At 37.3% G+C, this 72089-nt stretch overlaps 3 protein-coding genes across 6 annotated transcripts in view; 2 read left to right on the plus strand and 1 right to left on the minus strand.

The window, feature by feature from the left end:
* The first annotated feature begins 203 nt into the window (after positions 1 to 203).
* LOC117291164 (band 3 anion transport protein-like) lies at positions 204 to 33098 on the plus strand. Of its 3 annotated transcripts, none has more exons than XM_033772723.1 (23): positions 204 to 289; positions 6895 to 7020; positions 8306 to 8468; positions 9300 to 9571; positions 10273 to 10472; positions 11025 to 11206; positions 11743 to 11894; positions 12274 to 12454; positions 13846 to 13981; positions 15197 to 15313; positions 17306 to 17426; positions 18166 to 18561; positions 18934 to 19162; positions 19711 to 19923; positions 20469 to 20617; positions 21952 to 22146; positions 23787 to 24071; positions 24710 to 24802; positions 25386 to 25552; positions 26306 to 26559; positions 28078 to 28247; positions 28797 to 28967; positions 31357 to 33098. In XM_033772723.1, exons 2-23 carry the CDS (start codon positions 6988 to 6990, stop codon positions 31429 to 31431), a joined length of 3954 nt encoding a protein of 1317 aa, XP_033628614.1. In that variant the 5' UTR covers positions 204 to 289; positions 6895 to 6987; the 3' UTR covers positions 31432 to 33098. The 3 variants fall into 3 exon arrangements, with proteins under 3 accessions (XP_033628614.1, XP_033628613.1, XP_033628615.1); XM_033772722.1 differs by having other exon boundaries at positions 204 to 283; XM_033772724.1 differs by lacking the exon at positions 15197 to 15313 and having other exon boundaries at positions 204 to 283.
* An 8484-nt stretch (positions 33099 to 41582) lies between these two features.
* Positions 41583 to 51229, minus strand: LOC117291835. Of its 2 annotated transcripts, none has more exons than XM_033773767.1 (6): positions 51043 to 51229; positions 49478 to 49610; positions 47745 to 47909; positions 45147 to 45399; positions 43723 to 43931; positions 41583 to 42735 (listed from the first exon to the last, which is right to left on the minus strand). In XM_033773767.1, the coding sequence occupies exons 2-6, from the start codon at positions 49583 to 49585 to the stop codon at positions 42457 to 42459; spliced, it is 1014 nt and encodes a 337-aa protein (XP_033629658.1). In that variant the 5' UTR covers positions 49586 to 49610; positions 51043 to 51229; the 3' UTR covers positions 41583 to 42456. The 2 variants fall into 2 exon arrangements, with proteins under 2 accessions (XP_033629658.1, XP_033629659.1); XM_033773768.1 differs by lacking the exon at positions 51043 to 51229 and adding an exon at positions 50328 to 50448.
* Positions 51230 to 55853: 4624 nt separating this feature from the next.
* Positions 55854 to 72089, plus strand: part of LOC117291808 (N-acetylneuraminate 9-O-acetyltransferase-like) — a 30456-nt gene continuing 14220 nt past the window's right edge. The window contains exons 1-8 of the mRNA XM_033773722.1: positions 55854 to 56029; positions 56278 to 56480; positions 64503 to 64599; positions 66636 to 66756; positions 68205 to 68249; positions 69143 to 69205; positions 70408 to 70504; positions 71723 to 71794. Coding sequence (XP_033629613.1) covers positions 56333 to 56480; positions 64503 to 64599; positions 66636 to 66756; positions 68205 to 68249; positions 69143 to 69205; positions 70408 to 70504; positions 71723 to 71794 — 643 coding nt within the window. The 5' untranslated portion in view covers positions 55854 to 56029; positions 56278 to 56332. The remainder of the gene's footprint in view (positions 56030 to 56277; positions 56481 to 64502; positions 64600 to 66635; positions 66757 to 68204; positions 68250 to 69142; positions 69206 to 70407; positions 70505 to 71722; positions 71795 to 72089) is intronic.

A 72089-nucleotide genomic window follows, 5' to 3' on the forward strand; every position in this document is an offset into this window, starting at 1 on the left:
CAATAGCGCGCCTCCGCCGATCTCTTTTTGGGAGTAATCAGAATGTCAACACCCAGGCACACATGTAAACACAACCCATGTGCTTTTTTGTTTTCATGACCTTATTGTTCAAAGGTCAAAATGCATAATTCATTTATATCTGTCAGGTGACCCATTTCACGCATGATCATTGGCTGGAAGTCATTTCCAAAATGGCGCTTGAAGTTTATAGGTAGGCGTACCTTTTTATGGCAGGCTTTTCCAGAAAATTCAGCACTGCCGATGAGATTTAAGCCGCATTCTGGTAAGTGTGAGTAAATCCGATTAACCAAACTTTGTTGTTCAGAAGGAATGAGTAGTTTAAGTATGCATTGCAGGCTAGGTAGGGTAGGATCGGACAAACCAGTGCCACGACTTGAAATGAAAACCAGTCGAGCCATTCGATCACGTACACATTACGTTACATTACACGACACGGTCACGGTGCATTGCCCAATATCCGGTCATTCACAATTTCTGAGATTTCCTTACCCAAATGTACTCCTTTGGTTGGCCCTATGAAATTGTCGTGGTTGATAGTTTAGTGTGTACGGCTAGTGTTGATTCAGTAATCACTTCATGTCAATTTTAGTTGTCAGACAACGGAGGGGAGTGGGTGTTTATTTTGAATTTTGAATTTGATTTGTTGATTGAATGTTTTTGTTGTTGTTTAGTTAATTTGTTATTATTTCTTTTTGTGGGTGGGGGGGGGGGGGGGGGGTGGATGTCGGTAATAAACCGGGAGTTTTCATTCCAAAGACCATCACACACAGTTCCTGACCAAGATAAATCATGTCTGTATAAAGGTTCACCCGCCGACGCAAGATTAATAAAGTACAACTTCCCAAATACCAACTGGGACATGTGCAGTGTTCTCCAACCTATAGAAAAGATGTGGCGCCCCGCCACGCTTTCTGCAGCGAGCACCGCGCTTTATAATTGTCACCAAGCTTTAAAATGTGGTCGCCGCGTTTACATTTTTTAACTCTGCATTGTAAATTTACAATGGGAATAAGTGTAGAAATAAGGAAGACATCATTCGTTTCAGAGAATACAGATTACGATCATCACTAAAAACGATGCACATAAATAACCACATGGTGCTGGTGCATCCAGCCCACACACACACACACATCATGCATGGGCCTATACACACAACGTCTATTATTATAGTCCAAAGCTTACCAACATTCGCATTGTACTTAACCCACGAATTAGCCCCACCCCCAGCACCAACCTTTAATTTTAATTGTTGGAAAACACTGATGTGGGAGGGTACTGTCCATCTCCTGTCACAGAATACCCTTTATCTCGTCCTAACACTAAAAGGAACACTCTAGAACAACATGTCTTGCTCTTGGCAGAAACACAAAGCCAATAAAATTCTAGGTCTGATTTTTTTAAATTTTCGTCGCAACTAGAGGAGCTGCTCACAAAAGATCAAAGAAAGAGCATACACTAGCCTTGTCGGACCTCATTTAGAGTACTGCAGCACTGTATGGCGCCCTCACACTAAGAAAGACATTACCAAAAATCCAGCCAGGTTTGTCCTGCAGGAGTACCACTGAACGGAAAGTGTATCAAAAATGTTACAAGATCTACAATGGAAAACCCTAAAATGGAGACGACAAAGTGCAAGCCTATAGCTGTGTTCGCACTGGACTTAATTTGGGCAAACTAACCGAGCCAATGGGTAACTTACCCATTTCAAGTACAGGTAACTTACCCACGCTTAACCGAGCCAAAGGTGCCCAGGAAGATTGACCGAGTGCCCAAGAAGATTGATCGAGTCAGTTTAACCAAGCCAGAAAGCCAGTGCGGACGCGACGACTCGGTTAAATCTCCCACTATGTGTCTGTGACCCAAAGAAGCTGACATGTTTTGTCATGGAAGAATAAGATTTTTGTGATTATCGAACTATTCAATGTAGCAAAAATCAGGAATGCAACTCTTAAGCGCTTACACGACATCGGGTAAAGAATTGAGCAACATCTGAGTGATACTGCTGTTGCAGAAAGTTCACCACCAAAACAAGGATTTACCCAAAAAGTTGTTTGTTACGTGTACATCTCATTGTTGTGATTTTAGCACTAAGTTAAGGTTCGAACAAAGACAAATTTACTGGAGCGGGACTTGAACCAAGGACCTCAAGATTGACGTATACAGTTGTATCAGCCTCTACCAACTGAACTAGATTAAGCCCTATGTTGGCAGTCTCCCTATTAGTCAATATCTCTGTTTGGAGTTGCCAGTCTGAAGCCATGTTATCATTTAGTGGCCATATATTACCTAAGGATCACTTATTATACAACCTCGGAAGTGGCAGCCAGAGTTTATTAGCTGGTCTTTATCAATCAAAGCTTGTTAATGTGTGGAGGCAGCGTTGTGCCGTCTTTGAGGCAGCGAGAGGCAGAGGGTGAGTTAGGAGGGCGCCACCATGCGGCGGAGTTTGGTTATGCCATTCTAATGCCTCCGTCGCTGGTCGGTTGCTTTTCCGACTTCCAATTACAGGTAAACTTTCTTCTTTTTGCAAGTGTGATTTAAATATATAAACTTTAGGGCAATAAACCGGGTATAACAAACATCATTTAGATTTATCCATCAGCCCATTCAAGCTCTGGATTGTATTTTATTTTTCAGTAATTAAAGTTCAGTCAAAGTTGTAAAGTAGATAAAACTGTCATGGCGCCGTCCATAGCAACAGTGCTCTGCTGGTACATGTGCGTTTATTTAACACGAGCCTGAGGTTTATTGTATGTGGTGAATTAATTCCTGTAGTTAATGCATCTGTGAAATGGGTAATTTACAGTACAGTTATACGTATTAAGTCTAAGCAATGTGGGCATATTTTGACGAATTAATGGTGATCCATAGTCTAGTTATGCTACAACAGCGCCCTCTACGTCATTGGTAGATTGTCAAATTGGTACATGTATTGACATAGTGTGTTAATTAGTTTGCCATGGTGTATTATTTGGAGAAGGTTGTCTATTATTAAGCTGATGACTTTAAGACTTTAGAATAAATCTATATATTGTTCTGATAATTCTTAAGGGTTTTAGGCTAAGATGATCTGGATAATCCCATGTATATTGTTTTGACTGGTAGAAACCAACTGTACTGCTGGATATAATTGTTTAATACAGGTCTTACAGATACAGGTGTTTATTTCAAAACAGAAGGGTTGCAAATTAATTAATTGAGAGTTGCATTATTTCACACTCAGTATTTTACCTAATTGGATAGATTTTGGTGCACACACACTGCATGTATTTATCATACTAATGATTTCTTTTATTTTCTCTTTTCTCTTTTACTTGTTAATTGTTTACTGTTAACTTTGCATGCCATTCTAATGCCTCCGTCGCTGGTCGGTTGCTTTTCTGACTTCCAATTACAGTTACCAAATTAAAGAGTCAATCCGAACCCACTGATGTTTCGAGGTTTCAAATTATTTCAGGCCTCGTTCGTCACCCCCCTCCACAAATGTATAGCTAAACTACCATCAAAATAACTTTGAAACAACTGCAATTTCCTATGTTTTAATTAAATATGTCATTGACATGTATCCCTCTGGCATTTGCATTTCCTGTAATATAGTTGTGAGTGTGTGAGCAATTTATCTTTGGATTGAGATGACACCTCTGACCTTTGTATTTCCTTTGATGTCTTCCTGTTTCATTATTTATGGTCACACCGCCTACTCTAGAAACAAGTCATGTTAAATAATATCTCAGGGTCATTATTGCACTCTGTGTTAATTGCACCAGGGACCATAACAATTAGCGGCCTACAGAGTTGTGCAGTCTTAGTTAATCTCAAAGCGGTGTCGCTGGCAACAAATTGTGTCTATATAAGATTCTGATTTTCAATTTTAACTCAGATGTACAGGCCTCAAAATATTAAGCGGTGCCCTTTGCAAAGTTCCAATATACAAATTAAAATTGTCCCCATAGCAGTGCCCTTTACCGTAAGGAAAACTACTGTGCCCTTTGAAGAATGAAATGAAAGGTCTGGACGTGCAATGTGCAGTAGTGGTACAAAATCCAAGATGGTCTTTTTATTAATCCCTCTCTCTCCGTCCAAACGTTCTATTATATAGGGTAGTGGGGTACGGGGTGAGGTGGTTACAGCTTATTGAAGGGAAAGTATGATGACCTTTTTTGTACCGTTACCAGGCAACTTCCTTTTACTTCTGGTATTTTAATGTGCTTGTTGGGGTCTCAATAGCTGGATACAACACATTGCCCGTGTTCAAGTACAGCACCATGTCTACATGTCTATGTAGTTCACAAATGTATTTCTTTATCTTCTGTTAAACAAGAATTGGCATTGTGACCTTGTCGCTCTATATTTGTTGAGCTAAAAGGTTGATGTTCTGTATTGGGTGCAAAAGAGATGTTTGGCTGTATACCATGTCCATGTTCTGTAATACTACAACGTTGGACGATGAGTGCTTTCTTTCAGAATATAATCCGGAGAGTGAAATCTGTTATGGACTCTTGACTCTTGAAACTTAAAAGCCAGATTTCGCAGTGAGTGTTTATCTCCTGCGATAATACACAAATGAAATGCATTCAATATTTGATATAGGCCCTACATAACTCACACATAGATCGTTCGTCATTTGAACAATTTTTCACAATCAACACAAAAGAGAATGGAAACTTGTCCACCGCGGCCTATACTCTTTAAACTCAAAAGAAAAAAAACTAAACAATGTGGACAACTCCATGCATATGTTGTGTAAATACATGACTAACCTTGTCCCCAGGACATGACCTTGCCCCATTTGAAAAAAGAGCGGGGGAACGAGTGGAATCAAAATGGCGAAGACCGTTATGAAGTTCCGCAAGCTTCCTATGACTTATACATGTTTGGGAAAGTCACACGTCATGGCAGTAAATATATGGCTAAATAATGTATGCTCAGACACATGTTCCACCAATTAAATGTCAAGGATCTATGTGCAGTAAATAATAAAAGTGATTAGTATGATTTGGATTAATGATCACCTACATATTTTGTAATGTATTGGAGTATAAATTGCTACATGATGTTTCGTGCTTAAACCACTATAGATGCTGAATCACACAAAATGCTGTATACATGTACATGGTTTGTATTTTATGGTAGCCAGCATGCAGCGTTGGTCATGTGACTTAAGTCACATGATCATGACTATGACTGGAGTGAGTTATTGCTTCAGTAGACATGGTAGTATACCAGTGAGTCATCTGGGCTAATAGTTCCGATGACTCATATCACACTAAGTGGTCTGAAGCCACAGACCCGCCATGTGCTGTGTAGCTTTAGAGAGTAGTTTGAATCAAGGCTTCCTATTGGTTGAATTCTTAGAGGTCTCATTCAGTTCAAGGTTTTGATTGGTGGCTGTAGAGGTTCAACAAATAAAAACCAGAACGTTAAGCATTTTAGATGTCACAACTATCGGATGGTAACACCGCAACCCATCGACTGGGTACAGATTATCTGTTTGTGTTCTTCAATTGAAGCTTTTAGCTGTGAAAGGTAAGGTGCCAGACTTGATACAGTTTGAATGGTGATCTTTCACTCAGTTCAAAGCTATTCTGGAATGGAAACAATATTGATTCTTGAAAGTGACATGCATGTTCAATGAGGGGTCTGACTATTGACTACTTACACTGAATACAGACTTTAATAAGGTTTCCATTTTCCTGTTGATGGTAATACTGAACACAAAAACATTGCAGATGTAGATTTGCTTCTAGCTTGTGTTTTTATTTGTCCTTATTATCTTTAACCGTGACTAGCCGGCTGGACCAGTTAAAAATATAGCTTGTTGTCTCAGTAGTCCGCCAGCATTTTCACTGGTCCATTTTAGGAATGCTTTTTTTCACTTAACTAGCCAGCCGGACCACTTGGAGATAATTTTGACTGGTTCTTGGTGGGTTTTTTTTAAATTAATAATTGGCCAGTTGGTACTACTGTTGAGGGAGAACGCTGCTGTGCATAAATGTGGATTTTCTATTGTATGCGATGTTTTCATGTATGTTGACTTGGAGTACATTGACCTGTATCCTATTTATACATCCATCAATCATGTTTCTAATGAAGTAGCAACTGTACAGTAGAGAAACAGAGAGAATGTAAAGAAATGAATTCAAATGAATTTAGTGAATGTGCATTTAAGGTCAAACATGGTTACTTGCTTTCAATTGGTATCAATTGTATCATGATGGATTGCCAGATGTCACCGATATCATTATATCATTGCCAATTGGTGTGTTTGCATGCGTTCAGACATTATTAACTACGGTAAATAAATCTTGCAGGTGTCGTATTGTTTATTTTCAGTTGGATTCTAAAATGCTAAGCGAACTACAATACACATGTACATGTAAATGAATTATTGTAAGTTCAGACAACTTCAAATTCATCAAACTCAATCAAATTGGCTCTAGATTCGGTGAATGCAGTGCCTCAGCATTGTGTTGATGTGCAGCAAAGCAAATCTTTCTCTGCGTTACACTGGGCATTCCAGTTTCATCAGAGTCCACATGTTTGCTGGAGTCTGTTGGAGTCTAGTCTGTTGGAGTCTGTTGGATTATGATGAGTGCTCGCTAAATTATTTATTCATTAGACAGTCATGATGTACGTAATGGTATGATGTTACGTTTAACACTTGAGAAAATGTGATTCGAGACTCGAGATGAAATACACAAATGTCAAGTTCTATTTTTTGCACGCTGAGTGCACTTGATGATGCGTGTTCTACGTCCTTTGCAAGCTGTAACTAACAAAGTTTGAACTACGTATCAGATTGGCCTTGTTTTTTAATTCATTGGCATAGAACTATGTTTTGATTATTTATATAACTATCTTGTTTGTTTACAGACCCCATTTCAAGGGGAGCAAACTAATTGGAGTGATAACGACAACAACAACAACAGATTATAGCAGGTGGACTCAACCACTAATAGTGGCAACATGGAGGAGAGTGATGCCATTAAAATGACAGAGGTAAGATTCTACTTTAACATCATGTTTGCGACTTTGGTATCATCACATTTATCAGTTAGTACTTGTTGATAAAGAAGGGGTTGACAAATGACCATAACATGTCTCACAATGTAAGGGACTTTGTAACAATCATGGAAAATACTTGCACAGAAATTATAAGAATTCCAATTCAAATACTGCTTTGTAACGGGCACTACAAAGCCTGTAGGCCCCTACATACGTGTTGGTTTTGATTTGATTTCATTGTCGAAAATCAAAATTGTTTTCAGTTTGAGAAAGCTGAAACCTCAACGAAAAGGTGTGTTTTTAGGCAGTTACATGTTGTATTAGGTGGACTGGTACCACGCACAAAGATTTTGACAAATATGGAAAACCGCCAACATAAGGCTACATGTAGATAGCTCAGTTGCTTTATTCAGCCCAAAATTTACCAATCAATTTCTTGATAATAAGAAATAAATAGATCAAAATAATTTTCTTTTTAAATTCATTTGGGTGCACCTTTTGTAAATTACATTTTGAAATATTAGTGCATGTACCAATCAGATTACATTTCCATCATTATCTTGTCAACAACTTAACATGTGTTGATCAAGCTGAACTAATTATAAATATACAGGTACCAGGTTCTTAGTGCCAGGTACCAGGTTCTTAGTGTAGTACAAGTACCATACACTCATTATTGTACATAGGCTTATGCTATTTGGAAATTGTAGTGAAGTTAAAGTAATTATAGTTGTGATCCTGCCTTTTTTTCTACTGTATAGTTTATTTGACTGATAACTAAGCTTTAATGGAATTTTTAATGGTTGAGCACTAGTTCAGTACATTTAATTACAACCAGACCTGATACTTGACGAGAGCAACTGATGTGATTTCCTTCATGCCCCTGGGCATTGCCTTGATGCTGCTTGAAATATTCCAGTAAAAATGTACATTTACACACAAAAAACGCCTTGCCACATAAAAAGAAAAAACCAATAAGGCCTGGACTTGATAACATAAATAGCTAAGATCAATCTCAACTATGTGTCAATCTTGGTTGTTAAGCAAAGTCTGATGACACAATACAAATCACCATAGTAAAAATGACAATTTCATGCTTAGTAGAATTGAGCAGGATACCAGTCACAGATTTTAAATGTGACATTATTTGGCTGGTAACCCTTTGCTTATAACAGATGTACAAACTGTCTATTGTTGTTGGTCTCAAACATCTAGTATTCAGGCGACTGGTGCATTTGATTAATAGTCACTAACCCCCTAATATTATTTGGTTTTGCAGCTGCCTCATTCAGCCTCCACTGAATCAGCACGGGATCGTAACCCAGAGCTGGATGCAGAGATGGAGAAGGTGTTCCAGGCACCTGTCAAGTTTGAGATCATTGATACATCTGTGGAGGTACAGCCAGGATATAGTGGTCATTACGATGAGCAGGACTATGAAAGTAAGTGATTGAATGGGTTGGTGAGGGAGGGGACATTTATATTTGAAGTAGTATAGAAAGTTGTGTAATAATAACAACAGTGGGTTCTTATATAGTGCTCATATCCCTCACTCAGTGATGCTCAAGGCACTTCTGTATTCAGTTTTTTCCTGTTAGGTATTGTGGAGCTGAGTATGAGACCTATTCCTTTACAAAGCACCATGCAATAACAAGTTGCTTTGGTGCAATATGCAGCCAATCAAACCAGGAGCACCAAAGAACAAGCCGCACAAATATGCACAGGAAGACTATTCCAAAGAAATGGAGCAGTGTAAGAAGTGATTTTCGACCATAAACAATGGTAGAAGCTCTTGTAGTTGAAAAGCAGTGATTGATGATTGTAAAGTTTGAGTAGAGGAATTATGGTGAACAAGTTCAGGTAAATAAGCAGGAGATTGACATGTTTGAGCTTTGAAAGTTAACAAAAGAATAAAATAAAGTGTATGGACAAAACTTGGAGCCAATGCAATTCCAAAATTCAACGAGAAATGAGGCGAGCAACAGTGTTTTGTACTCGTTGAATTTTGCGAATCTGATGCATTACTACATCACGCTGAACCACCCATCTTCCAAGATGCTACCCACACTGGGTGATAGAGCATTCACTACTGCCGCTCTCAAACTGTGGAATAAACTCCCAATATCTCTTCGTAATCAACAATCTGTCAATATGTTCAAAACACTGCTCAAAACTCACCTGTTCTGTTAAACATTTATCTCTGTCAAGCGCATTGGATATGGAAAATGGGCTGTATAAATACATTATTATTATTAAACTCTTTTTTTTTTCAGGGCATCGTCACTCTGACCACCACCACCATCACCACCCCCTTAGCCCCCTCCGTAAGAACAAGAGTTTCCCAAGGATGGGACATCATCATCATCATGCTTCACCAAGCCATGGCAGGACAAGCAAAACTAGCTTCACTGATCATACTGACATCGGTCCTATAGCAGAGGGTGACACAGAGCTGGATGTAGAGGAGATTGATGGCAGGCCTGATGATGTACATGTTGAGGATGTCAAGGTCGTGGAGGAAGAACCAAGAAGAAATGTACCAAAGGTAGGAATTCATCACTTTAATCTGATGGCAACAGTTTATTGGAATGATTTATGAGCAGGGTTGTCAATAGCCTAAATTTAGGGCTGGCTTAATTTTGGATCCGAACATGGGGAAAATGCAGAACACACAACCCAGGTTGCGTCCAACACAGACACACAAACAGCCACACTGTTCTCCAATTTACAGGCTTGTAGTCTTTGGTAAATTGTTACTGGTGTGCTACAATGAAAACAAGAAACATTGAATGAGGGCTTTCAGAACAATGTCAAAGCACAGAGTAATCACCCCCTTTTGGTGGAATATACCTGTGCATTATGCGATAGCATACAAATGAGTTACAAACGCCTTGACCAAAGACTTTACTTAATTGCACATCACTGGTGTGCATGCTGAAGCCGTAGCTATAGCATTTTTGTTCGCTAGTCCGCCTCAAAAACCTGATTACGTTACGTCGCACAAAAATAATATTTTATCAGTGAGATATTTGTCAGAAATGGCTAAGTCCCGGTTGGTAGCTCTGAGTGCCAGCAGTACTGACCACCACTGACCCCCGTAGTGACAACCCTGTTTATGAAAGAGTTCAAAACCTAGTTAGGACGTTTTGCCTTATTGTTTGATTTTACATACTGATTGACCATTTGAAACATTCCACAGTTCATTACATTGTTCTTGAAACAACCCATTTTGATTAAATCCCGCAGTTCATCATCGGCGATCCTGACCAGGATCCAGACCAGGAAGACCTTGAGGATGAGGTTTCTAGTAGCTTGGTGATTACTCCAGAGTTAGAATCTGAGAATAGAGAAGACCTTGATCAAGTAGCAGATAGTGAACCTAAGAAACATCATAAACATCACCATCACCATCACCACCATCACCACAGAGACAAAGATGGCTCTACGTTAGTAATTTCCTCTTGATATGGGATTATTTATTTATTTATTTATTTATTTATTTATTTGCTTGTTTTGTTTCGTTACATCAGTGCAACAAGGGGTGCATTTTGGCGGTCGTAACCAATAACTCTTTCGATTGAGTTTGCCATTGGTAAATCATTGCCGATTGACCGAAACAGTTTTTGGTTATGACTGCCAAAACACAATCCTGAACATATTTCACATTTTCCATGAAACTGAATTTGAATATAAGGTTCTTTTTTTGTTTGTTTAAATAAAGCGTAACATTTTAAAAATTGTCCTTATGTATATGAAAGAGACGAGTCATTCACAATAAATGACGTCATAAGTCGTTAGCGTGTTTCGAGCAACAAAGATGCATCTCAGACATACCATCTGTTGCATTGAGAAATATGACATTATTTCCCAGGGATTGCACGCAATGCAGGTTTGCAACTTTGCTATTGTAAATTCTCTACCCTCTTGCACTATACCCTCAAATATTAGTACTCTTGTTTTACATAGTTTATTCTAATATGTTGAAACCCTCCATACAGGCCTGAAGATCCATCCCATAGACATCACCGACATCATCACCACAGAAAGCATAGCACTACTGATGTACCAGAGTTACGATATCGCAAGGGTAGTCATGTTAACCTAGAGGGTCTAACAAGGGTCCCTACAGAGCTGGATGAAGCCATGACACTCAAGGAAGCAGATCTGGATGACATGGCCAGTGAGTAGAAACAACCTCGTTCCTAGTGGTGCACTTTCTCGCTGTGCCACTGGTTTTTTTTCCCAGAAAGCTTTGCACAATGGTAATCCCTGGAATTGTGCACTGTCAAAAGACGCATCAATTCATAGAGCAACTGGCCCCTCTAATTCTTTTGTTGATCTTGTGATACATCTAACTGTATGCAGTTAACAAGCGCTAGATAGACAGGTTTTTAGAAACAAATTTATATGGCTCCTTATAAGTGTTTACAAGTTGTTTTGGCCCATTTAGCAGCCACTGTCTGAAACACTGTAGCCGAGTTCTTTTAAATGTAGTACACAAGACACGGAACCTACAGCTTTATGTCCTATCCGAAGGACAAAGCAATTATGTTAAGTGTCTTGGTAACGCACACAGGTGTCAATACAGGGACTCAAAACTACTCTCAGAAACACCAGAGCTTGAGTCTGGCCCTTTTACCTGCTTGGCAACGATACACCACTTCTTCTGTTTAAATTGAAACCACGTACCTGAGCATTTTTGTTTGATTTTCACAGTACATCGTTTGGCTGATGCTCCTGGTGTCCATAGGCACAGAGTAACCAAGAAAGTTAGCTCCTTAATCCACATTGGCCAAAGAGCATCTGAAGTGTCCCTCGCAAAGTCTACTGTAGCAAAGAAAAAAGAGTTTGATCATCGGCCACACGAGGCAAGTTTTACTTTATATATTTTCATCTGCTCAGGACTATAAGGTCCTTAGTGCAATTTGAATGGATTTCATAAATTTGTTTTTGCATATTTTGGAGCTCCTGTTAAATGGAGTTTATTGATCAAGAGTGGTCAGCAAAACAAAACATTTTTTTTCCAAGTAAAACACTAATTTATTATTAATATTTTTCTTTTCAAAAGTGTACGCATTTTCATTTAAGGACCTTTTGATCATTACATATGAATGATGTGTACTAAACTGTGTAAGTGTAATGAAAATCTATGCGATTGTGTTTTGTGTCGTACAAAAAGTACCTAAACCCTTTAAATTTAAGTACACTTACCTACAATTATGTTGATTATTTTCTTCTGATCGTTAGGTGTTTGTTGAGTTGGATGAGCTTTTTAGGGTTGAAGGTCATGATATGCAATGGAAGGAGAAAGCTCGTTGGATTAAGTTTGAGGAGGATGTTGAGGAAGGATCTAACCGATGGGGAAAGCCTCACGTGGCTTCATTGACGTTCCACAGCTTGATTGAACTACGCAAACATTTATCTCATGGTAAGATTAATGAAATAATCTCTTGGTTTGGCTAGCATTTGTAGGCTTTAAAAGTGGTGAAACTGAACAATGCAGTGGGTGAATTGTTTGGGTTTTGTGACATTTCATCCACTAACCTACATTCATAAATACCTAAGACAGTTTATCCATTCTGATTGGTCGAGAGGGCATCACGAGGTGTTGTTTGAACGGATGATATAACACCAGTAAAAAGTGTTGAAACATGGGTTTGACATGCGCGCTTGCACCTGTGCATATAAGACAGTTTCTTCATATCTATTGGTCGAGAGCAACAGCCGGGACAGTTGTGCCACATCACGCGATATGCGGGACGCCCACATCATTGCCTTATAAGGAGTTGTTTACCCAATCGGGCCGAGGGCCTAACCATTTCATTGCTCGAGGGGTGTTGTGTTGAAAGAAATCATTGAACAACTACAATTTTTGCATTTATTTTACCTTTTGACCCAGAAGGTATTTATGAATGGGAATCAAAGTGTGTTGAATCGGTTTTCAACTAGTGGTTTAAACCCGCCGAGGCCTGGTTCTTGAAAATTTACCTCGACTTCGTCTCGGTAAAATTATCAAGTCCAGGTCTCGGCGCGGGTTTAAACCACTAGTTGAAAACCTCTCCACCACACATTGATACCCTTAATATATACCAGCTCTGCCAACATTTGCAGCTTGCAATTTGGGAGATTTTGTACAACAATCGGGGAGATATTTAGAATTACATTCAACATGGTAAAGAATTTTTGTTCCATATTCAGGAGTTTTTCAAATCTGTACATATCAGAACATGGAACAAGAGGGCCATTTCAGTGAATTCTCGTAGAATCAGGGAGAGTTGACAGATCTGGGCCCAATTTCATAGATCTACATGCACCGTTTTTTCTTTAAAAATTAATTTTTAGCAGACATTAGCAGGATACCAGTCAGAAATAGTGCATGTGGCATGATATTTTGGCTGGTAACCTTACTTCTGGTAAGCATGATTTTGTTGAGCTTAGCTAATTTTTGTGCTTTAGCAGCTCTATGAAATTCAGGCATGCAACACTTCCGCGTTTCTGCGGAATTCCGCGTTAAAAAAAATGATCGGTGCTATAAAACAAAACAAAACAAAATACAATGTGCAACTTCAATAATGTAAATAAGCCTAGTACATGCTAACAATGCACCTAAGAGCATACAATAAACCTCAACATTTTCTAGGGTACCATTGTGGGTCTCATGTCCCGTGGCGTTTCGGTTGCCTCGCACTTGCGTTGTGCCGTTGAAAATTTTCCTCTTTTTTTTCAACGGCCAGTTGCATGCCTGTAAATTGGGCCCAGGTATAGGAGTATCTTAGTGATGTAACAAGTAACTATTTTTTATTGTGTATTGTATTGAAGGTGCAACTCTATTGGATCTTGAGGAGAAGCATTTGTCGGATATCTTCCATCGTATTGTAGAGCAGATGATCATCTCAGATCAAATAACGGAAGAGAATCGAGGAGACATTATGAGAGCATTGCTTCTTAAACACAAGTAGGACTTAACTTTAATTCGTTTAGATGTATTCCCTCACCATTCTGTTGGCTGATCTCTCTACTATGTTGACGTTTTTATCTCATTTATAGTTGACTCTTGTTCACATGAGGTCTTCCAGACTAAACTGTTATCATCTAAACTTTGTCTCAACTCTTTTGTCTTAACGAGAGTTGACTTTAATACAGAATTGTTATTAATCATTGGGCTCAAATTAGACATTGATTGAAAGCGTGGATGGTTCCATAGCAATTTTATTGCTTCATTTGGTAATTATCAACAGGTAAACCAAAACATGATCCTGAAGCCCCTCAGTTGCAACGACGTCTCATAATCAAAGCTTGGGGAAAATGTGTCTGCAAGATTCAGAAATGTATTGTGCAACAAGATGTGCAACAGCAGGAATTGATCTTCCTCTTAAAACAGTCCAGATTGTTTTCTTTGATATAATTAACATGTACTATTTACACCAATGCACTTGTTCTATTTTTTCTGAGGAGGTTTTGCACTGACTGTTGCTGCACACTCTTGCATGATGTCTGTTTTGTTTATGCACCCAAAATGTTGATTGCTTGATGTTGAACAAAGTGCATAGTCTCGGATGTTACATGTTTTGTATGTTAAAGTTTTGCTGGACGCTGGACGGTGAGGTTTACTTTGAAGTTGCTAGAAGCTTTCAGCAGTTATTAGTATTAGGTTAGGGGGAAAAGACATTGTTCTTCACATGATAGTCTTTGCTTCACCCTAATCAATCTAAAGCATTAAGTCCAACCTACTTACTGCTGAGTAACTTATCGCTTGCATCTGTAAAATATAAATTACCTAAAAGCTAATTTCCTGTCAGTGAGCGCAATAATTACACTTTTTTGTTGACATTGATTGCATTTTCTTTCTATGTACATGTACATGTATGTACTCATTTGAGTTTATATTTGGCATGAAATAGATTGTTTGATAAAAGTCAATGCACTGTATAGGGAAACGGGCATGATATTCTTCCTACTTGATTTTCTATTTTGTTTGCCCTTGGACAAATTATGCTTAAATAGCCTGAAATATACATGTATGTACTATGTAGGTTGGCCCTTGTACTTGAATATTCCTACTTTTTTTTCCCAAGGACCAAATATCATGCCTGGGGAAAGCAATTTTTATGAACCCATTACTTTAGTGATTAAATTCATGACCCTTGACCTGACCTTCCCCTGACCTTAGGCACGTGCGTGAGCACCATGGCCTGTTGAAGAATCTATCCACAGTCAGCTTAACCTCCATGATGGGTCATCACCATGACAACATGCAACGAAACAGCCAATCAGAAGTCAATTTCAGGTGTGTTTTTTTATTGACGAGTCCCAAATTCCAACTGTATATTGTTTTTTTACCCTAGGTTGAAGCAGTTGTTGGTGGATATACTAGAACATTGCTGTCAATCTGTTCATGTTTGACAACATTTGAAACTTGTTATTTACCAGAAAAAGTAGTGCACTTGAGGGCATACAGACCTGTTTACAGACACTAGACACTATTGGTAAATGTCAAAGACCAGTCTTGTCTCATGCTGTATCTCAACGTATGCATAAAATAACAAACCTGTTAATATTTGAGTTAAATCAGTCATTGAAGTTGTTAGATAATAATGAAAGAAAAAACACCCTTGTCACTCGAAGTTGTGTGCTTTCAGATGCTTGATTTCGGGACCTCAAATTCTAAATCTGAGGTCTCTAAATCAAATTCGTGGAAAATTACTTCTTTCTCAAAAACTATGGCACTTCAGAGGGAGCCGTTTCTCACAATGTTTTATACTACCAACTTCTCCCCATTACTCGTTTACCAAGTAAGCTTTATTCTAATAATTATTTTGAGTAATTACCAATAGTGTCCACTGCCTTTAACCCTGTGACCATGGCAATCAACGAACCTGTGCATATACTTGAATCAGCATTTAAAGAGAAGGTATACATTTGGTTGCTATTCTTAGATGTACAATAGCAGCTTTCGATAGTATAAAGAATTTTGAGAATCATTTCATGTTGAAATAATGTGGTTAAGGAAAAAGATATCAGTTTTTCTGCCCAAAGCTTGAATTTGAGAAATGTTACTGTCAGAAACGTTTCCCAGATTGTGTATTTCAATTAAGAATTATTTTCCACGGGACTAAACCACTCTGGATTTTCAACAATATCTATATAAAAAAAACGCTTCCACCTTTTGAAATGAAATTTTCACAGGTTAGTTTTGGTGTATTTATAGATAAATTAAAGTATTAAAACAGTCGAATGGTTCCAAAAACCAAAGGTATACGTTCCCTTTATAAATAAAAGAAGTCCAAATATTTGCATGTTGGCTTCTTTATTTCCATACAACCCGATGTCAGTAGATTTAAAATGACTGAGGTCATCAGTATTAATTCAGCTTCATTTCAAAGCATAAGCCAATTTACTATTGCAAAGAAGCATGCTTGCAGCTCACAAAGGGTCTATACGTGTTATTCAAGTGCTATATTAGCAAATCACCGCATGCAATGGTACACACACACCAGTTGACAATTTGTCATCTTTTGCAAACTATATTACTTTCTCAACATGCTTTACATCTTTCATGTTTGCTGGGCTTCTTCTTTACTATGAGTTTTCACTTATGCACACCTTCTTGTGTTTATCAGGGATATACTTTGAATGTTTTTCATCACATATTTCAGCAGTGATTTCTAATTTTAAGCAGAGGCTTATTTTATATCAAGACTACCATAATTTGGAATTTTTGGGAATAGAGTTTCTGGCATTAGTATTTCCCTTAAAATATTATTTTCAAAAGCTGTCCCTCCAATTTCAATGTTTTCGGAAAATCTGTGCCTACATGGTCCAGCAAATTCTGTGCATTGGAGCATTTTGTTTACTTGAAAAAAGCTACCATTTGCTTGGTTTTGTGTATATTTAAGAAAACAATATCATAAATGGGAAAATTTTCCATGAGCAAATAGAATCACAAACTCTATCAAAGAAAATATGGAGTTGGTCATGAATGTTGCATTCAAACCGGTTGGTAGAGAATATTCAGAAATGTACACAAAACCGGAAAGTTAATTTGTTTTCAGTTTGTTATGATATGCATTTGGACTACAATTCCGGCCAAAATGCTTGAGCCAATGCACAATAAACATAATTTCCCCTGTTCCTCCTTTCAATGTTGTATACGTAACCCCAGCTTTAGCTCAATATTAAACAAGGGCAGGGGCCCAACAAGGTATGGCCAGGATTGTACCTCCGTTCTAGGGTATATTAATTTGGCAGTATTTTTGTAACCTTATTTTTTACTTTGTAGACACATGAATGATCGGCATGGTAGCATTAAGAATAATGTATCATCAGCAAGCCTCACTGATAAGGAGAGTGTAATGAAGAAACACGCCACAGAACCAGCTGATATAGATTTACACTATGAGGTAATTTGATCATAGTCCTAGGATTTTTAAGCACTCTATTTATTATTTGTGGATTTATTTGCAAACCTAAAAATGATTATTAAGGGGAGAATTTCAGAGAATAACTACAGATTAGCAGGATTTTATTTTTAAATGATGATTGGTTAGTTTTTTTGCATTGCCTGCATCCATCAAGCGTATTAACTGTTTGGTTAACGGTTCTTCCTGTAATCCTTCTTAGGATGCCTTTAAGTTTTCAGTAGCTTCATGTTCTAAGGTGTTCATTCTTGTTTCTGTTTACAGTTGTTTTCAGAAACTACTTACCAACCTGAACCACCCATGGTATAAATACAATAAACAGTTAGCAGCCTGACATTTCAACCCTAGCAGAGTCTTTCTCAAAGGCTGAATGACAACGCTACAAACATGAACTATTTTGTAAAGCACCTTTGTCATCTTTTCAGGGGGATTTTGGCGCTATATAAATACTGTTATTATTGCATCTTATCACAGCATGCATTTTCATTTGTTCCGTTAACTCCCCGAGTCAGGCTACATAGAGTAGCCTTTGATCTCAAGGATCTTTTTTTTAGGTTTCTCTCTGTTCCCAAAAGTGTTGCTCTCTGTAACGGATCTACCCTCACAGTTGTCACTAATTTCATAGTGCTTTGGGAATGGTGTCAAAAGTAGAGCCCCAACCACCACAGGGGCTACTTACACTCTCTATTATTGTTATTATTATTATTTATTATTATTTCAGAATGAAGTGAGATCACCCATGCTGATGCCATCCAGGGAAGAACTAGACATAACGACTGTGGATGATGAAGCCCCTATCAACTCCAACAATACAACTCCCCATCGACCCCTCCACCTCTCCCGCTCTGTTGGCAAGAAGCTTGATCAGATGCGACTGGACGGAATCATGAGAAAAATCCCTGTTGATGCTGAAGCCACATCAGTACTCGTGGGTGAAGTGGACTTCTTGAGTAAGCCAGCGCTGGTGTTTGTACGGTTGGCTGAGGGGACAATGCTGGAGAACTTCTCAGAGGTTCCCATTCCTGTGCGCTTTGTCTTTGTTCTGCTTGGGCCAAGCAATATGAATGTAGACTACCACGAGCTTGGACGCTGTTTCTCCACTCTGATGTCTAGTGAGGTTTGTCTTTTGGAAGCTCTTTTATTTGCCCGTTACTGCAGTAACGATTCTCAGATTCAAATAAAAACTGAAATGTTTTTACAACCACCATCCTTTGAAGTGAAATGCTTCTCAAGATGCTCTATTTTATCAAAAGTTGCTCTCGGCTTCTGTCCAATAGTTTTTATTGCCATTATTTTGAAGAGTGATTACTAAACGTATGCCTTCCCTTTAAGTGAAGATTCTTTTAAAGTGAAGATTTAAAATGGAAACTGTGATATGGATTAACTTTCAAGATTGAGTCCTCCTCGCTATAGTTTTAGAAACAGTCTTGGAGAGAACTCTGTTTAGAGAATGATTGATAATAAAAACTTCTCATTTTCTTGAATTCAGAACTTTCATTCAACAGCTTACAGCGCTGACTGTATGGAAGATCTCTTGAGTGCCATGAATGAGTTCATTGATGACTCGGTTGTCTTGCCTGCCGGTAATTGGGATAAGGAGCTACTCTTACCAATCCTACGTACCCAGAACATTAAGATGAGACAGCGGAGGCAGAAACAGGATGCCATCATGGAGGAAGAGGAGGAGCTGGTTGATAGGAAGCTGACAGAAGTCGATTGTAAGTTTCACATCAATGTCTTCTACTTTTAGCTCTCTGCTTAAAGAGAAAGTATACCTTTGGTTTTTGGAACAGTTTGATTGTTTGTATAAAACTAACCTGCGAATATTTTGTTTCACAAGGTGGTTGCGTCCTTGAGATTTGCCGAAAATCCTGAGTAGGTATTTCCGAGTAGAAAAAAAAATCTGTAATTGTCAGGATTGCTTAAACTGATATTTTCTTCCATAAAAAAATTACTTCAAATTGAAACGACTCTCAAAATGCATTATACTATCAAAAGCTACTCTACTTCTAAGCAAGTAAGATTTTATTGCCATGAATTTTAAGAGTGGTTACCAAAGGTGTACCTTCCCTTTGAATAGCTCATTTTAGAAAATCTGTTACCGTTTGTATTGACTGCCTCATTTTTATGTGAGGGCTACATTATCAACTAATTATGGCATTCTTGGTCATTGTTATATGTTTTAAAGCTTTATGTATATTTCAACATCACAGACTGACTAGGTACTAATTTTCACATTTCTCTTTTCACAATTGTGTCCCTTAAGTTGGGGAGAAACCAGAGAAGAGGCTAGCAAAGTTCATTGACCCGTTGAAGAGGACTGGTTGCCTGTTTGGAGGTCTAGTCAATGATGTGAAGAGGAGGTATCCATTGTATCTGAGCGATCTTAAAGATGCTCTCAATGTCCAGTGTATTGCTGCTACCTTCTTCATCTTCTTCGCTGCACTTTCACCTGCTATTACCTTTGGAGGTCTACTTGGTGAGTTCAAGTCACCTCTCGACCCAGTCATGACACTTGTGTCCTTGAGCAAGACACTTAACTAAAACTGCTTCTCTCCACCCAGGGGTAAATGGGTACCTGTGAGGACAGAGTTGGTTCTTGTGATTGATTTAGCTCAAAGGAACACGTTGCCTTGGATCGGTCGAGTTAGTCTTTGAAAAGCATTTGGAACACAGTCAGCCATTTTATGGAATCAAAATTTTGACTCCACAAAATGGCTGACCGTGTTTTTTTCGCTACGTAAAAGCAAAACCGTGCAATTTCGAGGCATATTTGTGCAGATCATTCTATTTTACTTTTAAATTATCTGTCTTACCATTTGCATTTCATAACAAACGGTTCCAAACGCTTTTCAAAGACCAACTCGAACGATCCAAGGCAACGTGTTCCTTCAATACTGCATATTTTTGGAAAAGGGTGTATACTCCCCAGTAAAAAGCGCTTTGAGATGCCCTTCGGGTGTGTAAAGCGCAAGTTAAAACCATTTATTCTTATACTAATGTATTTTACTGTTTGTCTAACAGCCGATAAAACCAACAATTTAATTGGTGTGTCTGAGATGGTTCTTGGTACATCTGTTTGTGGGTTAGTGTTTGCCATCTTCTCAGGGCAGCCACTCATCATCATTGGTGCTACTGGCCCTGTCTTGGTCTTTGAGGAAAACTTGTACTCAGTAAGTATTTCTTTATGCTGTTTGGTTAGAATCATCATTTAAGAAATATGCTGTTGTAAAACGTAGAATCAGGATGCATCATGTTTTTGTTTTTTTCGGATACTTTTTAAAAGGCAGTGGACACTATTGGTAATTACTCAAAATAATTATCAGCATAAAACCTTACAATGTAGTGAGTAATGGGGAGAGGTTGATAGTATAAAACATTGTGAGAAACGGCTCCCTTTGAAGTAACGTCGCTTTTGAGAAAGAAGTAATTTTTCCCTAAAATGTTTGAATTGAATTCATGACCTCAGGTGACAAGGTCTTGAATTCAAGGCATCTGAAAGCACACAACTTGTGCAACAAGGGTGTTTTTGTTCCTCTATTCTCTCGCAACTTCGATGACCAATTGAGTTCAAATTTTCACAGGTTTGTTATTTTATGCATATGTTGAGATACACCAAGTGAGATGACTGGTCTTTGACAATTACCCATTGTGTCCAGTATCTTTACAGGCAAAGTATACCTTTGGAGTTTGGAACCGATAATTTGTTTTAATCCTGTATAAATGTGGATGTATACAATTTCATTTGAAAAGGTGCTTGCAATTTTTGAGATATTGCCGAAAATCAGTAGTGAATATGTCTATGCAGGAAGAATAATCCCTTATAGGAATACACAAACTGAGAAACGCTACTCACAGTAAACCTTCTCAGATTCATATTTTGGGGCAAAAAGAGGCATCTTTTTGCGTAACCATATTACTTGGAAGTGAATTGATTCTTAACTTAACTCAACTTAACTTAACTCGAAACTTAAATTAAATGCATTTATAAAGCGCTTTAACACTGATTCAAAGCGCTGTACAGCCAAGAAAAGACATTAAAAGGCAGGATAAAAAAACATGAACAAAATTGCTTTATACTATCAAAAGCTGTGGTAGGCTTCTAGCCAAAGGTTTTGTTTGTCATCAACTTTTAGAGTGACCCTTTAAAGACATTTGTGAATGCCACTATTCTAAAACTAAGTATAAGATACAAGTTTTGCAATGTTTCTTGAAGAATTTGATTAAATGCTCCCCCTTCAGTTTGTTTCAAGGAACTAATTACAGGGCTGGAATATCATATTTGATTTGGCAAGGCTAAATCCATGTTGAAAGGGCACTTCTAGTGGAAAATCGTAAAGTCTATGGGACAATTTTGAAGGGGCACCAAGGCCAAGACCAGGGCAACAGAGGCAATGTCTTCCTGGCCTGCATGTATTTCCAGGCCTGTAATTAAAAAAGCTACAAAATTAAATGATATTTTGCCACGTTAATTTACTTCTTTTTTTTTCCTCCTTGTAATCTTTAGTTTTGTTCTAGCAGCGGTATTGAGTTCCTCCCATTCAGGGCGTGGGTGGGAATATGGATCTTTATTATAAGCACTGTGACTGTAGCTCTAGAGGGCAGTGTTCTCGTACGATCCTTTACCAGATTCACCATGGAGATCTTTGCCCTTCTCATATCGCTCATCTTCATTTTTGAGGTCTTTAAAAAGCTGTTTAGTGTAAGTAGAGAGTTTTCCTTTTCTTTCAATAGTTATCAATATAGTTGTATTAATAATATTAATTTATTCATGCATATCACAGTACATACTAAAACACATACGTTTAGTTATTGGAACCAATCGTTTTCAATCCTATAAATAAATAGTGCCATAAAACTAAACCGTGAAAATTTCATTCCAAAAGGTGCTAGCGATTTTTGAGATATTGCCAAAAATCTGGGGTGGTTATGTCTAAGCAGGAAGAATAATCTGCAATTGGAATACACACTTTAAGTTATGGAAAACGATATCCGCTTATGAAATCTGAGGACGATATACGCTTATGAAATCTGAGAAACGTTTCTGTTAGTAATGCTGCTTAGATTAATATTTTACGGGATAAAAACGGATATCATTTTCCATAACTTAAAGTTAAAAGTTTCTCAAAATGCATTATACTACCCAAAGCTGTTTTACTTTCAACCAATTAGGTTTGTATTGCCATTACTTTTCATAGTCATTACCAAATGTATGCAGACCCTTTGACTACATTTAACAATGGTCATCTTTTTGCTTACAGTACCATGATATGCTCCTTTTACAGCTTCCTCAAATTTTCTAAAAATGTTCTTTTATTGGTGAAAATGGGTGGCATTTCAACCAGTGTGTTTAAAGCACCAAAATAGTTCTTTTTCTTGGTTTGTTCAAGGATCTAAATTTTCAATAGCTTCCTGCAAGAGAGTAAATTTTGCACAATAGGGCTACATTTTTGTAAATTCTTGCAATTTCCATTTGTTTAGATTAAAGTTACATGAGCAGGCATTATGCTACAAAGCTAATTGAAGTAAAATGTACATGTTCCTTGCAACTACGTTGAAACTTTTGTGTTTGCCCAAATGCTCTATTGTCACAGTTCAGGTTTCATAACAATAAAATAAATATTTTTGTTGTTTTCAAAATGCAATGTTTGGTTCTCGCTAGTTGAAATCGTCTGGTTTCATATCGGCTCATTACACAAGGTATCATTCCCTGCTTGGATTTGCAACAAATGCATATTGATGCTCTTGGGGTTTTTTGTTCTTGTTTGCTTGCACACTCTCTTGGAAGCATTTTGTTTTTTGAATGCACTAAGAATCATTGTAAGCGTTTTGTTTGTATGGTATTACAGCAAGCTTCTTGACATGTCCTTTTTTCTTATGAACATCTCCATGTTTGACATCAATGACAAGTGTATTCACCCAGAGATTTCCTGTGGGTGTCTGCCAATAACATTGCCTGCCCAAAACATTGCCTGCCAATAAAATTGCCTGCCATTGTACCCTCTGCTTGAATGATGCATGTCTCTCTGCCATGATCTTGTTTTGCTTTATTGCCTGCCACCATCCTGGTCCAACACACTGGTCCTAAACATTCATACCTCCTGCTTTATTGATGTATTACTCTCTGTCAGGAATTGAAGTCAACCTCTTTTTTACCAACTGCCTGCAGTATTTTAGGTACTGCCTGGTGCCAAACACTTGGATTAACTCAAAATGTATTTTGAGTAGGCATTACTTGTTACAATCATGACTTAACTCCAGCCATATCCTGGTACTTTAGTATATGTTAGTGGTAATGAAATGCTTGTTTATTTTATTTTTAACCATTTCTTCTTGTCACAGATTTTTAAAATGCACCCTCTGGTGGAGAGCTACTGCCCTGACGCAATGAACCTTTCTGATCCGTACACAACTGCGTTCCCGGCACTGGAAAATAGTTCAGAGTTTGTGACGGACATGAATGAATTCAACAACACAAATAGTACTGATGAGGCTTGTGGTGTTATGAAAGAACTAAAGACCAACATGCCCAATACAGCATTGCTGTCAACCATCTTGATGCTTGGAACATTCTTCTTGGCATACTTTCTTCGTATTCTAAGAAACAGCCGGTTTCTTGGTCGAGGGGTGAGTTTAGACAGAGCTTCTTATTTATGGCTGTGGATGAATCTGAGTGTCAAAGAATTATAAAGAGAAACAAATTTTATTGTTACATCTTTTCTGGCACCCCGTACAAATAATTTGACAAAATAAGGAGACCAATAACATTAGGGGTAGAAAGCTCAATTTGTAGAGCCCCGGCACATTAATCCGGAGTCACAGGCCAAAGTCCCTTTCTTGTTAATTTTGTTTTTTTCAATTCATAATTATTCAATTTTTCCCGAGGCAATTATTGGATGTTCATTGAGTTCAAAATTTCAGTATTCCATGGTCGATTATCGGCTGTGGCTTACGGCCAAAGTTTGGCCAATTCAATGTGAAGAAATAACATAATTTCTTGAAAAGAGAATGAAAAAGCACCAAGTATTTTATGAGAATCTTTATGTCTTTACTTTATTTAGTCAGGGTTTTGATATTCTTAAAGAAAAAAAATATATATTCTGAAAGATTCTGAAAAACTGCAGCCATCAGGAAGTGGTTACAAAACTGTTTTCAAATGTAAAGTTGATTTTTTTTTGTGCATTAACCTGGATTCTTTGTTTCTTTTGTGATTCTGTGATAATGGTATAACTTATAGTGGTTTATTCTTCTGTGGTTGTTTTTAGGCACGTAATACCATTGGTGACTTTGGTATTCCCATTGCTATTATTGCAATGGTTCTGCTGGACTTTCTCATCTTCTCAGCAACCTACACACAGGTAAGACTTTACCGTTTAACTAAAATATTTATCGATATTATCAGTACCCTTTATGATAAAGCTTTCAGTCATACGATAAGACACAATATAATATTTTTACATTCTCTTATTATATTGTTTTTGTCTATGAAAATGTTCACTGCTAAAGTGTCACAAGAATGTAGTATTTCCAAGAAATATTTTACATTTCAACCAATCTTCATAATTTGATGTCTTTTTGAATTTATGTGTCTGTTCCTGCAAAAGGTTTAGTTTAATTTTTCGGTAGGCTCAAGTAAACAAGATGCGTACTTATAGGATTCAAACTGCCTCTAGCTAGTGGGCAATCTCGGTGGTTTATTTGGTAACAATGTTCTAGAATTGCAAAGGTAGAGAGGGTTCTAATCCAACCTGAGTATTATGCCTGTGATTTTGTTCACAGAATAGGGAATGTGCTGAGTATACAGTGCTAGCACAAATCTGTGGAAGGGTAAAAACCAAAATTAATATTCTTTTTCCCCGATGCAAGTTAAACATCTAATAAAGATGCATACTTTTTGGTATTTGTTATTGCAAACATGTTTTTGTTTTTTGGGTTTTTCAGAAACTGGATGTACCGAATGGTTTAGAGCCAACAGACAGCTGTGAACGAGGATGGTTCATCAACCCTCTGGGAATTAAACAGCCTCTTAATGTGGGATTAATGTTCGCTGCTATCATTCCAGCATTCCTTGTCTTTATTCTCATCTACATGGAATCGCAAATAACAAGGTGTGTATAACCAGCTCAGAGTCAATCGCTCCATTCTAATTTTGTCAAATTTATCTTTAGAAGATTGGAGATCTTGAACACAGACATTACTGGTTAGGTATTTTTCCCAAGATGGTTGTCCATGGTTTGATGTACTTATAAATTCTGGCCAAAAGAGCCCTTTTACTTTGCTGAGATAATGTTTCCACAATTTTTCAAGAATTAACCATCTTTACATGCTTTAAGTCAGCAGGAAAAAAATGTGGTTAGTAAAGCCCAGTTCATACTTGGCGCAAAAGCGAAAGCTAAGTGAATTTTCTGGCATTACAATTTGAAAAACGGCGTGTACCGATTATTGCGCCACCAAATTTAGTTTCGCATTTGCTTTCGCCTGAAGTATAAACCATGCTTTAGGGAGTTCCTGAGGCGGAACTGTAGGATTATTTTAATTGAGTTGGATAAGTATTCAAACTCATGCACATGGATCGTTCGGTTGGATCGCTGCAACGTCCCCTTTGAAAAGTCTAAATACTAACGCACTTATTCGCTCGTGTAAGGTTGCTCTAGTGGTTAGGATTGCAGGTATGTGCCTGGGGGAAAGTTCTTTTGCCCAAGTTTTGTCCAAATGGATTTTTGGAAAGGTTGTCTTCTCTCCTTCAATAAAACAAGTCACAGGAAAAGTAGAAAGGTGTTTTATAAAAATGTGAAATATTGGAGTGAAACAGTTTGTGTGTGAAAATCATCAGTCTTGAAATCTTATCTATCTTTGTACAGCCTGATAGTCAACCAAAAAGAGAACAAACTTAAGAAGGGTTCTGGATATCATCTGGACTTGTTCATCGTGGGCTGCTTAGCGTGTTTCAACTCATTGTTTGGTCTACCCTGGATGTGTTCAGCGACTGTGAGATCTGTAACTCATGTTGGTAGTCTGACTGTGTTTAGTCGGACCCATGCTCCTGGAGAGAAACCAAGAGTTATAGGAGTCAGGGAGCAACGGATAACCAGCTTCTTTGTACATATCCTCATAGGTAAGCTGCTTTGTCTTTCTTGAGGCTTAAGTAGTGCAGAGATGCAACTTTTCCGATTTAAATCGGAAAACCAACTTTTCTTATTTTTACCCCCTAAGTCCGTTTTTTTTTTTTTTTTTTTTTTTTCAAAATCTAAAATGTATAAATCGGATAAAAAATGTCAGATATTTTCCCGATTTATGCTTCCAAATTCGCTGTTTTTAAATTCGAAAAACTTGAAAATTGCCTTTAAAACCATGGAGAAACTAAGTTTTAGTCTTAACCCAAGACGGCACCGATCAATTTACATGTAGCACAGTACATAATACACCATGCAGTATCGATCATTGACGTCTCAGGTCGAGACTATTCCAAATGCGGAAAAGCGTCCTCTGTTGTCGTGTTGTACAAGCCTGTGAAAATGCAAGATGGCGGCCGACTGCTCTGCTGAGAGATATTTTTTAAATTGGAGGAGTTGACAGCGAGTTGACGGCACCAAGCGAGTTGACGAGTTTAACGGCAAGGAAGTATTTAGGTAGGATCGACCCTACATAATATCTGTACATGTATTTCTACCTCCGCACTATTTCCAAGTGTGCGTTGCTGACCGAACATTTTTATTGCAAAACAATTTTTTTATACAACCTATCCTCAAATCATAAACCCATGAAAATTGCTGTTGACGAAAAAGGTGTTATTAAGGGCAGAAATTAGCGGGTAAGATCGTCCAAAAATGGAAAGAAAAAAAACGTTTTACTTTTTTTTTTCCTACATTTTGAATTTTGTTTGCATTATTGTTACAATTGGGCTAGTGAAACTTTTATTTTGCAACCCAACATTTGTTTGACCCCCAAACTAGTAAAATAATATACAGATTACGTATGTTCACCTCAGGCAACTGCAACAAATCAGTTGGGGTGGTTAAGTGTCCAAAACGTCACCACAAAAAATTTCAGATTTGTTTTCAATACCTGGTTGCATCTCTGGTAGTGCTTTATTTCATACAGCTACATGTATGACTTAATCTCCATGATGAATTTATGCAAAGAACAAATAAGTTGAATACAGTCACAAGCAAGATGTTATTGCACATTAAGTAAGAAACCATAAGGGTGAATTTTAAAAAATTTTGAATTAAAGAATATTGACATGTGACCTCCGTTTTCCAGGTTTTATTGCAAACTTGGCTTATTTGGCAGTGACAGGTTAAATGCCTTCTGACTGGCACCCTGAACGAAGCATAGGGACTCTGCCAACATGAGAGCTCTACAGCTCAGTTGGTAGATAGCCGGCACGTCAATCCGGAGATTGCCAGCTCAAGTCCCACTCCAGTCAGTTTTTCTTTTATTTATTTTTGTTCAATCCAAGACTAAAAGATTATCCTGCAGAGTGAAACTTGTTTCAAAGCAAAAATTTCTGAATCAGCTTGAAGAACTTGCATTGTGTCTAGAGTTGTATGTCGCATCTTATAGGTGGTTAAATATTTGTCCACAGATAGACTTGTACAGTGAATTGATGTTTTGATGTTTGTCTTTGCAGGTTTATCTATTGCTCTAGCATCTCTACTCAGGCAGGTACCATTATCAGTCCTCTTTGGAGTGTTCCTCTACATGGGTATTGTATCTCTAAATGGTATACAAATGGTGGATAGAGTGATCCTCATGCTGATGCCCGTCAAACACCACCCGGATGTATCTTACACTCGCAAGGTGAGAATCAAATGTCCAAAGTTGTACAGAGTATTCATTTTGGTTCTATGTGTGTTAGCACTGTATACTCAATACTTTCCCAAATTCTGTGAAAAAATCACAGGTATATTACTGGTGTTGGGATTCAACACCACGCCCTTTGCAATTCTAGAGCAGTGTATTACTAACTAGACCACCAAAATTGGCCAGTAGCTAAAAGCAGATAGTGCAAGGGTAACACTGAAATTTATATTCTTTATCCCGGTGCAATTTTGTAAATAGTGAATATTTGACAACCAAATTTCAACCCAGATATACCTTGGTGTAGAGCCTAGAAAGTGTTATTCAAGTACCTTATCAAAAATTTCCTGTTAGTTTTACAGAACATTTATTTTGTTTTTACATTAAATGAGCCAAATAACCAGTGCTGCTGTAATGTTGGTGTTGAAGAATGCAAACTTGAACTCTTTTGATAAGAGTAGGTCACCTATCTTGGTGCCAAGAGAGTTTGTTCATTAAAAAATCTCATTATGACTGCCTTATGATAACCACTTTTTTCTATCCTTATAGGTAAAAACTCTGCGTATGCACATTTTCACTGGTATTCAGCTGCTTTGCCTTGCTGTTCTATGGGTCGTGAAGAGCACCGCTGCAGCCCTTGCTTTCCCTTTTTTCCTGATCATGCTGGTACCTGTGCGGAAAATCCTGGGTAGGGTATTTTTGCCCTCAGAATTAGAAGCGGTGAGTAGATATTTATTGTCATTTTTCTTTGTTCCCCCCAAAACATCATTTGGATAATTAAAAGGAACATGTTGCCTTGAAAAGTGTTTGTAACCGTTTGTTATAAAATGCATATGGTTAGAAAGATGTTTTAAAAGTAGAATACAATGATTCACACAATTTGCCTCCAAATTGCATGATTTTCTTTTTATTTTGCGAACTAACACGGTCGGTCATTTATGGGAGTCAACAACCGTGTTAGTCGACGAGGTAAAAGGAAATAATAATAATAATGGAGTCTTATATAGCGCCGGTATCCGCCACAAAAGGCGCTCATGGCGCTCGCTCAAGATACAAAATAAACAGTTCAAAAGAAAGGAACAGAAAAAGTTTGTAGAGAGATGAGGTCATTGTTTAACTGCAAAGAGGTGGGTTATGAGGACAGTTTTGAAAGAAGATGTTGTAAAACCACGCCATTTCGAGTGACACTTGACCGATCCAAGGCAACGAGTTCCTTTAATGCTGTCAGACGTACATAATTAATAGCTTGATATTACATTTATGGTAATATTTTTTGAGTATTTTTGAATTTTAAGCATTTACCATTGTTTGCTATAGGAGTTTTGCACCCTTACCTGGTAGGTCTGCTGCCCTCTAGTGGCAGAGCTTTCAAAAAGTCTCCCATTATCTGGTTTCATTGGAATTAATCGGCTGAGAATGTTTCCATTCCCCCTGGACAGCATGCCAGTCCATTATGCAAGTTACATCATAACTAGGTCTCTTGCAAAGTGTTTCCATTCCCCCTGGACAGCATGCCAGTCCATTATGCAAGTTACATCATAACTAGGTCTCTTGCAAAGTGTTTCCATTCCCCCTGGACAGCATGCCAGTCCATTATGCAAGTTACACCCTAACTAGGTCTCTTGCAAAGTGTTTCCATTCCCCCTGGACAGCATGCCAGTCCATTATGCAAGTTACATCATAACTAGGTCTCTTGCAAAGTGTTTCCATTCCCCCTGGACAGCATGCCAGGCCATTATGCAAGTTACATCATAACTAGGTCTCTTGCAAAGTGTTTCCATTCCCCCTGGACAGCATGCCAGTCCATTATGCAATTACACCCTAACTAGGTCTCTTGCAAAGTGTTTCCATTCCCCCTGGACAGCATGCCAGTCCATTATGCAAGTTACACCCTAACTAGGTCTCTTGCAAAGTGTTTCCATTCCCCCTGGACAGCATGCCAGTCCATTATGCAAGTTACACCCTAACTAGGTCTCTTGCAAAGTGTTTCCATTCCCCCTGGACAGCATGCCAGTCCATTATGCAAGTTACATCATAACTAGGTCTCTTGCAAAGTGTTTCCATTCCCCCTGGACAGCATGCCAGTCCATTATGCAAGTTACACCCTAACTAGGTCTCTTGCAAAGTGTTTCCATTCCCCCTGGACAGCATGCCAGTCCATTATGCAAGTTACACCCTAACTAGGTCTCTTGCAAAGTGTTTCCATTCCCCCTGGACAGCATGCCAGTCCATTATGCAAGTTACACCCTAACTAGGTCTCTTGCAAAGTGTTTCCATTCCCCCTGGACAGCATGCCAGTCCATTATGCAAGTTACATCATAACTAGGTCTCTTTCAAAGTGTTTCCATTCCCCCGGGACAGCATGCCAGTCCATTATGCAAGTTACACCCTAACTAGGTCTCTTGCAAAGTGTTTCCATTCCCCCTGGACAGCATGCCAGTCCATTATGCAAGTTACACCCTAACTAGGTCTCTTGCAAAGTGTTTCCATTCCCCCTGGACAGCATGCCAGTCCATTATGCAAGTTACACCCTAACTAGGTCTCTTGCAAAGTGTTTCCATTCCCCCTGGACAGCATGCCAGTCCATTATGCAAGTTACATCATAACTAGGTCTCTTGCAAAGTGTTTCCATTCCCCCTGGACAGCATGCCAGGCCATTATGCAAGTTACACCCTAACTAGGTCTCTTGGAAAGTGTACTTTTTCACTTTGTAATTTGTGATGCAAACTTTCTGAATAAAATCAGAAATCAGACTTTATCTGTTGACCCCCCAAACAGTGTCCTAAAGATGATTTGTTAAGATTCCAAACCTTTTTGAAGACGATATTGTCTGAAAACTTTTACCCTGTCTGTATTGCAAACGCACTATTCCCTTTTCGACCAGTCTTAATTGCACACTTTTTCTGACTTTCTATGGTAAAAACACATTTTCTAATAATTAATTATTTTATTGCTGGAGAAACTTCCAGTGGCTGTTTGTCTGCATGTGCAGTTGACGTTTGCATTAAACTTCTTGTTTTCAACAGTCAGTTGCATCTTTGTTTAATAATCTTGTTTTGTTTTCATAAACAATAATTGAAGTTGTCTCTCTTTGTTTATATTTGTGCAGCTTGACTCTGAGGAAACAGAGAAGGACGATGAAGATGAGGAAGATGCATATAAAACAGTCCACATGCCAGTGTAAAGCGCTTGGGAGAATTTGAAAGGAAAGATAGATAAATAGTGTGACACAGAACTGAATTCTCCTTACATTATCACTTTATTTCAGTAGCTATGTAAGGTATGGAGAATATCAATCCAAGTTTAAGTCTTGTTTTATGTGCTGTTGCCAAAGCTCAATAAATTCTCCCTACTTTATTGGACAGAAAATATCTATGCATGTGCTTTATTTTGCAGATTGCTAAGTGTAATAATTGTACATTTTTGTAATGAAGTTTAAGAAGTACTATTTTTTATAGCAGACGCAAAACCAAATAGGTTATATTTGTGGTCTTCTGGTCCTTTACCTGTTAACGTTGCATTTTGTCTTTGTGTCCGGTGGCTCATCGGGCCTCCATGCTCATTTTCCACCTATTTCTATCATACATGTTTGACCCCATACCTCATATTCAGATTCTCTAAGTTCCTTTTCTACCATCCTCCTCCATGTTGTTTCCAGTCCCCCAACTCTATCCATCAACCATTTGTTTTTATCCAGTTCCATCTTGTGTGTTATCTTTCTGACATATATGTGTGTATTTTTGAGGTATGTGTGAATTTGTTTAGTTCTTCCATCATTAGCCATACCTGAAATGGACCGTATTTTAGACACATGGATTGTGGCAAATTTTCTTGCATGACAACTACAGCAATGCCTCAAATCACATATAACTACAGTTTTATCTTTTTTGACTGCCTGTGTGTTATTTTCTTTGTATCAACGGCCAAATATCAATATAATAATATTCAACAATGAAGAAAGCAAGTTTGTGCATCACATTGGTTTAGTTTACACATGCAACATGCAACCCAAAATACTGCAAACACTGGATTGAAAACACTGAACTTTACTTTTATAATTTCTATTTTCCACCATTCACAACCATACTTCTTGTTTTAAAGAGTTCCATTTTTTTTTCTTTTCTTGCCACCCTGTTTTGATCTTCATACCCAAACTTAACACAGTTCTAGCTTTATTTGTTCTAAGAGTCAAGTCCTCACCCCTCCATCTTCTGTGCTTTATTGTTTCTCCAGGTATCCAATTTTCATCCACATCTGTTGTAGTTCTTGCATCACATCTTCCTTCTTCTTATTCAATACCATGGTCTTTGTCTTCTTTGCATTTGACCTTTAACCCAAGTCTGCATGCCTGGCTGTACTATCAATTATTCTTTGTATCTTTAAATGAACGACCTAAGTAGTCAAGATTTTCAAGGTTTGATATCGATGAGCATCTCATTACAATGTTTACCCGTGGTAAGGCAAAGGTCGTGGGTTCTAATCCAAAGTGATTTGCCTGTGGGTTTTTTTTTCCACAGAACTCGGGAAAACGCAGTATACAGTAAGGGTCAAAACGGAATTATCTTAATCATCACACTGTCAATGGTCAGAAGAAGCACGATTACTGACATCATAATTATAGCCCTATTACTGACTGTCTCAACACTGAACTGTTTAATCTTGTTATAATCATCCAAAACTGCACAGTTACTAACTGTATACATTAACAAGACCAAGTTCCAAAAGAGTTGTCCCTGTCTACAGAATCAAATGCTTTTTTTCAAATTCCTTTGTAAAGACTAAAATATTAAGAGTATTTTTGGAAACTGTTGAACAAGAGTGTTGCACATTACTATTTGTATGAGCTCCATGGACAACAGTGAGATTGGGATATAGGGCATTAATGTATCACTCAATGTTAAGTTGTGCTGTTATAAAAAGGACGTTAACCATTAGGGTGTCTGTAGAGTATTATAGAAATATTGGATGAATATGAGAGCATTGTTACAGAATATAATTACAAAGTGAAATCTGGAATATTCACTGAGTGATGGAAAAGCCAGATTTCACTGAGTGGTTATATTCCGCGACAATGCATGATCAAAATGCATGTTTTTGTTTTACAACTCGCACATAGATCCTTGTCATTTGAGCAATATTACACAATAAACAAAATCAAATATATAAAACTTGTTGACCCCATGCTCTGAAAACTAAAACCCGGTATAAACACATGGATAACTCCATGTAGGAGGGAACCATTAGAACCATTATTTTTGGAAAGCGGCACTGCAAGGTGTTGCCCAGAAGTGCCCCAGGCATCCAATATTTATCAATATAGGACTCTTATAGTATAAATAAAGTATGACACTTGACCCATGTTCCACCAATCAAATGACAAGGCTATTCTGTGTGTGCAGTATATAAACATCATTAGCTATTGTTTTTATGTTTTATGCCAACCACTATAGTTTGAACTAAGAACTACGTACTAGAACTATTTCACAAGGTCTTTATCAATTACCATTACTGTTGTTACCTATTACTATTATTATCTGATCAATTTTAAATTTACATTATGTTATTTATGTTTTGAGTAGACACAAATCAAAATATGAGGTAAAAATTAACTTTAATTTACAATTTTTCTTATTATTGTTAATTTTTGAATCAGATCGGCAGTTTAGTTGAAACAACATCCACAAATGAAGATATTCTATGAATGCTCTTGGTATTCATGTATAATACTTGTCCGACAACCAGCAGTACTACCAAAATCGACAATCTCAAACCAAAGAATGTTTGTATTTGCAGGACTTGGCTTTACGCTAATTGGCGTCTTTGGAATCAGTGCTTTCTGTTGAAGTACTATAGCAACTCATGATCCAGAGTGAATTTCTCTCTCTTATTTATAACAGTACTAACAGTAAATGGAATGGGATTGATATTATTGAGGAAACGCCTTTTGGGGCAGCCACCAGCCTAGCTTCCATTTGATGTCTCAAGAAGTTTGATCGCCCAAATCTAGGTTTTGGTGCACCATCTTCAGAAGAATGCAGTATTTACTTGACCCTTCAACACAAGGATCCCATTCACAACATTCAAGTCCTCATAGTGTGGCTGGAAATGAAATGTTGCAGCCATTCTATTTAAAGGCAGTGGACACTATTGGTAATTACCCAAAATAATTATCAGCAAAAAACCTCACTTGGACTTTTGGTAATGAGTAATGGGGAGAGGTTGATAGTATAAAACATTGTGAGAAACGGCTCCCTCTGAAGCAGTGTAGTTTTCGAGAAAGAAGTCATTTTCCAAGAATTTGATTTCGAGACCTCAAGTTTAGAATTTGAGCTCTCGAAAGCACACAACTTCATGTGACAAGGGTGTTTTTTCTTTCATAGTTATCTCGCAACTATGACGACCAATCGAGCTCAAATTTTCACAGGTTTGTTATTTTATGCATATGTTGACATACACCAAGTGAGAAGACTGGTCTTTGACATTTACCAATAGTGTCCAGTGTCTTTAAATTGGTTCATTTTTACCACTACCTATTTACACACTCGGAGAAACCATTCACGAGTCGAGCACTCTTGATAAATCAATCAGAGTTGTTTTGGGTAGTTATGTTGGCGTAGTGGTATCTTTACTCGCCTTCCACCTCTGGGACCCTGGTTCCAATCATGCCGGTGCACTACGTTGATTGGTTTTAGTCCCTTTTCTAGGATTTCCCCTATTCTGGGGTTTCTTTCCACATCTAAAACTTAAACTACCTTCCTTGTCTTCTCTCCATTGGGTTATTGGCTAGTACAGTGAATAAGTTCACATTTCTGAGAGTCCTTGGCATTGCAACCAGAATAAATGAAATGGGTTGAACCTAGACTGGAGTTGCACACAGTATATGGCCATGGTGGTTGGTCTTGAAATTTTATATTTCGATAAAATTTTTTTTAGGGAACAACTGAGTTAGTTCACTTAACTCTTTGGTTCTTAAGGCAGTCGCTAGCGCCCACCAAAAACATGTCAAATTGCACTTTGAGAAACGGTCATGTCTTAAAAAAAGGCAACACCCATGTACCGCCCACTTTCGGTTGTTTAGAGCGATTGTTGAGCTTTCATATCATGTGATGTTCAACGGTGCGCTATCGGCAAATTTTGAGAAAAACACTCTTGAATTTTTTATGTATTTTTCTGTTTTTTAATTAATCTGTGCAACAAAGGGTTAACAGAAAGGCTGTTACTTAAAAAGCAACCCAAACAAAAAGATGCACACAATTAAATTTATATATATATTTATCATAGATTGTTTGTATTTATTGTACTTGATGAGGTGGGATGCCTTATAACAAAACCTTTACAAATCCTTCTCTAAAACGCCTGTGAATTTCACTCAATTTCGATTTGCCAACCACATTTAATCTTGTACATTAACATTGTAACAGCCTTATTCAAATTTCATTTTGATGCTGTCAACAAGTCATAAGAAAATGTTTTTAATACGATGTATTTGTAAACTTTAAGATACAAAATTGGATTTATATTCGTGGAAAAAGTTCCACACAAGGCACCTAACAATATGACTACCGCTTGTAACTTGGTCACTTATTCTTAAAGAAAAGCAAATACAATTTTTTGAAAAAAATATTCTGCAAGCCTGATTGAATAGAGAACTCATATAATAAATAATCCTGATTTTAAAACATCTTTCCAACCATATTATATTCATAACGAATATTTGTTATAGGCCTTTATCATCTCATCGGCAACGTGTCCCTTTAAGAACTCTGCCCCAAAATGCAGAGTTTGGGTTCGAATCCCAATAAGGTGCCTGTGGATTTATTTTCTGTATGACTCATCTGGTCATTTGGGGGGGGGGGGGGGGGCAGTGTACACAGTGCTTATTACAGTTTGGAGTACCCTTGAGTAAATCCACAAATATTTGGCAACAAATCAATACTACAAGTCATACTTTTCCAGGCATCTGTTCTGAGCTTATTTTGACAATGAACTAACGCTTCTTTTTGTGCCTTCAATTTGTTAATGTGTTTAATTGATTTTTCTTTAAAAATCTGTAATCTTTAAATGTACAGTTTTTGTGTTTCAAAAAGTAGATATAAATAACCATAGGAAACATGTATTTCCTTCTATTTATTTTTGTACTAAAATGTCAGACAAAACATGCAGCTCGTTGAATTTTTGTGTTACTTTGTAAGTATTTTGTAAAAACAAATTACTGTTTTTCTTTATGATCATATTAAAAATGGTGTTAAGAAATAACATATATTGTTCAAACCATTATGATGGGAAACAATAAAATAAGTACATATTGCGTTTGTGGTACATAATGTTGATATGTAGACTCCACTAGAATCTGTATGCCTTTGTACTGTTTCATGATTTTATGGGTTTTAGGGGGAGTTTGTTGTGTTTTTTGGTGTGTTTTTTGGGAGTTTATGGGATATAACTGAAGGGAAAGCAATTCATTATCAGAAAATACTTGGAAAATCAGCTCTTTAGAAAATACATAATGCCATAATATTATTTTAGTTGGATCTTTAATTGACAACAATCATTTGGAGTAAGACAATCTCCTTTGTTAAACTACAAATAACTCAAACATTTCCAGCCCTGAGAAGATTGATTGTAAAAAAAACAGTGGCATAACCAGAGGTCCACCATCCCACTCCCGCTTGCTCAGAACCCTTGCTCTCCACCCACCCAATGGGATTTCTTACCTCCTCATCCCCCTACACCCCCCCCCCAAAAAAAAACCCAACCCAAAACAAAATCAATTAGTATGTGTTTTGCCTCCGCTCATTTGTGAAACCCCGCCCTCCCAAAATAAAATGTTTGATTATGCCACTGGTGAAAGAATACAAAGTTACAAGACTTATTAAGTTTGAATGTCCATAAAGCCTGGATTTATAGTTACACATGCAACATCCATTGAGTACTTTTAAATCTTTACCAAAGAAACATTAACATCAAAGAATACACACAAAATACAATCGGTAATTGGTCACTGCTTTGATTTTTTTTAAATTGAAAGAACCATTTTGATAAGAGATTGTACCACCTACACGTAAATGGCCAACTGTGTCTGTAATTGAAATACGGGTTCACAAGAAGTGATATTTATCAGTTTCTACATTTACTTGTTTACTTCTCTTTGAACCTTATTAATCAGGGAATGTGTGCTGAAGCACCATGTGTAAATCTGTAGCACCATAGTGTTGGTTCTGAAAAGAACCAGTGGTTGACAACTCAACGTTTTGATGAGTATGCTCTGATCGTCTTTCTCCAGTCAATTCCTCTCAGAACCAACGCTACTCAAAAGAGATTTACAATGACACAAGGTAATACCTGATAATACTCATAAACCCTTACCTTTTAATCCAACAAAAATTGATATCATACTAAATTCCAACACAATTCAGTGAATGATCTCCATTGAATAGCTCAGCAAAATGCTACACAAAAAGTATCAGCATTCAGTGTGCACAAGACATGTTCAGTGAGAGTGTTTTGCTGCCAAATGGCTGGATGGAATCGTTCCCTGCAGTTGTTTAAGGATGCAACACCCGTTTCAGACAGGCGTGTCGGATAGATTAGGAGTGACTCTGAATTTATTCAGCGTGACTCGGGAGTGCTTACAAGTCTAGTATTTTCAATCAGGAATACTAGTGTTAGTACCAACTTATAAGCAGTTTAAACAATCCCAGTTTTAATACTAGTGTTAGTACCAACTTATAAGCAGTTTAAACAATTCCAGTTTTAATACTAGTGTTAGTACCAACTTATAAGCAGTTTAAACAATCCCAGTTTTAATACTAGTGTTAGTACCAACTTATAAGCAGTTTAAACAATTCCAGTTTTAATACTAGTGTTAGTACCAACTTATAAGCAGTTTAAACAATCCCAGTTTTAATACTAGTGTTAGTACCAACTTATAAGCAGTTTAAACAATCCCAGTTTTAATACTAGTGTTAGTACCAACTTATAAGCAGTTTAAACAATCCCAGTTTTAATACTAGTGTTAGTACCAACTTATAAGCAGTTTAAACAATTCCAGTTTTAATACTAGTGTTAGTACCAACTTATAAGCAGTTTAAACAATCCCAGTTTTAATACTAGTGTTAGTACCAACTTATAAGCAGTTTAAACAATCCCAGTTTTAATACTAGTGTTAGTACCAACTTATAAGCAGTTTAAACAATCCAGTTTTAATACTAGTGTTAGTACCAACTTATAAGCAGTTTAAACAATCCAGTTTTAATACTAGTGTTAGTACCAACTTATAAGCAGTTTAAACAATCCAGTTTTAATACTAGTGTTAGTACCAACTTATAAGCAGTTTAAACAATCCAGTTTTAATACTAGTGTTAGTACCAACTTATAAGCAGTTTAAACAATTCCAGTTTTAATACTAGTGTTAGTACCAACTTATAAGCAGTTTAAACAATCCCAGTTTTAATACTAGTGTTAGTACCAACTTATAAGCAGTTTAAACAGATCCCAGTTTTAATACTAGTGTTAGTACCAACTTATAAGCAGTTTAAACAATTCCAGTTTTAATACTAGTGTTAGTACCAACTTATAAGCAGTTTAAACAAGTCCCAGTTTTAATACTAGTGTTAGTACCAACTTATAAGCAGTTTAAACAATCCCAGTTTTAATACTAGTGTTAGTACCAACTTATAAGCAGTTTAAACAATCCCAGTTTTAATACTAGTGTTAGTACCAACTTATAAGCAGTTTAAACAATTCCCAGTTTTAATACTAGTGTTAGTACCAACTTATAAGCAGTTTAAACAATCCCAGTTTTAATACTAGTGTTAGTACCAACTTATAAGCAGTTTAAACAATTCCAGTTTTAATACTAGTGTTAGTACCAACTTATAAGCAGTTTAAACAATCCCAGTTTTAATACTAGTGTTAGTACCAACTTATAAGCAGTTTAAACAATCCCAGTTTTAATACTAGTGTTAGTACCAACTTATAAGCAGTTTAAACAATCCCAGTTTTAATACTAGTGTTAGTACCAACTTATAAGCAGTTTAAACAATTCCAGTTTTAATACTAGTGTTAGTACCAACTTATAAGCAGTTTAAACAATCCCAGTTTTAATACTAGTGTTAGTACCAACTTATAAGCAGTTTAAACAATTCCAGTTTTAATACTAGTGTTAGTACCAACTTATAAGCAGTTTAAACAATTCCAGTTTTAATACTAGTGTTAGTACCAACTTATAAGCAGTTTAAACAGTCCCAGTTTTAATACTAGTGTTAGTACCAACTTATAAGCAGTTTAAACAATCCCAGTTTTAATACTAGTGTTAGTACCAACTTATAAGCAGTTTAAACAGTCCCAGTTTTAATACTAGTGTTAGTACCAACTTATAAGCAGTTTAAACAGTCCCAGTTTTAATACTAGTGTTAGTACCAACTTATAAGCAGTTTAAACAATCCCAGTTTTAATACTAGTGTTAGTACCAACTTATAAGCAGTTTAAACAATCCCAGTTTTAATACTAGTGTTAGTACCAACTTATAAGCAGTTTAAACAATTCCAGTTTTAATATTCTGTAACACAAATGGTTAACTTTTAAATACATTTAATTGTACATCTAATCAATCATACATGTATATTTAACAACTACAAAAACATATCGTTCAAATTCATAAGATCTTCGAGTATTATTAATGAAGATTAATTCCATAAATATATTTTCACATATAAAAATGTATAAAATGATGAGAAAATGGTGTGAAACACTAAGAGAAACCAAACTTTGTGCCCACACCATGTGAATCACACAACTGTACTGCTAGAATACCACATTTCAGTTCTAAATAAAATACAAAAAATGCTACCAACTAATATCACAAAATGTACACCATAACCAATCTAAGGAGAGGTTTTAATTCATCAGCTCAGGACTCTAAGGTCATTAGTGCCGTGTTTGTATGGATTTCATCAAATTGATTATGCATATTTTGGTTCTACTTGTAAATGGAGTTTATTGATCAAAAGTGGTCTCCACAGTGGTAAAAAGCAACTCAGTTTTCTTTTAAGAAAATTGTTCATGGATTTTGATAAATTGTTTCAAAATTGTACATGTTTTTCATGTCATGCCCATTTGAACATTACGGATATGATGTTGCAATTAATGACTTTATAGCACTGAGCCAACAAATTATTGTTTAAAATTGCACAGCAATCTGTGATTGAGAATCATAACAAAGATGTCAAGATGTTAGCAAGAGGTGTTTTTCCTAGAAAGTAGACAAAATAATCTTGACTCAATCTCTCTCATTTTATTCAAAATGTGACACATTTTACTAAACATCTTAATCTTAGTATTTGGACATTTAAGCAATGTGATTGTGCATTGTTAATGGAAGGTTGTTGAAAAAATCCAAAATAGGAAACGAAATAAGACTGTCTTTTAAAGCAATCGCACAACATCAGTAAACAGTATTGTCCAAAGGCCCAAACTTCGTGTATCTCAACTTATATAGAATAACAAACCTGTGAAAATTTAGGCTCAATAGGTCATAGGACATGTGTTAATGTTTAAAATAAATCTGTTATTCTCGATATCGAGAATTGATAATTGTTTTAATGTTTTCTCAAAAAGTAAAGCATTTCATGGAATAATATTTCAAGGGAAGTCTTTCACCATTACCTTCTGTAAACCCTGTAAGTTATTTGTAAATCTGTGAACTTTTAATTTTTGTTCTGTTCAGAAAGTGTCCAATGGCTTTAAAGCTGGAAAACTTGATCCGATTATCAAGGAATGTAAATATACATAATTTTTAGGTATAAGAACTGAAGGTCATTGCACTTTCTCACAGCAAATTAGTGTAAGAAATCACAGCGGCAGAAATTCATGCAGTTTACCAAATCATGGCTCAAAATCCAGCCAAAGGCGTTTCTGAGACTACCAATATCTAAGAGTTATAGGCAAACGAGTTGGTAACCAAGTCACTTCATAAGGTATTACATCATATCTCTGGAAAGTTATTAATGCTCTCAAAAGATACATCCTTTATTTTAGTTTAAAGTTATGGCTTTATCATTTTATTAACATTATTTGATTACTATTATTGAATTGGTATGATTAAGTATGTAGTACTTATAAAATTAGTTCACCTGATACTTTTTGTTTGTCTGTAAGATCCACAATCTCTGAATCAAGTCTAAGACTTGTTAATGGTAATTTTGGTTTTACTCAAAGACACCGATATGTGTTACCACTGTATACTCAGTACTTTCCAGAGCTCTGTGAAAAGAATCACAGGCATATTACTCGGGTGGGATTCGAACCCACGCCTTTTGCAATTCTAGAGCAGTGTCTTACCAACTTAGACCACCGAGATTGCCCGGTGGCTAGAGGCAGTTTGAATACTATATTTTAGCAGCGGGTACCGTAACAATCTAAACCATCCGAGCCACAACATCGTTGGAACAGCTAAGTCACTGCGATACAACCAAGAAAATGCTTAACCTATTGAATGAGCCTAAAACATGTTTCTGGTCACAGTCGTCAGTACAAGCCCCAGGTGAGGGGCAGAATGTCATTATACAGCCAGTACTGGACTCAAAGGTCACCATTCCATACAATTGATTATGGACAGTATTTGGATGTCACAAACTTGCAATGAATACTTTGCATCAAATAATATGCACCAATTTTCTTGTGCTCAACTCCTGCAAAAAATTCACTGCAAAAACAGCCATGTGATGTCAAAATTCGCTTCGCATTCGCAGGAAGTATGAACCGAGCATTAGAAAGCAGTTTTAAACGACTGTTAAAGCATTCATGGCCCTCTAAACTTGTCATGTTTTAAATCGTCTTTGAATGGTATCCATTCTTAAATCTTTTCGTCCGCTCATTTGTCTGTAGATGATAAGTCAAAATGCTGTAATCCATGAGCTTGTAATTCCCATTGGTTAAATGAATAAAGATTTCAATAAAAGATCGCAGTAGTAGCAAGTTTTAAATAGATGCTAGTGCAAATTCTATACTACGAAATAAATGGGAAAAGAGTAGAAAAATATTGCAGTAAATAAGCCTTCATGGCTCTATTTCACAACACACTTTGAAATGCTTAAGATGAGTGGTCTCTGATCTCCATTTGTGACCACACACATTATGATGGAGTGAAATAGAGCAAAGGTTACCCTTCACATCTCCTAACACACACACATCACATCATCAGAGCTATTTAAGTGTTAGTGTGTCCATAGACAGGTCCTGTAACTAATGAATTGAAGTTAACTGACATGAAGACATTACCATGATCTCTCAATACTCTAATGTAGTTCAATGAGGCTTTCTGATCCTGGCTTGTGATGCCGAGGTCACCATAGATCTGGGCTAGACCTCTACTATGAGCATCCTCAACAAGGGCTTGAGCTTGGGCAGAGGCTCGCGACGTCAGCAGGGCGGCTTGAGCTGTTGCATTTTGGGTTTTCTCCTCAGCAGAATTTTCAATTTCCTTGACCTAGGTTTGCAATCAATTGTAAGACATTAAGGTACATGAGGTGATTAGATTTTCATTAGATCAGAAGAAATGTACTGCAAATGATTTTGTTTAATTGGTTTTAATTTTTTTCTGTTATGCAAGTAGCCAGACACACAAGGCCTGAAGGCCACTTCAAGGTATGGGCTACAAATCAACTATTTTCCAGGGGGCCGTTGCCACTTACTCCTGGGGCTGAAACAGGGAAGCCCCTTTACAGTCCATACGGATAGTCTTCTTTATCATTGTATTGCCTTGCTATGTGAGATACCTATTTGTACATAAAGAGAGATCTTTATCATTTGATTTGTGGAACAAGCCCCATGAATCACACGTTACTGCTTTGACGCTGCACAATTTATTATTGGACAGGCATCTGTGAAATATGGAAAAATATTGGGCACTCCACAGTGTCGCTCCAAAAATCAGTATGCCCTGCTGTTTGTCCACAAAAGGGCGAGGTCATATCACAGCAGACAAGGTTAGGGTCTACATCCTGAAATTGTTCACATTGTTTAGAAGGTTTTTTTAAAGGATTTTCAATGAGTGGGATGGCCAAGTTTCCTTGTTTAAGCTGTGTTTATTGCGAACAAATTTTAAATGACAAGGATCTATGTGTGAGTTATAGTAAATGCATTTGGTTTGTGAATTATTGTAAAATATAAACACTCGGTGAAAAGTTAAATTTTCCTATTTGATTTGAACATTGAGTTTCCTTCTAATGGTTTTTATTTAAAATTATTGTAAGTTTAGACGTAATTCAATCTGCTTGTTGTGATGTCAAATAAATGTATCTACACGCATGCATTACTTTGCAGGAACACCATGCGAGTATCTATTTTGAGTTTCAACAACAGGTTCCTTACAAAATAAGAACCAACACTTCTCAAAAGAGATGTATTCACGTTGAGTTACGGCAAACCTCTCTTAGTTATACTTCCACAATGCAAAGTTTCCAGACCTACTTACCTTCTCTTCTGTGGCCTTCCTAGCAAGCTGAGCCTGTTGTATGTATCCCTCTCTTATCCCATCTTCAAGCTGTGTGAGAGTTTGTAAGTTACGGCTCAATACATCATCAGGAATATTGACATAGCCGAGCTGGAAGAAGCGCACATCAGCAAAGAATCCCTTGTCTTCAATGGTGCACTCTGAATAGCGTTTGCAGTTTCTCACGCAACCTGATGATTACAAAATGAAGTATAAAGTATAGCCCAGACCTCCATTTATTTCATCAAATTGAACATTTCAACACTGCTTAGTGCCAATTAGAGACAAGAGTAGACTGTGCATGTCTGCAAATGTACAAGAAACTGTTAGGATCAACTTACATTACTTGTTTGTAAAAAAATATATGTAAATAAATAAATCAAAGTCATGCATGTTCCCAAACAGCCATAAATCCACCTTGAGATTCATCAACTCATGAAAGGTTGAAGCTATAAAGGGCAACAGATTTGCAGTCTGTGCAAATGCGTAAGTCATATAATGCATGGGTGGCACCGTGCCATCATGTATTTTAATGAATACAATAGACCAATCCATTAGGCTCCGCCCACGACGCACGTGTGAGCAAAACCTGTGAGCCTCTCCAATGCCTTTCTGCACAACTCTGCTGCGCGCGCCAAGCATACACACACGCATGTTGGACCTTATTTGTCGGACCTTCGTTGCGTTGTGATTGGTCAATACGAAATGGGGCGGAGCTTAATGGATCGGTCTATTGATTGGTCGGTCTGCTAATAGCTTTACTAGAATTTTTATTTTTAAATTGCTGAAAATGTTAACAGCAATGCTTATGTCAAGAATTTGTACGAAAAAACAATTTGCCAAAGTGATTTTTTGACACATTTGTTGGTTCTTGAAAACGGAGCCTATTTGAATGTCATTGTCAAGGAATCATGTGATATTTGAAATTCGAATCCCATTAGGGTGATCCCTTGGCTGCCGCTTCCCAGATTATATTGTAAACTGGGGAGTGATCCAGCCATAGTTATTTCAAGTTCTACCCAATCCAATCCAACTTGATTAAAGCCATCATACACTTTCGGTAAACAGTATTGTCCAAGTCCCACAATTCGTGTATCACAATTTATATATAAAATAACAAACCTGTGAAATTTAGGCTCAATCGGTCATCGGAGTCGGGAGAAAATAACAGGAAAACCCACTCTTGTTTTCGCGCGTTTCGCCTAAAACAAATCCGTAATTCTCGCTAACGAGAATTTATATTGTTTTAATGTTTTCTCAAAAAGTAAAGCATTTCATGGAATAATATTTCAAGAGAAGTCTTTCACCACTACCTTCTGTAAACCCCGTAAATTATTTATAAATCTGTGAACTTTTTTTTTCTTCTTTTCTGTACCGTAAGTGTCCAATGGCTTTAAAGAGTGTACCTTCTGGAGAGTTTTCACATTGGAACTTGCAGCAGTCTCCCTCCAATCGACTCTTGATTGCATTGAACAACACTTTCTCTATATCCGCACGAATCTCACCAAAGTCACGCGTGGAGAAGTCCTTGGTGGCGCCCTTCAACTCATCAATGGCGTTATTACGTAAGATATCCTTGTAGTAGACATCATAGGTATCATGAAGAAGCTTAAGATCCCTTCTACGCAGGAAGTACTGGAAAGTACAGTCCAGGGTCACCTACCGATGAGAAGGTTTTTTCATTTAATAATTTAGTGTCTAAAAACCACAATCCAGGAATGCTGTTGGGAAGTCATTGCATTGCATGTGTGTGTACTGTACTGTATGCTCCAAGCTTTCCGTACAGCTCAAAAGCTGGCATAAATTAATGCGTCATTTGACAAAAAATCACTCTATAATGGATGTTAAATTTGCATCACAGAACATAAATTTTGGACGGAACTCGTGGCATCAGGAGATTAATGCAATAGTAATTTAGTTTACTTCTTTTTTTTCTTTCTTTTTTCCCTCCTATTGTAAATATATAGTGATCTTATATTCTGCATTTTTACCTGTGAAATTTATAAATTAAATGAAATGAAATGGTTCCAACTACCTTACACTTAACGCTGGAATACACTAGCCAGTGATCTGAGACTTTATTCGGCTTCACTGTATACACTGTATGTATGAATTGATTCTCAGCTTAGTAACTAGTTATGACTAAAGCAATAAATAAGCTGATTTTTGTTAGCAGTCTCAAAAACATGCATGAGAAAGTTACCACAACATACAGTGTCAAGACAATTCGTACCTTTGCCACTTCGTACCCTGGATTCTTCATACCGTTCAAAGGTACTACATGTAAGTGACTTTGGACACTTAGTACCTTTTTACAAGACATTTTGTACCTTCTTATGAGTAACTTTGTACTTTCTCACGAGACACTTCCTACCTTCGTACTAAATCGGGATTTCTGCGTCGTTTATGATTATTTTGTGCTTTGTGATCGAATGATTATGAAATAAAAGCAAATCAAACAAATTATTACTAATTTGTTGGGACCAAGAAGCCACTTTGACGATTGCGTGATTGTTTAACTTTAAAATATTTGTAAAAAATTCGGGTGGAAGATGTTAATGGAAAATTATGGAAAATATTAATTTCACATTAAAAGGACATTCACATACTCAAACAAAAATTACTATTCATTAATGTGTATCTCAACGAACATTAACTTATTGAGGAATACACATTTCAATGAAGGTACGAAGTGACTCGGCTGAGGGTACAAGTGACTCAGCTGATAGTCAATTCGTAATTTGCAACTAATAATTCGCAATCGTTGAACTATTCAACCCCTGCGAAACATTCACTGCAAAGACAGCCATGTGACGTCAACATTCCCTTCGCATTTGCCTTCGCAGGAAGTATGAACCCGACTTAAGTCAAACTCACATCAACTTCTGCAACAATATATTCTCACAGATGCCAACATTGAATTTTAAAAAAGAGTAGCATCTCCCAAATGTTAAGGGCGAGCGCAGCTTGGGCTCCCTAAACGGATCTTTCTATTACTCTCTACAATGCTAATTAGCTCATTTTCAGGCATTGTTGTGAAATAACAATTACCTGTATGCATCAACAGAACAGCTACAAATGTTTATAGTGGCCAGTGAAAAAAAAAAAGAAAAAAAACCCTGATTTCCCTCATCTTCTGACTATGTTTCAAAAATAAATGTAACATAAAAAACGGTGGCCTTACTTAAATGTAACATAAAAAAGGGTGGCCTTACTTAAATGTTTTTGTTTTAATGATCAGAAACGCAACAACAAGCTATTGGGAGAGAAAAAAAAAAAAAAAAAAAAAAAAACAACGTGTCCGGATTTTGGGCAAAAAATACGTGTCCGTATTTTGGGCATTTTCTGGACATCGACGCTACAATTACTGGTAGGAAAACATGGAAACTGTCTAGCTTAGACCTCACAGGCCACTCAGTTGAAGGTATTTTTGTTCAGAAGTCTCCTTTTTTTGTCGCCATTATTTCGTACTATTTTTGCCAAGCTTCGATGAAGTACATGTACAGCCAGCGTGGGCACAATAATAGTGGATACATGAGGAATGAGGTTACTGTGACACGTTAGCTCACACACAACCTCATTCCCCACCCACGTGTGCACTATTCCCCATCGTGTAATAGAGATCAATGGGTACGATCTTGCAGAAATGCACTAGCGTAAAAAATGCACACTCAGCCGGCCAGACAGCGGGGGAGGGCACGCAACAATCATTACGTCGAGACACGTACATTGGTCGAGTGAATTCGCCGCTATTATTCAACACTGCGTTCTAAAATTAAAAGTTTTTTTTTTCTTTTCTGTTATAATTGTTTTGATATTTTTCTTAATTTTTATTTCCACTTAATAGTTCATTAGTTGTTTGCATGTATTGTACGATTTAATAAAATTATATTGGGCGGCTTGTTTAGCGTGTTTTATTGAGTATTATCGTAGCGACGTAGTCACGGCTCGAAATTGTATTTGCTACGCCCAAATCGTGTATGTTGGTATCTCTGTATTCTTACCTCCAATCTATCACTGGTAAAAACAGCAATTTGAGTTAACTCAACTAGATGGGCATCAGCTTGAAAAATCTTAAATTCATGATCAATCCCAATCAGGTAATGACCGCCTGAGTAAACAGTGTCAGTATCAACATTCCCTGTGGATTTCCTTCGACTGAAACCATACTGAAAAGCAAATACAAACCAATTAAGACACAAGGTTAGCTCATAGAAATGGTTGTTTCAATATTTGATGTTCTGAGTATAATGGATCAAGCTTATAATTTCCAATAAGACAAAACATTCAGTTTTCTCCTTATTTTCCTGGGGCTAGTGAGTTACAGAGCTGCTAAACGAATGCCTCTTGTGCCGCTGGCGTGTGGGTTCCTTGTGCATGCAGTGCAAGTGCTTGCCTCTATTCCGTCTGAAAATTTGCCCCGAGTAAAAAAACCTTAAAGGCACTGACCACTAATTGGTAATTACTCAAATTAATTATTAGCATGAAAACATACTTGTTCACAATCAATGGAGAGCTGTTGATAGTATAAAACATTGTGAGAATAGGCTCCCTCTGAAGTTACATAGTTTTCGAAAGAAGTAATTTTCCACTGAAATATTTGAATTTGATTTCAAGACCTCAAAATTAGATGTTGAGTTCTTGAAGTCAAGCATCTGAAAGTACACAACTTTGTGTGACAAGGGTGTTTTTGTCCTCCATTATTATCACGCAACTTCGACAACCAATTAGGTCTGTTGTTTGGTGCATATGTTGAGATACACCAAGTGAGAAGACTGGTCTTCGACACTTACCAAAGGTGTTCAGTGTCTTTAAGGCATTAGCTGGAAAGCTGTTTTGTTTCATAAGTTCTATATTACTTTATCAAAAACACGATTCCAGTGATCAGATGGAACATGTATTACATTTTGTTAAAGCCATTATACACTTTCGAAACAGGAAAAAAAAAAAGTTCACAGATTCACAAACAACTGACAGGGTTTACAGAAGGTAATGGTGAAAGACTTCTCTTAAAATATTATTGCATGAAATCCTTTACTTTTCGAGAAAAAATTAAAACAATTATCAATTCAGGTTGTCGAGAGTTACGGATTTATTTTAAACACATGTCATGACACAGCGAAATGTGCGAAACAAGGGTGGGTTTTCCCCGTTATTTTCTCCCCGCTCCGATGACCGATTGAGCCTAAATTTTCACAGGTTTGTTATTTTTTATATCAGTTGTGATACACAAAGTGTGGGCCTTTGGACAATACTGTTTACCGAAAGTGTCCAATGGCTTTAAGGGCTTTTTATAAATATAAATGTACACACTACATTGACTTATGCCCTTAAAAGTTTTAGTGAATGGTGAGTATGGCCAGTTAGCTTGTCATTTTACTGGTCCTCCACCTTTTTTCATTTGACCAAACATTATACTTTAATTGAAAAATGGATGTATTTCAACACTGAACTAGCCAGCTGGATCAGTTGGAGGGACTTTTGACTGGTCCTTGGGTGTTTTAACTTGCATTTGGCCAGCAGACCACTGTCAACGGAGAACGCTGTATGAAGCACTAATTAATATTCATTTGAATTATATAATTATAATGAAAATGTGTATTTCATCCTTAATCTTCGAAGAACAAAATAAACAAATACAAATTCCAGTACTCCTTTGTGTCTTTGATCAAACCCACTTTAAAAAACCCCAGACAATTCTCAGGCACAGCCAGCTATAGTCCATCCTTAGGCCTACCTGATAATACTCCACACCATGGAATGATGATGGTATAAGAATAACTATCAGCAAGACTACAATGCATACTACAACTCCTATGACCTTGGCTGCATCCTCAGACCCCATTCTTAACCTCCTTCTGTCACAGCTCCTGAAACAATACAAGTACAAAGACAAATAAGTACTCCAGGTGGATTTAATATGTAGATAAGGGACAAGATGACGGGGCACAAGTTGAATTTGATGTAAGAACAGATTACTGTGCAATAGTACAGATTTATTGTTGAAACAATATGGAAAACACTAAATAGAAAGGAAATTTATTTTCTGTTGAAAAAACAAACAGTTGGTGAATGTGTACAAATCGAAATTATGAATGTTATATTTTATAATTACTCAACACGAACATGTTTACCATTGAGCAGATGACAGAGCTGTCTGTTTGCATTTTTCAAGTCTAGTAGCCTCGCTTTTGAGTTTGACTTTTTTCCAAGAATGGCAAAGCGACAAACACAATTTGCACGGCCACTCTTGAAGATTGTGCGCGCAAGCTTCATCAAGCTTGCCAAACAGCCTCATTTCATTAAAACCACAAGTTTAATTAAATCCATGGAACGCAGTGTGGTCAGTACATAGAGCAAGGACAAGGTCGAATTGATGGGTCGAAATTTACTCCTAGAACTAAGCGGTTTCGTTTTGACAATAACGAGTCTGCTTTTTTTTACAATTTTGTAAACGCAAATCTTTTTTCTTTTTCTATCTCAGCAAAATTAGGCTCTATATGTGTCCTTTCAACTCTTATTGAGTTGTGGCCGACAGAAAATCCACTCCGCAATCTCAAAAATTGTTAAGAAGTTCTTAGTCTTACCGTAATTCAGTCCCCAACTACTCCATTTTCTCCCTGTCGTTTTACCACACACTACAAATGCCGATTGTCCCCGGCTGTGCGCGTATTTTTTTCCCAGGAAAAACGTGGAGAGTTATCTGCACACGTTCTGGAAAGAAAAAATACCCGATCGGTGATTTGTGTACAAAAACATATGGACACGCGTCTGGGAACTTCGAAGAGTGGTTCCCAGACGCGTGTCCACATGTTTTTGTACACAAAGCATGGATGTAGTGGTGAAACGGAGTAGTTGGGGACTGAAATTGAAACTGAGATTTGCAATTTTTTTTTAATTTGCATTCATAATATTAAAACTTTAGTCTTTACAACCAAAAGAGCCAGAGAAAAAGCAGACTCGTTATTGTCGTGAGAGATGTACGTCTATGAGGTTACCGGAGATGATAGCGAAACAAAACCGCATAGTTCTAGCATGTCTAGGGAGTAGGTCGAAATGATAGAAAAATCTATATAATAATAAATAAAGAATGCATAATTTTCAAAGATTGCGCTTCTGCTCTTTTGCGCAAATTAAACATTCAAAACTTTACGCGCGCAAATTAAGTAAAAGTTCGCGTATACCAAAAGTGGCACACTGCGTATTGTTTGTTTAATGTGCGCCTTTTGAAGATTGCGCTCAACACACCTACACAAACTATAGCATTATAATTATAATGCCAAAAAAACAAAAAAAACTTACAAAACCCCTTGTTATGAAATCGTCATTTATCGGATCACCGGTTCCCAACCAAACAAAACGAAATCGGCACTGATTAGAGGCTAAACGTCTCTCCACGAATGTAGTTTGTAGGAATAGCTCTTGATTGAAAACATTCAAGAGTGAAGGTTTGAGAGGTCCCTTCGTGTTCGTCTCTCTCTTCTCTTCCGGTCCGTCTCTAGCTAGCTAGCTCTTAACAAAAAAATAATTATGTCACCTTCTCAAAACAAGAGGGCGCACTACTCTCAGAGCTCTCTGCACGCCCTTTTCGAAACCACGGCGTCGGAGTTGTGATGTCCCGTCTCCCTCCCCTCCCCCCCCCCCCCCCCCCCCCCCCCCCTCCCTTCCTATAGACCATAAAAAGAAGACACTTATCATACGAAATCAGTGTCTTTTGTCTGAATGCTGAATAAACAATATAAATATTTTTAAAAAGGAACAAACTAAAAGAGTACGTTCTCAAATTAACAGACAGACCCGAGGCCGCTTTCGTAGTTTCGAAAAGGGCTAAAAGAGCCACGGACGGACGTACGGTGGCGCTTTGTTTATTTTTCAATAGACCTTATTGCAGATAGCGATTTTGAACAACTGCGCATGTGCGCGCAAAGGACTGTGGGAAAAATTTGGCACCTCGCTCAAAAAAGTAAATAACGTTCAACGTTCGTACACGATCGATCGGTTTGCAAAATGGATGTGGCAGGAGTGAACGAGAAAGAGCTGATTGATAGAATAAATAGTTCTGGCATAGACGAACTAAGGTAATCTTTAGCTAGAGTGAATGTGCCAAGACACAGTAGTTAAAGACAAACTCCAAAGGCGACATTTTTTCGTGATAAAATTACTGTTTTTAGGTTTGCCCGTCTACGTCTGTAGGGCGTCGGAAGACTGACAATGACATTGACAAGGTCAATGGCGAAAAGTTGCAACACGGATCAGTGACCCTCCCGCAACCATCAGTCACCCTCGAAGGATCGGAAATAACAACCAAAACTTCCCACCAGTGACTCCGATTTGTGCTGATAAATACTTCGACAAAAGCATGGACGACCTCCATGACAAAAGTAAGACATTTTGTTCTGTTACAAAACAGAGAAACATTGCCAAGGTCATGATGATCGAGGACTGTCATGACTGTTTTACAAAAAATAAAAACATTTCTTATTCCTGGTCTAGATAGAGTCTAGATATAGCTCTGTGGATAAAGCCCATCAATGGTTACATTGTCTTGATTCGATTGTGTAATTGTATGCCACTAATCAGCAATGACGTGGACGTAAATAGAATAGCTTGGTAGTTGTACATTTTTAAAACTTTATGTGGCAGATGATACTTTTTCCTTATTTCTCACACCATCAACTTTTTAGGTCTACCACTGATAATGATGGTTCAAAATTACAGTGACCAAAAGTGACTAAGTAATTGTGGTTTATGTTTATATTTATTAATATAAATCTATTTCTACCTCCATGGTTATACCGTAGATCATGACATGACAAGTACGACAAGGTTCTGGTGTAGGTCCTAGCATACTTCTAGTTTCTAGAACTTAGAAGTAGTCCTAGCATAAACATTTTTTATTCAAGGGTTCAGTTTATACAAGTTTGATGTACACGTATTGTACGAACATGATTCTGTGCATAATATAATTACATACTTTGTGCTTTGTTTTGTGCATGTATTACAAAAATGATACTTTTAGTACACTGTAACATAAAGCATCAAGTTGTAAGCTTTATTGTTAGACCCTACTGGTACTGTAATAATGGTATGTTTGTTATGTCTATAATTTTATCATATGATATGAGACTATGAGTTTTTGTAGGTTTGTAATTTGAAAAGCAAGGACTAGGTCACATGAGCGAAACCCTTCTTAAGGTAGGAATTTGAAAAAAGAATATAACTTCTTTTAAATTTTTGTTTTCAAATAAGTTTGATTTATTCAATAAAAAAAATAGATTCTGCATTGGGCATACTCAAAAAATAAATCCTTTTAGTTTTACTTGGAAATTGTCACCATTTAACTTTATTATTTTGGGGGCAACTATCCCAATTAATACATTTTTGGTTATGATAGACTAATAAAAAGCCATATTGAGAAGACTATTTATACACTAACTCGCTTTTATATTCTTTATAAATAATCTATATTTGTATATCTGTTAAACCTGATTCTAAACTTATATACTGATAGGTCTCATTTTGTAGTTTAAGTGGGTGAAAAGTCATTTCAAACCTTGCCATCAAAGAAGAAGTATTGTGAGCACTTAAATGTGATTCTCTGCAAACTCTGCATCTTCAAAATTTGGATTTAAATTAACAAGTAAGTAGACTGGCACTGTGGTCAGGTGGTTCAGGGCCCACTAATAATGGGTTCAGTACTGCCAGAGGCAATTTGTTATGTATTAAGCTGTCTCATAACTTCACAAAGCCATTATTAAAACAATTGATATTTATTAAGCTGCAGCCACCTTTGGCAAACACGTCATGCATGTCAGAGTCCTTGTTCACAAAAAGACTCTAGAAGAGGGGTCAGACTATCTGCTACACCCACAGGTTGGAATGGAATCTAAAGATGACTGTGCCATGATAAAACTGCAGCTATGTATAAAACCTATGACAAAACTCTAGTTTGTGAATGTTACATCATGCATGTTGTGAATTTAACTCCTGGGGTTGGTGTGAAAACAATTGTTCACAATCTAACAAGCATCTGTAATTATTTGACCCATTTTATGGTGAGAGTTTAAAGGTTTCATTGATAACTGTGGGTACACATAATTTAACTCGTGCTGAAAATAAATCCAAACCTGTCACACTTTTTGTTCCATATATTTGTTTACAAACAATTTTTTATTTACAATTTCCATCCTTTAATTTTTTTTCTTCAAATATTTAAATTGGTAATATTAACTTTATAACACACTTGGTATTTTCATGGCCCCTTAAAAACACTTACATTGCAGTTTACTTTACTCAATTATTATCTACCCTTGTTTGCCTCAGGTATTGTTCATGTTGACTGTACTGAGGCGGTTAACTACAACCCTCTAGATCTTTGCAATTGCAACCCTTGGTATTATTTAAATCTTTGCATTATGAAGTATTATTGTATGATTTAAGTAACCAGAATAAATGAAGCTTTAAACTCTTCAAGACAGTGGAAATGGACGTTTGGACAGTGTTATTGTTTGTATTGTATTGTATTATTCTACTTTCTCTGAGAATTGTAGCCTACAACCGCAGGACGCCACGCACAGGCATATTAAGAAGCACTTGCGATACCTTTAGGTGTTTTCAAAGCCCAACAGCCGACAGAACGCTTGCGTCACAGTTCACTCTGCAATTAACATTTATCTTTTCATCGCCAATTTACGTGTCATCAGTCAAAATTGGCCTCAAGAGCATGAAGACACACATACACACACACAGCCTTTAGTCAATTCAGAAGATGGTCAATGAACTCTCCTGCAGCAAAAGAAGTAGGATGTGGTTGGTCGAGTCCACAAAACAACAGTACAGATCACATCTTTGGAGTGAACACAGAACTGGGAGAATAACTGCTTCCAATATGAGTGCTGTCACGAAGCATGTTGATGCACAAGTAATTATCTGAAAGATAAAGCAGACAAAAACTAAGGGAATAAATGAGTGGTTACAAGTTCTTAAAAAGGCGTTTAAAACAGGCAGGGTCATGGTCGTTCAGCCCTTGTTCCTCTTTTACCTATCTTACTTGATGACCTGACATGTGTTGCATTTTAATGACTGAGACAATTTTCGGATGCACTGTGTGGTGTGTGCGTAGTTAGTCTTGGTGCAAGACGTTTCTTGTTTTGCTTTCATACCCAGCGCGGCCAACTCACAAACATCGCCCGTATCGGTGAAACATCTAGCACCAAGACCAGCACATAATTATGCATAAACATATCCAAAAACAACCGGTTATAAACAGCTCCAGCTGGTCTTTATCACTCGTTAACTTTAAACACCCTGACCCCACGTGAAGCGCTTTCCACCACAACAGGAATGCAGATAGCGAAACTGATTGAGGCATTTATGAATGATCTTTTGCCTTGTAAATCATAACCAAACACTCTGCCCTGAAAGTCAGTCATGACTAATATGACTATGAGCTAATTAATGAGCAGTATCATTATCAGAATATAGATATTATATTCTGAATATAATATCAATATCTGTTATCTCTAAAAAATGTCGAGGAATATATAATTGAATAGGCCTATGTTTCTTTTTTAGTTTCTACCACCAATCACACATAAATCTAGCCTATACAATGCTCAAATTGTAGCCTACAGCTTGTTGGGTTTGACATGCTTGATGATTTAATCATGACCCGGTCATGATTAAATCATCAACAAGCGTTATTGATATTTTATTAAACTATTTTGTGTTCATTCAAAGTCAAAAGAACATGCATGGACCTACCTACGTATGTTCATACATGTACACTCCCTCGTTCTTCCGTTGAGTCGCAAAGCACACACACTGGTCCGATGGCATTATTGTCGTAGTTTTTTATATTAATAATACACATCTGACATGGCTAAATAAAGCATGGAGGTACACCCATTCGTGGGTGAAACTGTCTTCCGCCACAGAAGCATGACCGTCCACCACAAACAATGTCAATGTTTACAAACTTATTGTTTACAAAAAAACTTTGTAGAACACGTTACGTGACGACCGTATAACTGGAGGTGCCAAATATCTCCCACAATCCTTTGCGGGACGTCGGATTTTTGCTATCTGCAATAAGGTCTATGGTAAATGCATTTTGTAGAAGTAATGATGTTACCAGTTTGGTCCATTTTCTACTTCGATGATGACCTGGAATGGATGAAAGATTTATCGTCATGGACAATTTAAAATTAATGGCGGCTTTCGAGTTCTTTCCCGTATGTCTATAAAAACAATTCTTCCCTAGCTACGTTGTCTGTGCTCCTGCTGGTTGGTTCGTAATCGCATTCGTTGTGTCATTTGATTATGTTTATCAATTCACATTATAATTCTTGATCTCTGGATTTTTACCAAATGATGATGTAATAAGAATAAAAATGAGATGAGATAAGATAAATGAAGATTAAGAATACAATGATCGAAGTGATCAATCGTATGTTACCGGAAGTCTCACCACTTGCATATACAGGTATAGTTGATCAATCAACAACTCTTGCACAAATTTTATAATAAATAGAATAGTAGGGCCTATTAGTAGATCAAGAAAAACCTAAGCATACCATACCATCGTGACGCCATGGCTACTGCTTCGCCTGGAAGGACTGCATCGAAGAGAGGAGCCAAAGAAATGCCTGACAGAGTTGATGAAAATAATGCAAAAATTGTTGCATTTTGTCTTCTTCTTCTCTTGCTTGCTGGTCATGGAGTGAACTACTTTCTGCATGGTAAGTACTAATGTATTCTACCTATAGACTTTAAAAGATTATGTTTTTTGCACTTGAAATTACACTACACCAGGCCTGATACTTCACAGAGGCAACCAAGGCGATTGCCTTTGTGCCCCAAAGGTGCCCTTGAAATGCTCCAGTACAAATTTGCAATTTCATCATAGGATGCCCTTTACCAAGAAGAAAATGCCTTGGTGCCCTTGCCCTTTCGAAAACGAAGCATACAGCCCTGCTACACTACACAGACTTCAGTGCTGTTGCATTGGATTCAAGACCTCAGCTTAGTCAGAGCAAAGTCAGAAACTTAAACGACACCAAGACCTTACAGCCCAAGACTGAGGCGACTGAGACTCACAACTTGCTTTTCAATCAAGACAGATACCTCAGTAAAATTATTCAACACTTGTTGTCTTATTCAACACTTTGTAAAACAACTGAATTTTTTTATAAAAATTGACAAACGAGGATCAGAGTATTCCTCAATTCTAGAGGGATAAGCCTATCATGCATGCAACTGTTATAACTTTAAAAAAAATAACCCAAATTAAAACCAGAAATTCAGTTTTTATTACCACATTGCAAAAACAAATAGAATTTAAGTTTTTATTACATTAGGCCTACAATAACAAATTGTTTGAGAATGATGCCATTATCAGATGATGATGTAAATGTAATCAAATGATGAAATCATTTAACCTTTCAACCTGAAAAAATAAGGTACCGAGACTGAGATCAAGACCACCAACACCGATACTTTGTGTTTGGTTCATGATCAATTAGAGACCCTCACCAGACTAGTGGCTAGCCCCATGGGTGCATACTTTTAACGAATGTTTTTAGTACTTAGTAATAGTAGAACAAGCAGGGTTGTTGTAGTCGAGACTGGCCAATATGTGAGACCGTCCAAAAGTGACCAAGACATGCAGACAGCAAACAGCAGAAGGTCCGAGACCATAACATTACGAGACCAAGATTAAGACCAACAAGCATGGAGCAAGACTAGATAAGACTGAACTACAGGACTGAAAGCTCTTGTAGTCCAAGAATCCAAGACTTTTAACCTAGCTCCACTAATATGGTCACACTTGGCCACAATAGTGGGGCTAAGATCGACCCCAACCAAGACCAAGAGTTATACCAAGACCTGCAGGTCTGAGATTGACCAAGATCAACCAGCTCAACCTGTGTAGCAAGGGTCCATCCTTTGCCACATTAGTGAGATGAAGACCAGCAGGTCTGAAACCAAGTCCGAGACCAAGACAGCAGGTCTGATGAGACCAAAACCAGAGACCATGACTACTTGTAAGTCTGTGACCAAGACCAGTAGGTCTATTGCTGAGAACAAGATCAGTAGGTCTGAGACCAATGTCGTTAGGTCGGACACCACGAGACCAGTAGGTCTATTGCTGAGAACAAGATCAGTAGGTCTGAGACCAATGTCGTTAGGTCGGACACCACAAGACAAGTAGGTCTATTGCTGAGAACAAGATCAGTAGGTCTGAGACCAATGTCGTTAGGTCGAACACCACGAGACCAGTAGGTCTATTGCTGAGAACAAGACGGAGACCAAGATAAGTGGGTCTGAGACGTTTCTGAGACCAATATTAATACATCTGAGACCAAGACAGCGGGTCTGCTTAGTTCAGGACCAAGACTGGTACGTGTATCAGACCAATATCAGAAGACCATAATAGCTGGTCTGCTGGGACAAAGACTGTGACCAATACTAGTGGGTCTGACACCCAGACCAAGTCTGAAACCAAGACCAGCAAGCCTGCTGAGAGCAAGACCAACACCAAAATTTAGACCAAGCAAGAGAGTCAGAGACAACGGCTATAGCTACAACAAGCTAGATCAGTGCGTCTGTCAGGGGTGTTGTTGCTGTTTTGCCGTTTCGGACACGGCATTAATTAAGTCACGGATGGTGTAATAAAAAATTCCCTTTAGAAAATCATTGAAACGATATGCAAAAATGCGTAGGGGGCGACTGTGTTGGGGGGCGACTTTGTTAGGGGGCGACTTTGTCGGGGGGGCGACTGTGTCGGGGGGCGACTCTGTAGGGGGCGACATTGTGAGGGGGCGAGTTTGTACTCGGAGGGGGCGAGCTTGCTGGGGGGCGAATTTGTAGGGGGCGACTTTGCAGGGGGCGACTTTGCCAGGGGGGGAGATGACTGGCATTCCGAAGCCTCACAACCGGCGTAAACTTCCATGAATCCAGAGATGACACCCAAGTTTGGTAGCACCGATATGTTAATGCAACAAATCCCGCTTGAGTCAATTTTTCTTAGTTCAGCCCCAAAATTATTTTTAACGAAGGCACAGAATTGGCAATGTTGGCAAAACTTCTGCTTTTAATGTAGTCTTGCAAACTCTTTTAAAAGATCAGTTCATACATGTAGTGTGATTTGAAAAATTGTGCATTGTGTTCACTATTCATTAAGGGGATACAGAAAGAGTACTCTTTCCACTGAACCTTCTTCTTGAAAATGACAGTAACTAAACAATATTGATTATTCATGAAGGGAAGATTGATACCATCATAATCAATGCACAGGTTTTACTTCAAAATTCAACATGAGAATAAAATAAAATCATGAGAATACAATACTGAAATTATTGATATTCCTACAGGACTACAGAACCACAATTTATTAATATTTGTCACTGTGGATCAAGCATTGTCAAGGGAAGTAGTTCCTGCAGATTGAGCCTGAAGTGGAAGCCTTAAATTTAAAGTGGTCTCGAGACCAAGGCCCAATTTCATAGAGCTGCTAAGCACAACAATTTTGCTTAGCATGAAATTTCTTCCTTGATAAAAACAAGATTACCAACCAAATTTCCATTTGTTGCAATTTGCTTGTGACTGGTTTTTTAGCTGTTGTTTGCTTATCCTGAGAAATTTTGGTTGGCATTCCTGTTTTTATCACAGAAGAAATTTCAAGCTAAGCAAATTTGTGTGCTTAGCAGCTCTATGAAATTAGGCCCAGGACTGATCTTGAGACCAACAACACTGCTATTGACCCCTTGCACACACGTCACACGCGGCAACTGTTACATGCTCACCACTTTGGTGGTCAATAGGTTTACGTGTAAATGCAGCGTCATTTAAAATGCGCACTTCACTGAATAATGCGCAGTGACATTGCCCACCAGTATGGCGCATTCAAGATTATTCTGATGATGACGTGCTGTGAATTGGGTCAATAGACCGTATTGAATATGACGTCACTGTTCAAATATCTGCCCTACAAGATGGCGTCTGTGCGCGTGCGCTTGTGCGTGTGCGTCCATGTGCTGAGAAATCAAACCGGGAATGCTGCATGATGCTTGCTTCATTGATGTACACTTTTGGACGCGCATACGATTTGACCTACAAGATGGCGATTTTCATAGCAAAAAGAGGGTTATTCAATACGGTCTAGAGGCTACAATACAGAGACTACAGTAATTGTAAATCATGATCATTACACTTGATCCTCCCGATGGTCATACACCATGCGCTCAAACTTAGGGGGAAATGACATTTTGATACCCAATCACATCGTCATAATCACCCTACACGTACATGTACGTATGTAAGTGTCTTAACAGTAAATGGGAGACTTTCTGGGACGATAGAGGGCAGCAGACTTACCGGGTAAATCCATTGTTCTCAGAATTATGCGCATGTTCAGAACTACGTAAACAATGGAAATTTACCCGGTAGGTCTGCTGCCACCTAGCGTTGGAAAGTCTCCTATTGCATACTGATCGAAACGTCGAGTTAATCCAACGGTTCTTTTCAGAACCACCCCAACTCATTGAGAGATTGTTATTACATGGTGTTACCGCAAACTTTTCTATATATAACAGTAAATTGGTTTCCATATCAAAGCCCTTTTTGTTTCCTAAAGGCCTAATGAGAATATTGACATGCTAATCTGAGTAACACACTAGCAAAGGTCAAAGCACCAACATTGTATAGGGCCTACCAGTAGTCTGTAAAAGCACAGTTGTACACATGTACACAAACATCTGCATCTGTCATGTGTTGCATATTTCTTTGTCTGTTCCTGTATTTAACCCCAGACTGGTCTGAGGCCAATAATTGTAGTTTTTGTGGCCTGTAAACTCAGCAGTCTTGTGTTTTTCAATTGATGATAGAACCTCACTGTGTTAATATCTTTTTTAAACAACAATGTTCAAATGTTGACTTTGAGTCTGCTAAACACCTTATAAATGAGTAATGATATCCCCATAAAGACACATGAGACAAATCTTCTCTTATACCGTACATATGTCATAGTGTAGACTTGATGACAAGTCGTTAGGCGCTGCCTAATTGTCTGCCGTTCATGCAACAGTCACAGTGCGATTATACATGCAACAGTCGTAGGTAGTGCGTGGCTCACACACACATACTGGGGTCGAGGGTGTGTTTATCGTCCCCGTAACTGCACCGCGCTTAACAATTACCGTCTTGACTTCAAGAATTGCTTTAATTCAAGACTAGTCATAGTGCTGCATGTAGTTCAGACAAAAACAGTATGTAGAAACAGTTCCGGTCTTGTTAAAGCAAATCTTGGCCGATAGACATTTTGGTCAACATGCCCTTGGGTCTTGTGGATTTCCCCCCCCCCCACCCCTAAAGTAAACCTTTACAAATTGCGCCCTGATGTACAACAAAGTATCGCTTTTGAATGAAAAATGTCTCTGAATTGCTGACTCGAGTTATCACTGTTAAGTCTTAGTCACCAGGCTTGAGGCTGAGTCGGAGTCTCCTGCCTCTGTGTAATTGAATTTTTAGTGATTCCAAGTCATGGAAACTGCATCTCGAGGTGGACTTGATACTTGTACCATCGGGCTGTTCTTACTCGATTCTAATGAAATTATTCTACGTTTGTCAGGCATGCTCGATGATCTAGCTGTAGAATGCAGGTCATGTACATTGTAAGGCCTGGAATTTTCATCTTTTCATGCCATTTATTTTCATTTTGCAAAGGTCACTTCGATTTTTAAATCTTAAAGTCAATGGAAAACTTCTGAAGGGGCACCAAGGCCAAGACCAGGGGCAATTGAGGCCATTGCCTCATTGGCCTGCTTGTAAATCTAGGTCTGTCATGTGTTAGAATCACAGCCAAAGGACAAGAATAGTCTACTCTGTCGGGGTACACCAGTGTAAAATAAGGGAATCAATGTGTGGTGAAGAGGTTTTCAACTAGTGGTTTAGACCCAACGAGGCCTGGTTCTTGATAATTTTACCGAGACGAAGTCGAGGTAAATTATAAAGAACCAGGCCCTGGCGGGTTTAAACCACTAGTTAAAAACCGATTCAACACACTTTGTTTCCCATTCATAAATACCTTTTCGGTCAAAAAACATCAACACTTTTGGTCAAAAAATAAAATAAATGCAAAAATGATTTCTTTCAACACAACACCCCTCCAGTTATGAAATGGTAAGGCCCTCGGCCGCCCTAGGGTAAACAACTCCTTATAAGGGAATGCTGTGCGCGTATCGCGTGATGTGGCACAACTGTCATGGCCGTTGCTCTCGACCAATAGGAATGAAGAAACTGTCTAATAACCAAAGGTGCAAGCTCGCGCGTCACGCCCATGTTTCAACACTTTTTACTGGTCATAAACAAAGGTTTATACAGTACACACACACGTGACGCGCTCTCCATCAAAAGGAATAGCGAAACTGTCTGAGGTATTTATGAATAAGGGTTTTGAGATCTACATGGTGGTATGTAGCACTGTTGGCAATGATTCATGAATACAAACAGATAAGGAGATGAACCAAAGATGAACAACAATAGTACATGTTAAGCATGTTAAAGTTAGGATCTAAGGTCAAATTCAGTTTGTTTTTTTATGATCCACTTATTTTCCGATAGATAGAGTTTTTATTATATGAAAATGGGGAAAAAGCAAGAACTCTGTAATCTCCTGATAAAACAATGTGAAGTGCCACTGTGCTTGAAAGCCTTCAAGTGCAGTTTTTTTTTCAATATACAAAAACATTTGATAACAGGAAAATTACATAACACATCTTCATGCACAGTGAGTAGGGATTCATGTCATGGCCAAAAACTTGACCTACAAAAGTGTCTTTGACTTTAACTCTCAACAATCAATCAATTCAGTCATGCATGACCGATTATTATCATGATAGTCTAGAGTGACTGGGGAATTTGGGCCACTGAAGTCATTTGCATAATTCAAACAAAACTAGATGCACTCACAGATGGCCACCATGCACCCTACTGGCTAGCTCTACTCAAGCAGAAAAACAAAAATCAATATTTGGGGAAAATTGGCATGCGCAGCAGGGTTTGATTTGCAATATGCATCCAGCTGTAGTTTGTCAGTCCAGCATGCTCTCACAAAATTGTGATTAATGAATGTTTCAAACTGAATGAAGGAGGTTAAAAAGTAGAGTCTGTCTGAGAGCTCTGTAGCTGTGATACAAATCTACACTGTGATATTTGGTGACAGCCAGGATTCAAAGCTGGACCCGGTTAAATGCTCTTTGACCATCTTCAAGAAAAGATGTTGTTCTGATCAAGTGTTGACCTGAGCTGGATATCAAATGCCATGTTGAGAATGAAGTGTATATATAGTGCCTCTGAGCAAACGGCATATTCAATAGTGAATGAGGCCCGTGCTAAGGTAGTAGCTATTAGTCTGTTGCTCTTGATACTCGTTGCTCATGGAATGTATTGGTATAGTTATGGTAAGTCTAGTGGCTTTATTTTGTAATGCAGTCAGTGCCTTATTTTTATTTTGTACGTGAACAATGAATCTTTTGAAAAGTGTACCTGTCACATTATCAAATTATTGTTTTCTGAGTGTTTAAATGGAGCGTATACCTTTGGTTTTTGGAACTGTTTGGTTTTCGAAACTAACATATTTTTAAAATTTCATTTGAAAAGGTGGTTCTGTTTTTGATATATCCCCAAAAATCCAGAACAGTTAATGTCAATGCAGGAAGAAGAGTCGCCAATTGGAACACACAATTTGAGAAATTTATCTGACCGTAACATTTTCAGGTTCAAATCTTGAGGACAAATTTTTATCTTCTTCCAGAACAACATTACTCTGAAATGAAATGATTTCCAATGTGCTTTACACTACTACTAGCTGCTGTACTTCTTAGCAAGTGATTTTGTTCCCCGTTATTTTATTAGTGATTACTTTCCCTTTAATAACATCCATACTGAATAATGTTTTTTAGAAGATTGGCCAATTTCCATTCCCGAACAGAATTATATTACAGAAGTGATTTCACAGGGCAAGTCCCATCCATTCCCTTCAACCCAGTTCACACTACCAGACTACAGAGCCATTTTCAGGGGGAGAAAATCTCGGAAAATTGTTGAGTGTATTAAAGCTTCACTGCCACCGTAATCATGTTACATTGTTAACAGCAGTTTTCCCAAGAAAAACTGTGCAAAGATTGATGGAAGACAATTGTTACATTTTAAGGGCACCAAGGTCAAAAGGGGCAACAGAATCAATGACCACTATGAATTTGAGCTAAAGACAAATAATTTTGGAAAATTATTATTTCATTGTCACTGTGTTGGAGAAAGTGAGTTTTTTGTGACTAATTGTGTTAATTGAAAAATGAAGAGCAGTTGAAACAACCCAACTTTAAATGATGTTTTTTTTTCAATTGTTTGGGACTTTAGCAATTTCTTCTGTATACTGTAGTTTTAGTTTTAATAAAAAAAAAATTGGAGATATTATTGCCAAAACTCTGAAGCTGTAATGTCTTCGCTGGAAAAATAATCCGAAATCTGAGTAATTCAAAAATGTTTCTCAGATTGAAATGTTTTTAAATCCACCCTCTAAAACCACAATCCTTTCAAGGGATTTTTTCTTCTCAAAATGTATCAACATCTAAAGTGCTTCTTACCAAGCAATTTTTAATGGTTAATCATTTTGGGAGTAATTACCAAAGGTATACCCTCTCTTTAAATTGGAACATCACTTGTATTTCATGGTTGTTGTTTTTTTCTCATGTATTCTACAGGCAGAGACACATGTATGGATCTTTTACGAGATGGTCGTTATCTGGGCCCCTCGGCTTGGCAACCTGCTGGCTGCATGATGCATAAATACAGTCACATGTAAGTACAGCTGAGCTCTCACAATTCACATTCTATAAACGATGTGACCTCTGACGTCACACGAAAACCATAACATGATTCGCGCGCATACCGCCGGGCAAAACCTTTGTGTTTTGGCAGCCAGCTAGAAAGTGTACGCAATCTTACTTTGACTACGCAACTCAGTGCCCGGCGAAACATGACGTATGTAGTGTTTTGTCAACAGAGGGCTGTTTGAATGTAAACATAGGTCACATCGTCTATTCCTAGGGCTGTTTTTCTTTGATATAAATGTGTGGTGGAACAAGGGTCCATGGAGAATATTATTGCTGTTGGAATATTACCAATGACTTATAACCAATGCCGAATGTGGGGAAGATCTTGACAGTTCTATGAAATACTATCCCTGGGCATATGAGATGGGTGTTTCCAAATAGCCTGAGGGACATGTACAGCTAAGAACCTTTGGGTTAATAATGTCTATTGACACATTTCACTTGACACCCAAGTGCAAAACAATCTTGGGTGCTCCATTTTGGGAGTTGAGTTGTGTATTACTGTGTAGTGCACATTTTTGGCAATGCGTGTGCAGTTTAGATGAACCATAGAGCTAGGGATGAACAATCGCTGATTCACAATGACTAGAATAAGCATTGTCATCTAGATAAATATAGAATTACACTTCCTTGATTTGTGCAATTCAAAATCATAGACATTAAACCAATGTTTGATGGGAGAGATTGGCTATTGGCATTTAGGCCTATCCCATTGTGTGGAGTTCCCTTGATAAAATGATCATCTAAACAAACAAATAAACAAACAAACAAACTCCCCAACACTCCAACAAACAAACAAAGAAACAAATACCATATATTTATACATCTTGACTTCCAAAAGACAACCGTTGATGATACAGTAACGGTGTACATGACATCAGTGCGTGGGGCCAATACATGAAGTTCATATAACACAGAATTCATGACGCAGACAACTTGCTTTTCTTTGCCCTATGCTTTTCAGTATGAATCCACTTGTTGAGTCAATATTCTATGCCATTTGAATTACTTGCATGATTAATAACATTTATTTTATGGTTTACCGAATTGCCTTTCATTTTAGTTTCAAATTTCCATAAATTATCATAATAAATTGTAATTTAAGCAGTTTGACAGTGATCCCACAATTTATGAGTGATGAGATGGAGAGATTATTAAAGGCAGTGGACACTATTGGTAATTACTCAAAATAATTATTAGCATAAAACTTTACTTGGTAATAAGTAATTGGGAGAGGTTGATGGTATAAAACATTGTGAGAAAGGGGACCCTCTGAAGTGACATGGTTTTCGAGAAAGAAGTATTTTTCAACGAATTTGATTTCGAGACCTCAAGTTTAGAATTTGAGGTCTCGAAATCAACCATCTAAAAGCATACAACTTTGTGTGACAAGGGTGTTTTTTCTTTCATTATTATCTCGCAACTTCGTCAACCGATTGAGCTCAAATTTTTACAGGTTTGTTATTTTATGTACATTTTGAGATACACCAAGTGAGAAGACTGGTCTTTGACAATTACCAATAGTGTCCACTGTCTTTAAACTGAAGAGAAGATCGCATTTGTCTTAAATGAGTCAGTAGACTTTGATACTCGACAGCATTGAAAGATATTACAATCAGACTCATAGTCAACATTTGAATATCATTCTTTTTTTGGTAGTAAAGATTATAAAACAGAAGATCGTAGGACTTGTCCTGTCCTGAGTTAACAGGACCGAGGCTGAAACCACTGGCCTAGGGCCTTCGGTCCAATATAAAATTTGACTCCTGGTCTACGGAAAGTTATTGATGTACCTGGAGAAAACAATCAGAGGTATTCTGAATTTAACACATTCAGTTTCCACTAGAATGCCTAGACCATTGTTTCATTGTTGTTTTAAACTGCAACACTTTTTGTTTGTGAATAATATGTTATAATAGAATACTACATTACATGTACTTTCACATTTGAACAGCTTTTACTTCCATTTCTGATAGTTGTTATCTTTTACTTGATGAGCAGAGATTCGCAGAAGTGTTTTCAAGACCAGCATGTGGTGTTTATTGGGGATTCCCGAATGCGCCAGCTGTATTTCACTTTCACATCAAGGATAACATCAGATACTTTACACGAAGGAAAATTTGTGAGTAAAAAATAACAAAGTCTTTTTGTCTTGATAAAAGGCACTTCTTTTAGGATACCCGACAAAATTATGGAATTTGTTGAAATGTTCACAAATGTAGACAGGTTGTCTGAACGATGCTTGTTTCCTGCCCAGAAACCACATTTTCTATTTAAAAAAATACATCAATTATCAGTGGTGTAATTTCCCTTTGATTTTATTCCTCTTGAAAGTAATCTTTGCCATAAGAGCAGAAATTTGTTTTAATTTATAATTTTGGCTGCCATTTGTGTCCTTCCAATTGTGTCCTCTACTGATCATTGTGTAGAAACCTGAAATGTATCCAAATAGTAAGCTACATATTCAATCATTCCTGGCTGCTGATCATATTTCAAATCCGGTCAGAAATGTATTATCATATCAGACAATATTGATGTTTGACTGGAATGTGACAGGCCACTCTATACTGTAATTTCAATGTGAGATCCAGTATTAAACGCACAGCACCAGACTAATTCAATAGTGTATCGTAAGGCATACTGCATTGCTTCAGTATAATTTGACATACCATTGGCAAGTTAAGCTGATACGACACTGTACAAGTAGGATGCATCCCAAGATAATCTTTGTACTTGACATGTCTCCAAGCAGAATAAAAAGATGGTCACAAACCATTCTGAAATGTCCAGTTATTACTGTTGTTGAAGTATTCCTTTTCACTTTTATACATAAAAAACAACTACTGGAAGTTTGATTTAATCAATGATGTCTAAGAAAATGTGACCGCCTTAAAGTTTTATTATGATCTGAAAAGTACCTTGGTTTGCATCAGCATGGACCTAAAAATAATAATAAATAGTGTCAGTTTAGCTTGATCTTTAAAAAGTCAGATTTGCAAAATGTTCTCAATGCAAACATTCACTGAAACTGCATACAAGTTATTTATTCAGCTGTTTGTTTCCAAGAATAACATTGTTTGTACAGTCCTGAAGAAAAAGTAAACACATGTGTTTGTTTCTACTATATTGATTTTTGATATTGATTTTTATTTTGATTTATGTGAAAATGAAATGGGGAGGCCATTGAAAACAAAATCAGTTTTGATAACCTTTGGTTTAGCAGATTTACTGGAAGCCAAGACTACAGGAAATCATTGTGCATGTACTGAATGTTAAATCTGACAAATAAATGGCTGGCACTTCATCGTTAAAACAAGTTTAAAAGTGTTCTTCAAACAGTAGACCAAATTTATATCATGCGTTCTCTTATTAAACACCAATATTTGTTCAAAGTAATAAAACAAAATATGTTATTATTTAATTGTTTTAAATATTATTGATAGGTTTTTTGTTTTTTGAATGCAATAATGCATCATTTTTTTTTTGGAAGGACATTGTAGATTTATGAATGTTGATTTTGTTGTAAAATGATGTACAAATGTATTTAATCACTTGTAGTTTTTCCAACAGCATGAAGACCTCCTTCACATTGACGCAAAGACAAAATCACACTCTGTAAGTAACTCCATAAAAATTCTAATTTAAAAATGTGCGTATGCAAATAGTGTTAACTGTTGACCATCATTTTGTTAATAGATAGGGGCGAACACTTGTTACCTACGTTCCAATTGAAATTCTGATCGATACCATACTTGCTGTACATAAAAGTATGTATAAATGACTAAGCTACAAACAGGTCATAACTACTCAATGAAACACTGATGAAAATTTGTGGTTCTGAATACAAACAATGGTTTCCTCCATGAAGGCCTTTCCAACATGTTTTGTAGAAAATTTATTTTAATATCAAACATTTTCAATAATACTGAAATTTTATTAAAATGAGAAAAGATAATTATGACACCCAAATGTTCTGGATGTTAATTTTGCAACAGGGACAAAAAAAAATATTATCCCCCCCCCCCCTAAAATCTAGGGTTCAAACTGCCTCTAGCCAATGAGCTAGTGGTAAAAAGTCTGCTCTATAATGGTACAGATCTTGGGTTCGGTTCTAATCCTAGTGAGTTGCCTACTTAAATTCTTTTTAACGGTGCTTTATACCATCAGCGTTTTTACATGTATAAGGGAAAAAACAAAAAACAAGTCGAAATGTTCAGGATAATCCTAACAGCTTCTGATTTGCAAACTTTTTAGTATTGTACGATTGCCTCCTATCTAACAGATGTTAAATTTGCATCGGGATAAGAATATTAATTTTGGTTTGACCCTTACACCGATGTGTGTCAGCACTGTATACTCAGTACTTTCCCCGAGTTCTATGTACTCGGGTGGGATTCGAACCCACGACCGTTGCAATTCTAGTGCATTTTTTGGTTTACATTAGACACTGATGTGTGTTAGCGCTGTTAGCTCAGTACTGTATACTCTCCATTCTGTTTACATTGTAGGAGTTTCTATGGCATCCAGAAGTCAACAACTCACTCATTAAAGCTTACACAAACAATATTTTGGTAAGTAATTATTCTATGTGTAAACTTATTTTTCTTTGTATTTATTTATTGATACACTTATTGGGGAAAATATTATGTTTGAACGTAAATGTACAGTGTCCAATGTCCATTACTGAACAAGCACATTTTGAATCTGTTGAGTCGTTGAGTGTTATGCATGTTAGATTTTCTTTCCTGTAATTGTACCCAACTTTTTGTCTCTGCTTTAAAGTGTCTTCCAGTTCAAGCCAAGAGTTGAAATTTGAACCATGAACCAAAAGGTCATGCAGAATCAAATTCAGTTCAAGGATCAGAAACATTACACAAACACCTTGTTTTTGTGATAAATATTTACATTTATTTTTCTATTATCCTTTCTCTCTGTGTTTGTTTGCTCTTCTACTGTTTTATTGGTCAATTTAAATTAAGATGAAAAAAACAAGTTTTTGGCCTTGACATGAATCCTTACTCACTGTGAATGAAGATGTATGTAATATAATTTACCTGTAGAATTTTTTTTGAAAAAAGTGAAAATCATACAGCGATGTTTTCAGGAGAGTCCCGTAAATACTGGTCAATACAGTACTGGTAATTTACACATTGTACATGCTATAATAATTTTCGGCTCCTGATACGCAAAATTATTTTGTATAAGGAAGTGTTATTCAAAACGCCTCATGTTTGTTGTTACAAATGTTGTTACAAAACTTCAAGAGAATCTCAAATGTAATGTCAACTACATTTAGTTTTGGATGGTTTACCTCCAGTTTAAGCTCTTCAATTCAATTTCATATAGTTACAGAAACCAAGCACTGTGCACACAGCTGTTCTCAAAACAGTAAAATATGGCTCAACAAAAACAGTTTGGGGGCTACACACATGAATTGTTCTCAGCACATTGTTGCTAACCAGATAATGTTTTCTTAAGCTATATAAGTAATAAATGAGCAGGTGTACATGTATGAGTGCACACTCAACAAGGCAGCAATGTGTTGACAATTGTGTCAAGACGAGCAGATATGCTAAGCATCAAAAACTTGTGCTTACAAGCAGATTTTTCCATTTAAAATGCGTTTTAACCCTCACCCCCCCCTCCCCCAACATTACACTGTATTTGGCTGGTAACATGTTCCACTTCATTCTATATTGCAGGTTGATTAGGTAAGGGGTTGTTTCCGATGAATATTTGCAATGTACTTTACAAATATTGTGTTTGTTTTCAGTCTGCTTCTAAGAAGCCTGTATTAGTGGTGTTAGGAGATGCAACGTGGACCATCAAACTCAACGATGGTGCTCATAAAGCCTTTGAACATTATACAGGTTAGTTATAACCCTAGTAGGATGTCAGTCTCCGTTACACTACTACTGCTAATAATAATAAGTATGTATATAGTGCTTTATACACCAGGGGTCAATTTCACAGAGCTGCACCAAAGTAGCTCACTTATTTTACTCATGTTACTTGCCCAAATTTCATGCCATTTACACATTGCTTGTGACTGGTATTTAGCTGATGTTTGCTTAGCATAACACTTGAGTGGAGTCTTGGCCGGTAATCTGATTTTACTAAGCAAGGATTCTTTTGCTTAAGCAAAATTTTGTGCTTAAGCAGCTCTAAGAAATGGGGCCCATGTCTCAAAGCGTTTCAACATTATTACCCCTGATCACTGGGCCTATTCATTCCTTAAAGTATCTCAGCTCCCTTGGGAAAATATAGCCTGTGCTGCCAAATATGTAGCGCACTAAGGTAAATAAATCACACGAACCATCTCTGCCCTAACAGGTACCCACCCCTGGGTGGAGAGAAGCAATTAGAGTTAAGTGTCTTGCTCAGGGACACAGGTGTCACGACCGGGATTCAAACACACACTCTGCTGAACAGAAACAGCAGAGGTGAAAGGGGGGTGGGGGCTACATAGGAAATAATTGTAGAGGAGCAGTTTGCACCAGCTAGGTACTTGTAATAATACTGGTAATGCGTGTGTTTGTGCTGAGACTAGACTTGATTGAACAATTTTTGCAAACACATGCGGACTGGTGAACATACAAACACATGCACTCAAAAGTCAGGGTTCACTTGTCTGGCTGGTAGGTGGGAAAACAAGTTGAATGTTATTCCTGATGTATCTGTTCATACAAGTTTCCTCATTACACTGGCCCTTGCGTGTACATGTACATTTTGAATGATGTGACCCAAAGTATAAGAACAAGTATATTTATGACAGTTAATGGCATCACCTCAGCTCAGGACAGGCACAATTTGACACAGGAAAAACAAAATAAATCTCAATGTTAACTGAATCGTTAGATCTGGTTATGTAGTCTCCACAAACGTATGAAAAATGTATGATTTTAAAACATAGCCTGCAAGAAAGACTCTACTAGGATTGAAACGTCCGGCCATTAACTATTTTTTGCATTTATAATACCATCAGTCCATTTGGTTGGTAAGTTTGTTGCAGCAGCTAATTCTATTTTCCAATATTAAAACATAACAACTTACACAACCAATGTTCTCTTTCTTTGTTATTTGTACAGTAAATCTGACTCAGCTGAGACCAGAACTGCAGCGGACGACAGAGAAAACCAAAGTAGTCTGGATGATGCAAGGTTTGTACAGTCACTAAATCTTACATTGTGTCCCAAAATGACAAAGCTTGCAAGTATTTTAGTCCTGTCAGACTATTGGTTTGAATACACAGTTAACTGTTGTCAACTGTTTTTACATCCATGAGTAAGACACTACATCATTTACCGTCAAATTGTCTTTATTTCTTTGATATGTGGTGATACATTTAAATAATACATTAAGCTGTACAAATCCTAGAATAAATAGTATAAGAAATGAGAACACTTGGTGTTAGATGTCATTAAAGAGTAAGTGTTTAATCTTGGTGCCTATATC

This window comes from Asterias rubens, chromosome 6, assembly GCF_902459465.1.
Source record: "Asterias rubens chromosome 6, eAstRub1.3, whole genome shotgun sequence".
NCBI lineage: Eukaryota > Metazoa > Echinodermata > Asteroidea > Forcipulatida > Asteriidae > Asterias > Asterias rubens.

Bases quoted from the DNA above. Each gene is read 5' to 3' on its own strand.
- LOC117291164 (XM_033772723.1), top strand. From the start codon at position 6,988: ATGGAGGAGAGTGATGCCATTAAAATGACAGAG. The intron at 9,572-10,272 runs GTAGGAATTCAT...TAAATCCCGCAG, and splicing joins CAAGAAGAAATGTACCAAAG to TTCATCATCGGCGATCCTGA. The intron at 11,895-12,273 runs GCAAGTTTTACT...TCTGATCGTTAG, and splicing joins TTGATCATCGGCCACACGAG to GTGTTTGTTGAGTTGGATGA.
- LOC117291835 (XM_033773767.1), bottom strand. From the start codon at position 49,585: ATGGGGTCTGAGGATGCAGCCAAGGTCATAGGAGTTGTAGTATGCATT. The intron at 47,910-49,477 runs GTAGGCCTAAGG...TTTGCTTTTCAG, and splicing joins ATGGTGTGGAGTATTATCAG to TATGGTTTCAGTCGAAGGAA. The intron at 42,736-43,722 runs GTAAGTAGGTCT...TTGCAAACCTAG, and splicing joins GGAAGGCCACAGAAGAGAAG to GTCAAGGAAATTGAAAATTC.